This window comes from Salvia miltiorrhiza, chromosome 1 (assembly GCF_028751815.1).
Source record: "Salvia miltiorrhiza cultivar Shanhuang (shh) chromosome 1, IMPLAD_Smil_shh, whole genome shotgun sequence".
Classification (NCBI taxonomy): Eukaryota; Viridiplantae; Streptophyta; class Magnoliopsida; order Lamiales; family Lamiaceae; genus Salvia; species Salvia miltiorrhiza.
Window position 1 is genome coordinate 63,047,052 of NC_080387.1, and position 60,948 is coordinate 63,107,999.

The following is a 60,948-nucleotide window of genomic DNA, read 5'->3' on the forward strand; positions in this document are numbered from 1 at the left end:
CGATCTACTCAACAAAATCGAAGGATGCGAAATTTGGAAATTGGGGAAACAATTGGGTCTGACAACCGAATTGCCGGAGGAAGTGATTGTTGAACAAATCGAAGCACAAAGGGAGAAGGCCAGTGAGGTTCAAAAGCTGGGAGATGAACAAATCGTGAATCCATGAATATAGTGTCTTACAATATTAGAGGCCTGGGAAGCAGTGTGAAACAAAAAGATGTGAGGGATATCATCAAAGCTCAGAATATCGATTTGTGCTTTTTACAGGAAACTAAAATGGAGTGCTTCAATGAAGATGTTTGCAAAGCCTGGTGGGGATCGAATAGCGTCGATTTCGCTGTCCGGAAGGCCGACGGAAGATCGGGAGGAATTGCCAGTGTGTGGAATAGAGAGGTTTTTGAGGCATCAAGCACTTGGAATGTTCCAGGAGCGGTGATCGTCAACGGAGTTTGGAAACAAGGTAATATTAAAATCTGTTTCATTAATGTTTACGGACCTGCAAATTCGGGTGAGAAGGCAGCACTTTGGGAGGTGATTGGTTTGATTGTTGAACAGAATGAGGATGTTTGTGTGTGTGTGTTGGGCGACTTCAATGCCGTAAGGAAACCGGATGAGAGAATGGGATGTGGGGAGATGAACATTTCAGCAGAAATTAGGAACTTTGACAATTTTATTACAGAGGGTGGGTTGATGGAGATTCGTACCCAAGGGAGGAAGTATACTTGGTATCAGCCAAGTGGAGCCTGCAAGAGCAAATTGGACAGGTTTCTTGTCAATGAGAAGTGGCTTAGAGTGTGGGCTTCAACCAGCAGTCGGGGGATACAAAGATCAGTGTCGGATCATTGCCCAATAATTCTCACAACCAAATCAACGGATTGGGGTCCGAGGCCATTTCGCTTCATCAATGCGTGGATTTCCCATCCAGAGTTCGCGCAGCTGGTGGAAAAAGTGTGGGGGGAGACAAGGGTTAATGGATGGAGGAGTTTTGTAGTAAAAGAAAAACTTAAGAAGTTGAAGGGAGCTTTGAAGGAATGGAACTTGACCTCATTTGGCAACATCGAACATAGGATCCAAAATCTTAAAGATGAACTCTCGCAGCTGGATGCTTTGGATGATACGTTCGGGTTAGAAGAGTCGGAAATAATCAGAAGGAATGAAATTAAAGCCAATATCTTTCTACAGATGAAAAACAAGATAAGCTTGCTACATCAGAAAACAAATGGAAAATGGCTTCGGGAAGGAGACCTCAATACGAGTTTCTTTCATCGAGTGATTACGGGCCGAAGGAAGATGATTGATTTCTCAGGGCTTTCCTTCAACAATCAATGGATTTCAGAACCGGAGATAGTCAAGAGCAAAGTTAAGGAGCATTTTCAACAGTTCTTCAAGAAAAGACAAAGGAATCTGCCGCGATTTCCTTCAGACTTCATGGAAAGAAAATTGGATGACAATGATAGTAGATGGCTCATCCGACCCTTCGAGGAAAACGAGATCAAAGAAGCAATCTGGAACAGCGACGGGAACAAAAGTCCGGGGCCGGACGGATTTAATTTCACATTCTGGAAGGCCTCTTGGGACACTATCAAAGGAGACCTCGTCCAGGTGATGGCGGAATTCCATGCTAATGGTAAAATTCCAAGAGGGTGTAACACTTCGTTCGTGGTTCTCATACCAAAAAAGCAAGAAGCAGGGTCAATTGAAGAGTTCAGACCCATCTCGTTGATCAGCAGCCTTTATAAGATTATTGCCAAGATCCTCGCAAGGAGATTGAAAGAAGTCATGGGCTCAATCATTTCCGACAATCAGAGTGCCTTCATTTGTGGAAGATTCATTCTTGATGGTGTAGTAATACTGAACGAACTGATTAATGAGGCAAAAAAGAAGAGGCTCGGCAGAATCTTTTTCAAGATTGATTTTGCAAAGGCCTATGACTCGATCGAATGGGATTTCATTGATGCCATGATGGAATTACTTAACTTCGATCCTCAGTGGAGGAAGTGGATTAATGGTTGTCTCTCTTCCGCGTCGGCAAATGTGTTGGTCAACGGATCGCCGTCGGGGGAGTTTTCGATGGAAAGAGGTCTACGCCAAGGAGATCCGATGTCTCCTTTTTTATTCCTTATTGCAGCTGAAGGACTCCATTCGCTGATTCAGAAAGCAACGTCAAAGCAATTGTTATTCCCTGCCGAAGTGGGGAGCGAGAATGTGTTGATTTCTCATCTTCAATACGCCGATGACACAATATTTATCCTTAATGGTAGTGAGAGGAACGCAGCTATTGTCAAGAATATTCTACATCTTTTCCAGTTTGTTTCGGGGTTGAAGGTGAATTACGAAAAAAGCAGTTTGATTGGAGTGGGGGTCGAGGAGGCGAAGGTAAGGAGGATGACTGATATTCTGGAATGCAAAGTTGGCTCATTGCCTTTCAAGTATCTTGGTATCAAAATAGGTGGCCGAAGCAATAACGTCGGTGATTGGAATAACATTGCCGATAAAATCAAACAGAAAGCTGTAGACTGGAAGGTGAGGAATTTGTCTTTAGCTGGTCGTATTACTTTGGTTAAAGCGGTGTTGCAAGCCATTCCTATCTATCAGCTCTCCTTCTCTCTCATGCCTAAAACCATTGTGAGACGTGTCAATTCTATCTTTGTCAAGTTTTTATGGGGAGGGAATGGTGAATCGAAGTCTTTGGCTTGGATTAAATGGAGTGATCTTTGTTCTAAATTGGATGAAGGTGGGTTGAGCTTTAGAAATTTAGAGGAGTTTAATCGAGTCTTGGTGGTGAAATGGGTTTGGAGGTACCTTCAAGAAAGGGAGTCTCTGTGGGCAAGGGTGGTGAGATCTATTTTTGGGGAGGTGGAGTGGGGGGAGGAGGGTAGGTTGAGGTTGGGGAAGAGGCATCCGAAAGGGGGATGGTGGCCAAAGATTGTTGAAGGCTGTGGGGGGTCGTCCGAGAATTGGTTTGTTCAAAACCTATCACGTCTAGTGGGTGATGGGTTTGATACCAAGTTCTGGGGAGACAGGTGGGTGGGACAAAAACCGTTACGTTTTGTCTTCCCTAGATTGTTCCAGTTATGTGGTAATAAGGAGGCGTCCATCGGGGAGTCGGGCAGGTGGGTTGAGGGTAAATGGGAGTGGGAGTTTCTTTGGCGTAGGGAGCTGTTTGAGAGGGAGAGGGGGGCGATCGAGTCCTTGAGCGAGTACTTGTCTGTTTTTGCTCCTTGTGCAGGTAAGAAGGATAAGTGGACTTGGAAGGCGACTAAAGATGGACAATTCTCGACAAAATCTGCGTATCAAATTATTGCATCTACAATAATTGAAGAGCCCACAACAAACACTCCAGTAGATCTTCTGGCAACGGTGTGGAAGTCGCCCATCCCTCATAAGGCCAAAGTCCACGCTTGGAGATGTCTGAGAAACAGGTTAGCTACGTGTGATAATTTGATTAAGAGAAACGTGGCAGTGAATGTTGAGGAGTCTTGGTGTAATGGGTGTGTGGCTAGTGAAGAGACAGCAAACCACTTGTTCCTGCACTGTCATAAAGTTCAACAAGTATGGGATGAGATCCAGAAGTGGATTGGTATCTCTTCAGCGAGACCCATGAAGCTGGAGCAGCACTACAATTGGTTCATTCATCTTGGGAAAGGAAAGAAGAGCGGTAACATGCTTAAGGCGGTCTGGATTTGCACGGTGTGGCTTCTTTGGAAACGACGTAACGAGAGCAGATTTGAAGGGAAAACGTGGGGGATCCAAAACTTGATGCTGGAAATTAAAGGAAGAGTTTGGAGTTGGAATAAATCTTTTGGTATTGTTGCAAAGGAATCGAGCTTCATTTCTTGGTGTTCTGATTCCTTTTTTCTCTCTTCTTGTTTGAATTTTTAGGTACCCCTGGTACCACAGTTATCTTAATGAAATTTTTTCTGATCAAAAAAAAAAAAAAAAAAAAAACACTTAGATAGAAATAAAGCGCTTATTATCTCACTGATCTATAGAGGCGTTTAGTGTTATTGTTCCTTGACGAGATGATGAACTAGTGTCGCACTTTAGTTACGTACCATAGAAAACATGCGACTTAATTTAGTCGGCCTGTCCAGTAACTTCGTTTAGAGATGAAGTTGACTGAAAAATTGATTGGGCTTTCATCACATACATTGTAACTTGGATATTTTGATTTACTCTATGTTATTTTATACTATCTTTTTTTATTTATATCTACATTATGTAACTGTAATTAGTAAAACATGAGATAGATTGACTGCATGAGTGGATATTTCAATATTCTGTAATCGAAAATATATGTGGAGTATTTGGGTTTGGGTTTCTAATTATCTGGGTTTGACACTCCAATTTGAACTATTAGAACTAAGATCCAAACAAGGATATCTATTTAAATTTGCATATTTGTTGTTTATTTTAAGGTCATATGTATGTAAAGTATTAAGTAGTAAGGAGTTACTTTTTCTGAAAAATATGTAGTAGTGGTTCTATAGTCAAATAGAACAAGGGAGTCGTATATTAATTTGATTATGAAAAGAATAAGAATAAAACTAAATAGACGAATATGAATAAAAAATTATAATACCCGAATGAATTTGATTCATTTAAAACCCCAATTAATCCCTATACTTCTCTCATTTGTACTTTAGAAACATATTCTTGTTTTTGTATTTATCCCTGCTACCTATCCGTCAAAAGGTGTGAAATTTCAAAACTAATTTTGAGATGGTTCCAAGATCTATAATGGGCCTCATTACAGCCACCCATTACACTTAACAAAAAAAATTTCAAAAAATAATATTCACACTACTGTAATAAAAAAAAATTATACCTAATTTCTTGAATTTGGTACCCTCAAAATACTTCTGTTGTGACTGTGAAGTTAACATGAGAGAGAGAAAGATAAACACAAAATAAATGAGATCAGAAGTGATTTTGGAGCTTGATTATTCTTTTGCCTTAATTGTTTCAAGTCTCTATGAATCACAACTGAAATTTCAAAGTCCCTGGCTTAATTACATACATTTCTAGCTTCCTAATTAACAGTGTTTATCTCCCATACCAGCAATTAAAATCAGAATGGAAAAAAAAAAAAAAACTGAATATGAACCATTCAGTTAGACACTCCATTTTCAAATTTTTCACATTGCAAGCCAACCACCATCATATAAATATATGTGCCCAACAAAGTGCATAACTCCTAACCACATAGGAATATATCAGCAATATGCAAAAGAATCTACAAAGATAAGCTAACACGGGACACAGATGGAGCAGCACGTACGAAGAGCGTGTACATCAAAATGGCAATATGTTATATCAAGATCAGTAGGTAATCGTGGCTGATAGACGGTACTGTGTACACCAGAGTCGCGTTTCACATAAAAGGGCGATCCTTTGCACATCTATGGCATATTTATCACGAATATACACATCAGGCATACTAAATACTACTCCAGTTTATTTCAAAGTATTTGCTTACTACAATAATTGTGTTTGCTGATCTCTTCCTTTTGCTTCAGTAGACAGAATCCTCAATGACCTGCATCCCACATGAAGTCGAAAAATGATATAATTTCCATAATTTCTTGATGGTGACAAGCATCAAATAATGCACATCTTCAAAAACAGATCAGGCAATTCATTATCAACTGTTGGAGTTATTTATATACCTTTAGGCCTCGGTCTATTGTTAATACTTGAAAGCAACCATTCTTTTTAGAACTGTAAAGAAGCAGGGGAGATGCTTGATAGATTGATTATACCATAACAAGGAACATCACAAGTCCAAAGTATGTAGCCTCTTACCACGCTCAATGCCAAGAGCCGAAGACGTGGTAGGGTTATCACGAACCTCCTTGAATTCCTGAAGCTGCTTGAAATTCATCCATGGCTTCACCCACACTTTAGCTTCGTAAATCTTGTTCTGACCCCCATCGACCGCCTCCACTGTGAGATGGTACATCTTACCAGCTACTACCTGTTCTTTGGCATTCACTACTCTTCCAAATTCAAGCAAGGTGTTCTGCAGGGATAGACAGGTACAGATTCATGTACTAATGCAAACCCAGATATTTTCCCCAAATCCGACTTGAATTCAGCAATTCTCTTCATTTTCTCAGATTTATTCAACCACCAATAGTCATGATTCACCAACAATATGTTACTTTGACAACAAATTAGGGCTTTCAACAGAGAAACCTAAATCAAAAAGATCAACTGAACAATACGTGCCTAAAAACCTAATCGATACAAATAAGTTGTTTCCCTAACAACAATCATGTCGTTGAACACACATGCTAATGACCAACCAAGAAACCTAATTCAAACCTCAATTCCAGTTGACATGATTTCCAATTCAATTTAAAATCTTCTACCGTCATCTATATTGCACAAGGATAGGATCCACCGGTATCCGTTTCTCTTCCTCAAACAAAAACAAAAAATTGCGATTTCCCAGAAACAATTTAGGCTATAGAGGAAAAATACCTGATTCTTATTATGTTCTTGAACAGCAAACCGGCCGATATCCTCAATTTCGAGGCTGTTTTGAGCCGTATTGCGCAGGCCGCCGAGCTTCATCGTTATCGTCTGCTCCGGCGATTCGCTACAGAATCCGATCTGACAAACTACGGCAACCACCGCCAAAAGCAAGCTGAAGTGAATGGTTTTCCTTAAATCGATGCTCTTTGATTTCATGTTGAACGGCAACAAGTATTCTTTTTTCACTATTTGAGCTAGATTTTCAATCGATTCGCAGATATTTTTTTTTCTTGGATTTGTGCGCCTCTTTTTGTTGCTGAAGATAGATTCTGCCTCTTTTTTTTTTGAGGAAAGATAGATTCTGCCTTTTGCTTGGCGGTTAAGAATTGCGGAAGTTAGTTGGAGGGTCCGTTTCCGAGTCATGCCCGAGTTAATCCGAGTTTTCGACATTGACTCGTTTTAGATTGGAAAATTGATTTTCTAAATTAATAAGGATTTTTTAAAAAGAAATGAATAATTGCAGACGAGAGACGACGACACTTGCATTTTCACTCCTTCCATTTTCATCCTCTCAATAAATTCCAAAGAGGCATAAACACACACACACACACACACACACAGTATTTGCAAGAATTGGTCGAAGGAAATGGTTTTGGAAATCATGGAACCCAACACTTGCATCAGGGGTTGTTGCCACAGCCAAACAATCCCTCTCCATCTCCGCCCCTCTTCCTATTCTCTTTCTTCCCCAATCGCCAGAGGTAAATTCAGCTGAGATTTCATGTTTCCTTAATTATTTTTTGAAAAAAAAAAAGGTCTGAATTTCGACTTTTTTACTGTCTGCGACAATGCAGGTGCAGAGAGCGTGGTGTATGAAGCCGTACTCGACGGTAAAAAAGTGGCGGCGAAGAAGCCAATTCTGTCTACTTCCGATGATCTCGATAAGTTCCACAGAGAGTTGCAGCTGCTTAGGTCAATTTCTTTTGCCTCTATGTATAGTTTCTATAAATGAACTGGAGTTGAAATTTCATCTTTTTCTGTGATTGTAAAAGAATGTTGCTCATGATTCTGTGATTCTTGCACCATTAATTGGTGCAGGGTGGTTTGGGGGATTTGATTGACTGGCTGTAATGCTGAAGTTTGTTTATGCGTCTCTTTTATTTTATTTTATTTTCCTTCCCCTTGAGCATGTTTTGAAGTTTTCTCATTTTGTGTCTTAAGCAAGTTGGATCATCCGGGAATAATGAAGTTGGTGGCGGCACATGCTAGGCCGCCAAACTACATGTTTTTCTTTGAATTATATGCAGCTGGATCCCTCTCACAGAAACTGCACGTGGAAGAATATAGTCTGAGCATAGGTCAAGCTATGGAAATCACTACACTATTAGGTATGCCGTATGCGCATTGACACTTGTAAGAATCTCAATTTGTTAAATGTTTGTGCTTGAATTTTGAGGTAGTTCCATGGCTTAAACTAGTAAAGATTGCTTTATTCTTGATTTTGGAATGAATAGATTATATAGCTTCTTGCTTTGGCAGAGATTAAATATTTCGTGGATGTGATTAATTATCATCTATATCTTGTCTTGTTCTGAAAACGAACCTCATATATTCATTGCGCCAAAATTTTATAACTCAAGTACGAAATTTGAATGATTTTTCATTCTTTCTGCATCATTCAGAAACCTTCTATTCATAGTTTATCGGTTGGTGGAAAAATAGCTTTCTATTCAGTTTTACTTTTTGATCTTAGTGTTCTTTTAGAGCTCAAATTGGGATTTTCATATTTACCTTTCTCATGATTCCTATTTGCAGCAAAAGCTCTGCTATATCTGCATAGCCTTGGGATTGTACATAGGGATGTCAAACCAGCAAATATTCTTGTAATGTCTTCAATAATTTCATAATCAGGACATGTATATGCATCTGATTTCCCTAGAAATCTAAAGATATCTCATTCAAGTTATATTTTGAATGGTCTGATATTTAAATCACCAATTTGATACAGCTCAATGAGAATCTTCAACCACATCTAGCAGACTTTGGTTTGGCAGAATACACGAAAGATCTCGAACAAGTCTCTGTAAGGAACTGGAAATCTTCTGGCAAACCGACTGGTGGTTTCCATAAAAAGAATATGGTTGGCACACTTATATACATGGCACCTGAAGTACTGAGAAAAGAGATTCAGACTGAAAAATCGGATGTCTATAGTTTCGGAGTGACTGTTAAGTAAGGACTTGCCGCGACTAATTCATATATTGAATAACATGAACTGTTGAAAATTGGTCTCTAGACACATTTATGTTATTTTCTATCTAGAATTGTTCATTTGGATTAAGTTCCAAACATGTCAATTCCATTGAGTAACAGTTGCTTGGCCCCCGCTTCTTTCACTATTGGAGCTAGATCCTAATCACCGTGCATACAAAATTAACTTGTATAGGACTTCATTCTTATACATTCTTGTTTTTTGTGTTAATAAATGGTTTATAAGGTTGAATTTTTGTGTTTTGCATTTTGCATTTTGCAGTGAGCTTCTTACTGGTGTTGTTCCATACACTGATCTTCGAGCAGAGGCACAGGTTCTGTCTCCTTATTTTCTTGTTTCCTTTCTTCTGTTTTTTAGTAAGGGAAGGAAGAAATTGGACACACATTTCCTATTGTAACCTTATTTACTCATCCAAAATAAAAGATTTTGATTTGCAAGAATCTAAATTAGGCATATATTAAGGACAAACAAAATTAATCCACCTCTAATGAAGAAAGTAGACTATAATTGTCACACAAAAAAAGGAATAAGGGGCTTCTTAATTTTCAAAGTGATGTGATTTGAATCACTGAAGCGTCTTAAAGGAATGTATGTTAATTACAGTTACCCTATTGCTCTTATGTAACGGCCTTCTTTTCCACTATTGCCTCCTTCATAGGCCCATACAGTATTGGAAATGAATTACACAGAACAGCAACTTACGGCAGCTGTTGTGTCCGAAGGATTGCGACCTGTTTTAGCTGGTCCAGAGTCTGGTGCATCAACCAGTTTGCTCTCGCTAATAAAAAGATGTTGGGATACAGATCCTCAAAACAGACCTTCTTTCAGTGATATAGTTTTGGAACTCGATGTGATGTTGAGAAGTGGAAATAGAACAGATGAAAAGGCTGATACTTCTGCCAGCTCTATTACACCACGTGACCATGTGGATACAACTAATACTCCAAGCTATCAAGAGCCCCTGAATTGGTTTTCCCAGGGAAAAGATATTCGAAAGAGCAGTTATGTTCCTTCTGAGAGTGTCACATCCGCCTGGCTCTCTTCGGATGATACGGTTTATTGCCCGGTGCTATCTTGGGGTTCCTTTTCTACTTGTGGGAGAAGGGAAACCATGGAAGACACTCACTTTATGATGCCGCGTTTTTGCAATGAAAACAATATTCATTTCTTCGGAATCTTGGATGGTCATCGAGGTATGTGGAATATACTGTCTGCTAAGAAAAACTTTTTTAATGCTGTGCATTATCTATTCTTTTGGTTTGGTATGAGAATGAATCATTTGAGATGAAGGTTAGAAAATGGTTCTCGAAGAGGAAAAAAGCTAAGTTTGTGCATTCCTTTTGAGTAGAATCTTTCTTCCAAGATTTCGGTTTTTATTTCATGCATATAGTTTGGTATATAGGATTTTATGTTTGTGGCTGTAATCAGCTACTACGGCTGTAATTGGGATATTACAAACACGAAGTCTCATATCATGATTCAGGTGCTGCTGCTGCTGAGTTTTCAGCTGGGGCTCTTCCTGCATATTTGCAAACTCTGATTTCGATGAGCAGGTAAGCCAAACGATGGTTGTGTCAAGTTCTGCATAAAGACTCACTTATGTGAATCGCAGAATGTTAATTAGGCCTTTAACACTCATCTTTTACCTATATGCAGTCCATCTCAAGCACTAGTTGAAGCTTTTGTTAAGACTGATATTGCCTTTAGGGATGAACTAAATTATCGTCGAAAATCCAAGGGAATCATTCAGAAGGACTCGCACCCTGGCTGTACTGCAATAACTGCTCTAATAGTTAAAAACAAGCTATTTGTTGCAAATGCTGGTGATTGCAGAACTATTATATGTCGAGCAGGAAATCCTTACGCGTTAAGCAGGGTGCATCAAAGCTCTCTCTCTCTCTATATATATATATATGTATGTATATAATTATAATTATATGTATGTGTGTGTGTGTGTGTAACAGCTATTTAACCAAGACTGTTCAAATTGAGAGCTGTTTCACATAGAAAATTTATCAACGGGAGATGCTTTTGTGTACGCTTGCTCTTATCTCAATTTTGTATGAGTCACACCTTTTACCAATTGAATCATGACCTCAATGTAGTAGGATCATGTGGCAAGTTGTCTCGAGGAGAGAGAGCGTGTCGTAGGCGCAGGCGGCCAAGTCAAATGGCAAGTCGATACATGGAGGATTGGTCCTGCTGCTCTCCAGGTTCATTTCTTGTCAAACTTCCTCTTGTTTAATCCATAAGAGTTAACTTCAACTAATTGTGAACCCAAATTTTGGTAGATTTTTACCTAAATATCAATACCATTTAAAAATGTATGACCAAATTGTATGTACTGTGTTGTATGGTTTTTTCCTCCATAGGTTACAAGATCTATCGGTGATGATGATCTGAAGCCATTTGTGAGTGCAGAACCCGAGATAACTGAAACCCTTCTATCAGCTGAAGATGAATACATAGTAAGGTTCCTTTAATGCTTATTCTTTGAGAGAGCGCGATTCAGTGATTTCTTTCCATCTGGAATTCTATGTTACTAGCTCGCTGCATGTTTGGTATATGACCTGAGAAAGCATGGAAACGAGACGAAAGCACAGGCAGTGTGTTGAGAGAAATGAGAGTTGTTGATAATATTTGCAGGTAATGGGAAGCGATGGATTGTGGGACGTGGTGAGCAACGCAGACGTTGTGAGCATAATCAAGGACACTGTGAAGGAGGCTGGGATGTGTTCAAAGAGGCTGGCCACTGAAGCTGCTGAACGAGGCAGCAAAGATAACATCACAGTTATCGTTGTCTTCCTGCGTCCAGTTTCTACAGCAGAGAGGATTTACTAGCTTCCAACTTCATACTACTATTTATTTTCAACAATTTATTCTTATTTTTTTCCCTTGAACAAAGCGATCAAGGTGAAAACCAAATTAAAGCTGCATTTGATTAAGAGATGGTTGTTTATTACTAAATGTTGATTTGAGTGATGATGCACAACTTAATCAATTTTTGGTTTACACGATTCACCCTGTGATAGAAAACTCGACACTCATCATCCAATTAGATGATGATTATTTATTACCCTAAAATTGGATTGACTATTTAACCATTGTCCAATTCTAATCTATTCTATTAATTTTATATGTCACATCTATCAAATCAAATGCCCCATATTAGATTTATCTATGTGCATTTTTTTTAGGGTCTATCGATGTGCATTTTTATTTGTGGGTAATAAATCAAATATTTGTTGTTAATATGGATTTCAGTTGTTCCTTTTTGTTTCTACTAGCAGATGGTACTCTTATGTTTGCACGTGATATCTGACCATGGGGGCAAGAGGGGCTGAAGCCCTCCCCCTTTTAAAATAAATAGATAAAATGAGATAGAAAGAACATAGTACTACTACTTATTTTAATCTCCTATCATAGATACTAGCCGTGGCTAATATTTAAGCGAACATCAACCCATTTAATACAGATTTACTCAACAGGCCAATAAACTCGTCGCATCGGATTTCAAACTCATAAAATTGAAACAAAATTTTAAAGTAGGATTTCAAGATAGTAGGATTAATCACATGAATAATGTCAGTTGCATCTTTTTGGAGGTCTTATCCTCGGTTCTGAACAGGGGAACCTAATTGTCAAATTTTAATAGACTGCGAAAATAATTATGCTTAAACTAAATTATCCGTTTCAGAAGGAAAGTAAAATAATATTATTCGATTATCTTGACTCTTGTTTTTGGGTGTCTGAAATAATAGAAATTTGACTCGAAACAACAAGATTTCATATGTAATCTAATTCACTTTACATAAGATTGCTTACTAATTTCAATTTTCTATAGTTTTTGAAATACATTTAAGATTGCATAAATATTATGGCACCAGAACAACTTAGTAACTCCAGATGCAAAAATAAAATATAAAGAGAATAACGTTTGATATTTTAATCATTTTATAATTATTGCCATTATTAGAACTTAGAAAATTAGCATATCTATTAGGGAGGAGATCAAGGGTTCAAACACTCGTTCTCATTATTTGTCAAAAATCACAAATTCTTTTGTCAGTTAAAAGCAAAAGAAAAAGAAAAAACTAATTGAAGTGCGAAGAAAGATCTTCAAATGTTATATTTGATAAGATAAATTAGACGCATTAATTAATGCTAAAAATATGTTTACATTAGAGTTTCAAGTTTCAAGTAATTTAGATATTAACACGACACATCTCATGATACAACATGATTAACGAGCACATTAAATATACTGAAACATATATCAATAACAAATCACCAAGCAAAATCTGAAATCCACACACCGTACGAGTAACATAGATATAAAAAAAAATACAAATATAAATATAATGGTAGTTCAAACAAAACACACGTTGTATACTCTGTGGCTAAGCACAAATTGAATAATGGTAATAAAAAAAAATCTCATGGTTACGTTGCCATTATTACTTCTGCCCGCCACCGAAATTATAGTCATCCATTTGAATTTATGTGAGAATATGAAAGAAATTAATGCGATTTGCAGTTGAGATAGCTTTAATCCATAGTTGAAGCCGAATGTAATCATTAATTAGAGGATTAAAAAGTAAGTGAGTAAGCAGAATTGAAGTAAGGAGATGAGAATCTATTCATGTTTGCTGGCAATCTTGCTTTATTTCTTCTTCATCCCAACAATCTACTAGTCAACTTTTTTGCGCATAAGCGTAGTTGTAAACTGGCAAATTAGGCATAATCTTCAACGCATTCTCCTTAAATTCCTCCAACTCCGGCTTAGGTTGTCTTAAATATTTTTCCTACTTGGCACCATGCATGCAATCTCATTTTCTTTCTTTCTCTATAAATCCCACCATTTTCACCCCCTTCCTCCACCACCTTCTCTCTCTCTCTCTAAATGGACTCCCCGCGGCGCTTCGAGGATACACCGGAGCAAGGGAGCCCCTCGGTGGAGCAAGGCGAATCTAGCGACGGCGCGGATCCGCCGGCTCCGGCCTACCAGCTCGCCCTTGCGGATCACGACCGCGAGTACGGCTGCAGGTACTCAGAGACGGAGACAATTTTTTTATTATTATATTTAATTAGGCTGTATCTTGTAATTTGTTTTTATTTTTTATATATAAAAGTGTAATTTGGTTAGTATCCATTTTAAAAATCCTAGGTGTATCCCATCCCTGCAGATACTGCCACAAGAAATTCAGCAACAAGCAGGCCCTCGGCGGCCACCAAAACGCCCACAAAGTGGAGCGGGCTATGGAGAAGAACGTGCAAGAGACCGGCGGCATCAGCTACTACGACGATGACCCAAACCCGTATCCGTACCCGTATCCGTATCCAGCCCGGATGAACGCACCCGCCCCCTTCCTCGGCTCCAGCCGCCACCAGGATTTCCTGCACAGGACGTCCCTCTTCAGCTGGAGGGGCGGCAGCGGTGGAGTCGTGGCGTACAACCCCCGTCCCTGCTCGGCCTCGGCCCCCCCTGCCCGCCCCCATTACATGCTGCCCGGCCACGATGGGAATGTAAGGCTCCCCAACTTCGGGCCGGGCAGCTCAGGGTTCTTTCGGGTCAGTTCGTAATCAGGGCCCACCGGGCTTCTCCGGATTCGTGATCCGGCCCCGCTGCAGCAACCCGGCGGCGGTTAATCTGAGGAATGTTCCCGGAAACCAGCACGATGAATCCGGGTTGGATTTGTCTCTTAAATTGGGATGATCATTTCTTCTTCATGTTTAATTTTTTTAGATGTTAGTTTAATGTGGATGTGTTTAGTGTTTCCTTAACTTGTCCCAAGTGTAGTAAGTTGTCTGTATTGGGCTATTGGGATAAGCTTCCTTTGAAATTAATGGAATAAACTACATATTTTATTTTATTTTATTTTTCATCAACTTAATTTATATTCGTTCGTGTATTTGATTATGATTTATATCTATCTTACGGATATTTTTGTACGAACAATCATTATTTGTGATTGTGACTGTATATCCTTTTACGTCAACAAATAATCGTTACTTGTAATGTGCTTAGATAAACTCTTTTTTCTTTAGAACGAGTTAAGAATAAATGAGTATTATATATAAATGGTAGGGTACAGACGTACAATACAAAAATATAATATTATTCCCTCCGTTCCACAAGCTTGTGCTTTTATTTCTATTTTGAGACGTTCCATAAGAATGTGCATTTGTCAATTTCAGACAATACTCCGTCACTAACTCCTTATTTCTTACTCTTATTTTATAATAAAGTGAATAACTTTTTCAACTCTCATCTAACATTTTAATATAATTCGTGCCACTAAAAGTAATGCATACTCTCGTGGGATCAAGGGAGTATTTTTGCTATGAATATTCCAAAAAAAAAAAAGTTTAACATGGACGGTACTTTTAGTAGAAGACAAAATTGAATCATCGTGTTCATATTTCACACATGTTCTCTAAGTTAAAATGAGACAAAAACAAAGGAAAAGACACGCTACATGTACTAGTAGGAAATTTTGGTTGGAGATTTCGATGAAATTAGTGATTTTTGTTTCATTCAGTGTGGAAATTAGAAATGGAGATTATTTAGTAATTTTAAGATTGTTGTGATTCATATACTAGTGATCTATGTGATGTGTAATAGTTAAAATAGTAAATAATCTAAATTAGAAAAAAAAAATCTAAATATGACACATAGATATAAAAAATTTAAAATTTTTAAACTTTATACTATATTCACGGTTATACCACAAAAAATAGAATAGTATATTAACAAAATAAAAACTTTAATTAATATTGCATACAATCAATTTTAAAAAAGGCAAATTTACAAATGGACTGAATTAATAGTCACTGTTACTATTTTCAGAAAATCGTACTTGTTTCTATATAGGGTAAATATCACTTTAAACCCCAAACTATTTTCGTACTATCAATTATATCTTGAACTATCAAAAATAATTTTTTAAACCTTGAACTATTAATTTTGTATTAATTGTATCATTCGTTCATTTTTTTAGCTTCAAAAATTTGACGTGGCTCACCGGATACCACAATGTATTTAGAATCATTCTTTTTTTGACCTATATTATATAAAACGACGTGATTATATGTATTACTCATTAAAAATTCAAAGGATGAAAATGGATAAAGGGTACATTGATACAAATTGATAGTTCAAGGTTTAAAAAATTATTTTCAATAATTCAGAATATAACTGATAGTGCGAAAATAGTTTGAGGTTTAAAGTGATATTTCTAAGAAATAAAAGAAGTTTGTCTAAAATTTGTAACTTTAATTTCTAAACTTAAATTTATTTTTAACATAATATATATCAATTTAAAGTTCTTGTCTCGATCTTTAATTTTATATGTATATTGAGTAGTTTACAATTGGCCGAATTACACTATTTTTAAAAAAGAGAAAAAGAAAAAAAAATCACAAAAAATTAATAGAAAATTTTCAAAAAAGGTAGAAAATGTAAGATTGTGGAAAAAAATAGGCAATATATTAGAATGGAAAGAAAAAGGAAAAGGAAAAAAAAAAACTGAATTTGCAGTAAGTTTAGCATACGGCATTCCTTAGTTGAAAAAAAGTCGATTTTATGATTGGCCATTTAATTATTTAAAAATCATAAAATTTCCATTTCAATCATATGCCATTGTTTTTTTTGAAAATTTCACAAAATTGTCATAGAAATCAATTTGAAATGGATTTCAAATTTGTTATTATCTTTTTAATATATATAGATGTATAGTGTAATTTTTATGCCATTTCAATCATATGCCATTGTTTTTTTTTTAAAAAAAATTCACAAAATTGTCACAGAAATCAATTTGAAATGGATTTCAAATTTGTTATTATCTTTTTAATATATATAGATATATAGTGTAATATTATATATATAGTATATATATATATATATATATGGGATGTAAATTCTTGTCAAATTAATTCAATTTTGACTAATCATAATTCGGTTTTAGTATCAAGCTTAATTTACTAAATACATTCAAAGCATACGTGGTACCATTTACTAAAATTATGTTAATTTTTTAAAAATTACAATGTATTCACCTAAATCTTTTTTTTTTTTTAATAACAAAGAAGGTAAAGTATTCTTGTAATTCTAAACTTTGATGATCAACGATTTGAGATGTATTCACCTAAATCTTTTTTTTTTTAATAACAAAGAAGGTAAAGTATTCTTGTAATTCTAAACTTTGATGATCAACGATTTGAGAAATATCTTTTCGAATGGGCTTCTACGGAGATTTTCAGTAAAAGTATTATTTTAAATTTTGAATTTAAATATTTATTTTTGAGACTTTCAATTTAATATTTACAGTCCAATTGACTGTGTGCTCCTCGTATAAATAGTGATGTGTCTCCCTTAAAAATAAATTAATTATATATTCGAGAAATATAATTTCTCCATCCACAAAAAATAGTCCAAAAAAAAGGGAAAGATGCGAGTTTTAATAAAAATTACGAATGTATGGTGAGTGAAGAAAAGACTAAATTTTAAAAATAGTGCTAATAGTAATAATAATGACAATTAATTGTATTGTGAATGGAGAAAAATGTCCGCTATGTAAAAGAATGTTTAAAAAAAATATGAAAATGAACTAATTTTTGTGAACGTTTCAAAATAACAAAAATTGACTACTCTCTCCGTCCTCAAACATCTTTCTAAGAAAAAGTGAAACGATTTTTTTAATAAAAGCAAATTGTGTATTTGATGAGTGGAAAATAAATTATATAAAAAGTGAAGATTATAAGGGTAATTATTTATAGAATTGTTACCAAAATATGCTAAATTTCCATTTTAAATGAGTTCAATTAAATAATTTTTCATTATTGGACACCTGGATCTCACATTCTCATTCCCTGACTAAAAGCATGAAAACTATAAATAAGGTGATCATTTCAATATTCTTACATTAAAAAAATAAGTATATTTATTTAACTACTAATCCCAATATAAACAACATTGCCTTAATTTCACCATATTTACCGTCAATTTCTTAATAAATTGGATTATAGGAATTAAAACGCATATTCCTGATTGATGTAACGCATCCGTTCTTTTGCAGCTTTTGATTTCCCATTTTTTATTTTGCCGCTTACATTACGATCTTCGATTGTTTTTTTCTTGGGTCGAACAATTCATTACTGTATTTATTTAGCTTTCGACGCAAGAAATTAAGAACAATTTTTTTGTGTGTTTCTATCGAAATTAGTTTAACACGATGGATGAAAGAATACCAAAATCAGATGAAATTGAAGAGTGGGTGAAAGAGCTCTGGCCCGATGGCCCAGCTGATATTGGGTGAGTTCCAGCTATTTGATTGAATAAAATTAAGGTTTTCTTTTGCATGCATAATTATCTCATTTTTCTGTATATTTCTTGATTTGATTCTGGAGTTAATATACAGTGATTCTTTTCTAATCAAGAAATTGTGTTGATCATGATTTTACAATTGAATTGACCTCATATGAGCTTGCAATTACTTCTTCGTTGATGATAATTTTTTTCTTCTTTTTTGTGTGTGTGTTTTTTTTTTTTAGCGTGAAATCTTTCTTTGATCCCATATATTTGTCTCATTTCAAGATTGTTAATCAAACGAAATTATTTGTCTTCTGTTTTTGTCTCTGTCGATCGATTTATAACTTATGAACAGAAAAAAAAAATGAAAAATAAATATAAGGCAGGTTTTGAATGATATGAGTTTCGAGTTTTATTTGCACGTAGATATCGTGCTTAGATATGATGATTTGTTGAATTAATAGTTGTTTGGAATGTCACAAGAGGTCCCCTTTTAGCCAGCGATTAATTTGGCAGAAGTTCTAATATGTATATTATATTTTTTTAAGGTCTCTGGTTATGAGTTGGTTGATTTTCAAATGAAGCTATCATTCTTTAAGTAATATATTTGAATAAAGTTGGACTAATAAAGTTGCAAATATATTAATGTGTCTATTAGTGATCTCCTTTTCTGTCATGTCATGGGTATTGAAAGAATTAGGATTTACAATTTATGTGGGTGAAGACTACTTAACCAAAAATGAAACCATTAATGGTTCTATCCGAGAGAGGGAGACCATGTTTGTTGATTTTTACCTCGTATCCTTAGTTCTTGCATTCTCAAGAATGATTTTTCACTTAAACGTATTTCTTAAAGGTTGACTATGTTTTAATTTCGTTTTCCTTTTGTCGTTACCAGCATGTGGCAGCATCCAGAACGCACTTCAGGTAACGACTAAAATACATGAAACTTTCATTTCCATTTATCGCTTTGTTGTTTTGTCATATCAATTTCTTTTTTTCGCAAGGGAGCAATCTAAATTATGTCACAATAAATAAATAAAAAGTCATGAGCCTAGACTTATCTGCATGTTTTTGACTAGCTTCTTGCTCGAAGGGATTGCTAATTTTATTGATAGCGTACAGTTCAACTTTTTAGTTCATGTTTCTTTCCATGCTCCAATTTGAAAGCACTAATAGATTTTTCTTCTGCATTAATTAAAGCTGAGAGACCAAATACTTGTCAACTGTCTGCGGATTCTCATGCTTATCCGAGAAATCCAAGTCAACATCAGCTAATGCAGGTGCTTCTTTTTGTACAATGTAGCTCTCCATTTTCTTTCAATAGTATTTAACTATATATATTTTGCTGTTCTACTTCAGCATACATCAACTGGATTCAATTCAACTCCCCTCATGGCAAAACGGGAGCAGGAGTCTTTGCAGAAGCTCTTGGAACCAAAAAATGGCATGGTTATTGAACGTGCACATCCAAGATTGCAGATGCCTTCTCTTCACCAGCCTCAGAATCTTACGTTGGCAGATCAACTTAAGCCGCGCAACCAGACGCCTCTTGGCCCTTTACAAGGTATGTCCGAATCTCGTTGTATGGACATGGTTGATTGTGTATATAGGTTTTGATTCATGGAAGAAAGCGAGAATGGAGATGAAGACAAGATAAGAGCAATAATGCCTATACACTGTTGTTTGGCTAAGTTTTACCATGAAATCCAGCCTCTACAGATCACTATTTATAAGGCATTTTCTTTTAACTTTGAATGACAAACAGTGAATTAAATTTATTCTGAAACTATCTTTTCTAGCAACGGCATATGTTTACTTGTGTTAAACTAATGGTGGTGATGCTTTCTTTAGTCTTGGCTCTCTAACTATTGCAATGTTCGAACTATATATGAAATTTCATTGTAGTTTTGTTATATTTTCCTGTTTTGGGGTTGTTTTCTTTCATTTCAAAATACTTCCCTAGCATGGTTTGTTTTGATCTTCTACATCATTTAAATGCTTCTGTCTAATGAGATGAATTTGTCTCTTTATTCAGCATCAGAATCAACTTCTCAAGTCGACATGACAAATTCCATTGAATGGGTTAATTCAGCATACCACAAGGTAATCTCGTCACACGTATCGACTTGTTTCAGCTTCAATTTTATCTTCTTTCTGTAAATTGGTGATTAGCCATTGTAGTGCATATGCGTGTAATTTCGTTGAATTCTTTGTCATCAGTAGTAGCATGAGTTCTGGAAAATTTCCACAGATTATGCAGATTAAGGAGATGTATCTATCTCAATTTCTCATGCTACACCACAAAATGCAAGAACTGAAACGTCAGGTATTCCCTGCATCCACTTTATGCACCACATAACTTTACATTTTTCTCTTGAGAATGTTTACTGATGTCGCCTCAAATGAGTTCTTGTCCAGGCAACCGATGCTGAGATGGCGAACAAATGGGAAAAGAACAGACGCTGTATAGAAGGGACAATCAGATTCCTTAACATTTCAAAATCAGATCTCTTACACATGAAAAGGGATAATGTATGTCAGATGGTGGGCGAGGCAGTGAGATACGCTTCTCAGTTTCAGTTGAGGAATCCTCTATACTCGAAGCAGACTCACCAAGTTGAGGCATCCGGCAATCACATAGAAGCACCTCAGATTCAGCAAAGAGAAAGCCATCTTCATTTCAATAGTTTACACCAGCCTCTGATAAGGCCAGGAGGGGCTCTGAGCTTGACCCAGAGCTCGATGAACTCGTTCAACGTAAGCTCATCAGCAGGCGTACACAAGGTAGATGCTTCATCATCTGTGAACTCCTATCAGTATAATATGATGAGACATACGCAGCCGTGGGCCCCACAGGGAAGCGTGGCTCCATCACCTCGGAAGGGAGCCTCTCAAGTAGGCTTCGATCCGAGGGCTCTTAGAATGCTGCTCCATCCGTCGAGTGGAGTTTCTCAATACAATAATTTGGGTGCTTCACAGCAGACTGTCACCTCATCAAGGAATATTTTTAACTCATTGGACTACTCCATGAGTCCTATGGCTCAGGCGCCTCTCACGATGCCTCCTCTGCAGAATAACCAGCAGGATCAAGCTATGAAGAGGCAGAAAATGAAGCAGCCTGTGCAGCAGTTTATGAATGAGAAAAATAAGCAGCAGATACTACAGAAAAGAAACGAAGATACAAAATTGAGACGTTTTGTAGGAATCAACCAAAAATGGTCTCCTGTACTACCACCAAGTTCCTCTCCCTATGCAATGTCTCCTCAAAATTCACAGCAATCTTCCCCACAGTTTGAGCTCAAGGAATTATCTTCGAAGTTTTCCAAATCAGCTACACCATCATTATCATCTGCCTCTCCATCTGCTCTTCCTTCTCCCCTGACTCCATTGACCCCCTTGACTCCATCTTCTGTGCCAGCAGATTGTGTGAAGAGTCCATTGCTCGAAGAAGGTAGCAAATTAGCCAAGAATCCTGTTGCAGCGTCTCAAACCCCTTTGCAAGACACAAACCGCAACCAACTTGCCACGGACACTCAAAGATCAATGAAGTCTTGCTTGCATAGGGAATCTGCTTCTTCTGGTGACAAGCAGTCATCAAAGGATAAAGGAGATCCACTGAAGCGCTTGATCGAAGTGGTGAGTTCAATCTTTATGAATTAAATCCTTGGCTTAACAAAAAACTACAGTGATTACGTATTATATGAACTGATATGGTGACATGTATAGTATAGATATGCTGTTACTAAATTTGTTTCACTTATACATTGAAGGTGAAGTCGGTATCATCCAAAGCGCTGAATGCCACTATAAGGGATATCAATGTTGTCACCAGTTTAACTGATAGAGTAGCTGGAAACTTCCTTCGAGGTAAACCAACAAAAGTCATTTTCTATAACTTGGCTGATGACATAGTTAGCTGCTGTGACGAAGGTACTTCTGCCCTGGAACATAGCACTGGCATGAAGTCGAGGATGAAGCGTGAATTAGACACCCCGGCTTTGGATGATTTTGCCGCAGACACAGAACTTTATGCAAGCGGTAGCATAAAGAGACTGAAAACTGAGGTAGCTCATAACTCATTTCAGCTGCTGCATAACATAGCCCTATTTCTCATCGATATATTTTTATGATTGTTACAGACTAACAATCTGCTATTGGAAGAGATCAAAGAGATAAACAAGAATCTCATAGAAGTGGTGGTGGATGTCATGACTCTGGAGGGTGTTTCTAGGCCAGAATCAGACGAAGGTACACTCGTCAGATGCTCGTATATACCGGTTGCATTGTCGGGGAATATCAAGATCACAAACACCTCAAAATTTATGGTAATGGTTCAAGAAATGTGTCAAACTATTGAGCCAAACTACTCTTATCACACTGGATGTTGATTTTCTCTTTCCTCTTGACAGTTTCCTAACCTGCTTCTTGACTTGCTTGTTTCTGCCGATTATCCAAATTCGTCTCCTACTGTACTGGAGAAGGTGCCTTCTGGTTTCTGGTGAGATTCTAATCTATGTAAATTTGGAAGATAGAGATAAGATTCATAAATAATATGATAGATGTCGATTTTGGCGTGCAGTGATGCTGAAGAAGGAAGATATATGTGGATGAAGGCGAAGTCGAATTTCATTTTATCACTGAGAAAGCTCTCTCAGCCCATGTCAGTTAAAGACATGGCTGAAGCCTGGGATGTCTGTGCTCGCGAAGTATTTCATGAGCTCGCGGACAATGCGGGAGGAGGTAGCTTCAGCTCGACGTACGGCAAGTGGGAAAGCTGTGCCGTTGCTGTCTAGCTATACCTATATGTCCCTGACCTTTGTGAATAACACGAGTTTTCCACTCTCATTAAAAAATAATGTAGAGTTTTGAAATTGAAAAAGATATTCAGTAGTAGTTTGTGCAGACTCTCATTTCTATCATGCTTATGTTACGCCACTAGAGCACGAAATGCAGCACAGATGTTGAGGAACGGGAATGGTGGGCCGCTTAGCTGTTGCAGGTCCACGACGTAGAACTCTCCACTTGCTCTATACAGCTGGGGAGATTATCAGAGTTTTTATCAGTAAGAAGATATGAAGTGTTATGTGTTGTAAGAAGAGATGATGATGATGATGATGTCACCTGAGTTTCGAATTTGATGGCTGCGTCGCGAGAGGCAGGGACCGAGTAGTGTGAGAGCGGAGGCGACCACAAGCACTTGATGTTGTAGTGGCCTATTTTCTTCCATCTCACATTCAAGCTGTGGAGAGCCTCGAGAACGTCCGACATTGTCTTTCGTGGGGACGCCTGAGACTGTGGTGAGCAATGAGACCACTCTGTCTTGCTGAGTTCTAAGCTCAAGTTGTTGAATTCATGAGGGGGAGATGTTTACCTTGAAACCAAGTGCCCACTTATCTTGGACAGGGGAAGCTGCTTGAGTGTGGGATTCCTGCATCCAACACAACATGTTTTCTTACACTATTTTCACTTGTTTTTACATGGGATTGAGCATTTGAAGGATAAGATGGCGTAATAAGTCGAATGGTAAATTAGTTTGGATTATTTTTATGTATCACTCAAATCAAAGTAAATGTGTGCCTTACAATTTGTGATGTGTTGGAGATGCGGAGAGGGAGATGGTCCCTAAACCAGGGATGGGCCCCAATCTCAGGTATCGATATGCGTTTCATGGGATCGACGACGAGTATTCTTGAGATCAAATGGCGAGCGCTTTCCGACAGATGGTTTGGAGAGTGGTATACTCCACTCTGTTTAGCGTTGGAAGTTAACTATCTAACTAAGCAGGTTATCAAATTGATAGACAGAGACAGAGACAGAGAGTGACCTTTATCTTAGCATAGAGGCTCGACAGATTGTCATCATCAAAGGGAAGCCTCCCACACAGAAGCGCGTATAGGATCACTCCGCAGCTCCACACGTCCACCTCGGGCCCCGCATACAGCCGCCTCGAGATCAGCTGTTGAAACCCATTTAAATACTTACACTCCTACTTTCTTTCAAAATAAACTCCTAAACAGTTTGTACGTGCGAATGAAACATAACCTCAGGGGCGGCATAGTTTGGGCTCCCGCAGCAGGTTTTGAGGAAATGGCCGTCGCGCATGATGTTCCCGAGGCCGAAGTCGGCTATCTTGACGTTGTGGTCGGAGTCGAGGAGGAGGTTCTCCGGCTTGAGGTCGCGGTGCACCACGAGGTGGCGGTGGCAGTAGTCGACACCCGATATAATCTGTTGAAAGAGTCGGCGTGCCTCGTGTTCGTGCAGCTTGCCCTTCTCCGTGAGGTAGTAGAATAGCTCGCCGGAGTTCATGTACTCCATCACCACGTACACTTTTTCCGGAGTGTCGATCACCTCCAACAATCGGACTATGTGGGGATGATCAAGCTGTCTCATTATGTTCATCTCCTTTCTTACTGAAACCCGTCAATGCAACAATCATCAAAAAATTATGCTAATAACTAATATCTTACTTTATTTCCTTTTTCGTCCGTCCTCCACAATATTTTCTTAGTTTATTTTTTAAAATAATTTTGTTAATTATTATCTTATAATTCTCACATAATATTTACACTAATGCCACAAATAGACTCACCACTTTTTCTTTTAATTAGTCGTCTAGTCATTATCAACACTTTTTATATCATCATTTTTTTTTCAAATTTATGAGACCTCTTCTCTGCTCATCAAATACACAACTAAATAAGTTTTACTAAAAGTTGTGTCGCCTTCCCTTCGGAAGATATTTCAAGGACGGAAGAAATAATGTTTTATGGGACTTTGTCAAATAAGAAATAAATATTCTTTTTGGATCGTCCCACAAATAATTTCCTAATCCATTTTAGGACACTATCCCACCACTAATAATACTTACTTTTGACCTGTTCACTTAGATAATTGAAACTTTGTGCTATCTGAATTTCCTTAATTATTTGTATCATTAAAAGGATGGAGTAGATAAAAAATGTAACATATCAAGTAAAGAAGAGTAGTGATGTAGAAGGCACCTTTTTCTGCTTGGTGGCCCTGGGTATCTATTGTGAGGCGATCAAGAATCTTGATGGCGACTTTGATCCCAGTTAAGGTATGAACAGCTAGCTTCACTTTACCGAATGCCCCAATTCCCAGAGTCTTTCCGATCTTGTAGTGTGGTATCTCGTTGTGGGAAGAACGCCGCCGCCGACTCGCCATCTCCCAACTGCCGTTATCACATCAACGTTACATATATAACCCAATAATTGATTCCATCATTTCAAATATACACCCATCAAACTTGTACCATCAGATTTCATAAATAAGAAAGAGTAAAATACATACATATACTTGGATCAGCGTGAAATTGCAGCGGAGACACAGGCTAAGCTCTAACGATATGGAGATGTTGTAAGGTTATTGCTATTTGTGTATGCTTGCTGATTCAGACAACCACTAAACTATGCATCATGTCTTTGTTTGCGACGTCAAAGCAAAAGCCAACAAATAAAGTCGTACACACAAAATAAGTTAAACTATTTATTTGCATAAGGGTCCCTAGAATATATATTATTTCCACTAGCATCCCCAACTACCAAGACTGCTGTTTTTCTTTTTTGTTTTTCCGAAAAGGAACAACAAAGGCTTAAATCTTTCCATTTAGTTTTCTTACATGGACAACATCGCCACAAGATTAATACATCTCGCCAACTCCTTAAGCCATGCGAAGTCGTTGAAGCAAATCAAAGCTCTTCATCAAAAAGCCATCATTTTCGGCTTACAGAGCAACACACCCTTGTGCAAAAAAATCATCAATCTATACATCACGCGCGGCGCATATCGATCCGCAAATTCAGTTTTCCGGAGCATCGAAAATCCGTTAGACATCACGTTATGGAATGGTTTGATGTCGGCATACGCAAAGAACTCCATGTTTTCCGACGCTCTGTCTTTGTTTGAGACTTTGCTCAGCTTCCCTCATTTGAAGCCCAATGAATACACTTACCCTAGTTTGTTGAAGGCTTGTGGCGGACTGAGAAGAGTAGATTACGGAGAAAAGATTCATACGCATTTGATGAAAACGGGGTTTTTGTCGGATGTCGTGATCGCTAGCTCTTTGATGAGTGGCTACGCGAAATGTGGCGTTTTTGCTTGTGCACTGAAACTGTTCGACGAAATGCCTGACAGAGATTTGGCTTGCTGGAATAATGTGATTTCTTGTTATTACCAGAGTGGGCAGTGGGAGAAGGCGTTGGAGTATTTTGAGAGGATGAGGAGCTCTGGATTGAAGCCTGATTCCGTGTCGTTTACAACTGCGATTTCTTCGTGTGGGAGGATGCTGGATTCGGAGAGAGGAGCGCGGATTCATGAACAAGTGTCGAGCAGCGGGCTTGCCATGGATGATTATGTTTCTGCAGCTCTTGTTGACATGTATGGGAAATGTGGCTGCACGGAGAGGGCTAGGGCGGTTTTTGAGGAGATCAAGATCAAGAGCTTAGTTTCTTGGAATGCAGTGATTGGGAGTTGCAGTCGGATTGGGGATAGTTTGTCAGGGATTAAGCTCTTGGTTAGGATGATAGAGGGAAAAATAAGACCTAATTCAACAACCATGAGCAGCTTGTTAGTGGCTTGTGCCAAATCGGCACGATTGCAACACGGGAGATTCTTACATGGCTACATTGTTAGAAACAATGTGTGTAGTGATGTCTATGTGGAGAGCTCACTAGTTGACTTCTACTTCAAATGTGGGAGAATTGCATTCGCTGAGAATGTGTTTAGAGTGATGCCAAAGTCGAGTATTGTCTCTTGGAACGTCATGATCTCTGGCTACGTATCTGCAGGTTGCTACTTAGAAGCGCTAGGCGTGTATGATGACATGAGGGCAGCCGGTGTGAGGCCTGATGCAATCACCCTCACTAGCGCAGTGACAGCTTGTGCACAGTCAGCTGCCTTGGAGAGGGGCAGAGAGTTGCACGAGTTCATCAATGAGAGGCGGCTGAACTCCAACGAGGTGCTGATGGGAGCCCTTTTGGATATGTATGCCAAGTGTGGTGCTGTAGCCGAAGCTGCAGCTGTGTTTAACCAGCTCCCAAGAAGGGATTTAGTTTCATGGACTTCAATGATCGCGGCCTATGGCTCCCATGGTCAAGCACCCGAAGCTTTGAAGCTCTTAGATGAAATGCTGCAAGCCCGTGTAAGGCCTGATAGAGTCACGTTCCTGGCAGTGATCTCGGCTTGCAGCCACGGAGGATTGGTTGATGAGGGCCGGAGATTCTTCAAGTCAATGGCACATGACTATGGAATCAGACCTACAACAGCAGAGTACTCGTGTCTGATAGATCTCTTGGGCCGTGCTGGGAGATTGCACGAGGCTTATGAGATGCTCCAGCAGAACTCTTACGTTAGAGAGGATGTGGACATGTTGAGCACACTGTTTGCTGCTTGCCATCTGCACGGGGAGGTCGAGTTGGGGGGGAGAGTTGCTGATCTCCTTATTGAGAAGGATCCGAACGATCCTTCAACTTACGTGGTGCTTGAAAAGATGTACGCGGCTGACAACAAGTGGGATGAAGCGCGCAAGATTAGATTCAAGATGAAGGAGCTAGGGTTGAAGAAAAGGCCCGGGTGCAGCTGGATTGAAGTAGATAAGAAAATGCAATCATTTTTAGCAGAGGATAAGAGATTCTTAGAGGCGGAACCTGTTTATGACTGTTTATCATTATTGTATAGGCATATGGAGAAGAATGAGATGGAAGCACCACATTCATCTCCATCTCAAACTCGGACTTTAACAAATTCAGATGTCTGATGATGAGAATTTAGCACAAAAATATGGTGCTTCTTGTCGGAATGATGACTGTGTCGAACCGTGAGTTATACACGAGTCTTCAAGAAGATGTGTGTTTGTTTCTATGGATGAAACAGAGCAGCTGAGATCATGTTTGGAATTTCTCAAGATTGCTTAAGATCAGCAATACTTTTTTGGAGTTCTTGATTTATTTTTTATTTTTGGTTATGATTTGAATTTTCATATCCTGTTGGGTTCATCGTGTTACCGGTTTGCCAGTAAATCAGGCGAACCGGCCGATCCCAACCGCTTTTCTAACAAAACTTTATGTAGCATACTGCCAGCACCCCGCGCACGGCACGACCGCGATTATGAATCAAGGGTTGATTAGAATACTCCCACCGACGCCACGGCTTTTAAGAAAAAGTGGTAAAGTATATTGATAGTGGGGAAAAATATGTTATAATTAGTATTGGGAGTGGTGAAAATGTGAAAAAGTGTTATAATTAGTATTGAGAGTGGTGAAAAAGTGAAAAGTAAGAATAAATAAAGTATTATTAGTGGTGGGGTAGTTGTCCGAAAATGAAAAGAAAGAAAGATGAACTTATTTGGGGACGTCCGAAAAAGAAAAAAAAGAGGAACTTATTTCAGGGACGGAAGGAGTATTAACTAGGCTTTATTAATTCTCAATTAGGATTTATAATTTTCGATTAAAGATTTATTGATAGTTAATTAAAATTTATTAAATCATAATTAAGATTTTAGGAAGGATGCACTTTTAGCAAAGCCATGCAAGGATTTACTTTCTATTACTTCACAACCCAATCATAAAATTCAATAGCTACAATTTCTCTACCATAAGAGTAACAAGTTTGAAATTTGCCTCTAAAAAGAATTATAGGCTCTCTCTCTCTCTCTCTCTCTCTCTCTCTCTTAAGATTTAAAAAGATTTAGACTTTATATATTAACAAAATCCATCCCATAAATCACCAGAAATTTCATCTAATAATAAAACTCAAAACACATATCAAATCACAAACAAATTTGATCATTGAAATCACCCAAAAACACAAGCATTCAACACCCGACCAATCTCAAAACTTACATAAGCATCAATGCAAGCATAGTGCACTTGATCCGCCGTCAACCGCGGGTTATCCCAACGGCTTCTGGTCACCGATTTCGGCTTCTCCATCTCTTTCCCAAGCACAAATCGCGCCAGATTCTTCAATCCCACGTTTTTCAATTCCTTCATTTTATAGACATCCGCCGCCAATCTCCCCAGATCCACCGTCTTCGCGCCGTACCCAAGTCTATGATCCCGCTGGAGTTTTCTCAGATCGGATTTGACTCCGATTCCGACGAAATTGTGGTCGGAGTAGGAGAGGAATCGGATGAGCTGGACGGGAAAGTAGGGCGAGTGGATGAGCAGGTAGATCAGGCAGCAGCGCCCGACGCAGAGCTGGAGTGTGGCGGCGGGGTTCTGTTCACCGCGGAGGTAGTTTGGGCGCCACTCGATGTCGAGGCCGACGGTGAGGCGGTGGCCGTAGAGGGAGCTGACATCGCGAATCCACTGGGAGACGGCGGCGGGGTCGCGCGTGACTGTGGCGTAAACGACGTCACCGGAGAAGACGACGTTGTAGGCGGCGGAGGGCCGCTGGCAGTGGCAGTGGATTGCCATCTGATTTTATTTCCGCTGCACGGCGCGCTGACTGTTTGTTACGCTACGACTAATTTCGGCGTTTAGTTACATTTAAATCTACTCAGAATTAATATATTTAAAAAAAATGCAAATATATTTCAGTGATAACATTATCATCGAATTTTTGTGTTTCTGCAATTAATTAGGAATATCCATTCTACACAATGGAAGTAAAATTTCGTTCATTTTGAAAACTCCAAAATTTGGGGCAAAGAATTCAAGAGAGCCCATCTATCTTGGGCTAATAAGCTGGCCCGCAGTCTTTTGATCTCCTTGGGCCCAATGAAAAAGAAATGGCAAATACATCGGATTATACCTATTTGGATATGATTTAGTAGCTCTCTCAATCTTCCCAAATTCATGAGAGATTTCTCTCCTTGCCACATAAGATTGAGTGTTGAACATGCTAAACTATAAGATTTCGATTTTAGATTTGACATATTGATTTAGAAGAACAAAATACACAATCACTTAAACAGGAAATAAATGCATAAAGGAGGGATTAATTGCGGAGGATTCGCGGTGGAGTCAACTGGTCAAATCAGTCAGGACGTCTATCTAATCTACCATGCCGAATGTTTTTTTTTTTTCTTTTCTGTTTTTTGGACAAAATTTATATACTCCCTTCCCCTTCCTTGTAGGCTTGTAGCTGTACCCCCAATATACTCATATTTCTTTTTTAGATACCTTTTTGGGTAATTTTTTTTATTTAATTCACATTTCTACTAAAAAATAAATTTTTAATCTTCATGCTCAAAAGAAGTAAGCTATTTTACTATCACATTTCTACTAAAAAGTAAATTTTTTTAATCTCCGTGCTCAAAAGAAGTAAGCCTTAGAGTGAGACGGAAAGAATTCTATTTAAAAATTACTACCTAGTAGCTAATTTATGAATTCTTATTTTAATAAAGATATAGAGGTATATATTTTTCTTAAACAATCTATATAATGTAAGCCCTAATCAATCATCCATGTAGCAACATTAACCCTCAGAAAATCAGATATCTTTTAAATTTTATACATTTAATTAATTCTAATACTTCATAGTGATATTTTTAATTTTCCAAATTACATAAAAATAATAATTTATAAAATTAATGATTTCAATAATAAAATAAAACTAAAATGGGCTACAGTTTATATACCATTATAGATCTAGAAATATAGATATTCTAAAAAGCTATATTAAAAATAGATTTCAGAAAATATGCGCAAATCTAAAAAATTAATGAAATTCTGGAAAATCATGATTCTAAAGAAAATAGGCAAATATTAAAAATAGATTCATAAAGTTAGACATAAATATAATCGAAAGCATTTCCCTGTATATGCGACTTCAATGTAGATTTCCCCTCATAATCCATGTTAAATATTAAGAACATTTTAGATTTATACTTGATCAGAACATATAGTAGAATAAATTTCAAAGGGATGGTTTCTTGGATAATATTCGTCCCAAATAGCATTCATTTATCAAACAAAGTCATATTCACTAGTTAAGCAGAAAATAATATGCAACAATATCCCAAAGGTAGCGTGGAACTTATTAAACCATAATCATAATTCATACGAGAAAACCCAAGCGAAAACATTCTGCAGAAAAACGAAAAACAAAACCTAAGCACTGAAAATCAAACCTATTTCCCCATAATTACCAAGGCCGAGAGCCATGCCGATCGCAAACGACAAGTACGCATCCACACACGCATACTTCACCTGCTCTGCTGTCAGCCACCGCTCGTCCCACAGGCTACAAGTCACCGCCTTCCGCTTCTCCACCTCCTTCCCCAACACAGCACTCGCCAATCCCTTCAGACCCTCTGCCCGCAGATGTTCCCCACACACCTCCACCGCCTTCCTCCGCAGATCCACATAGCGAGCAGCTCTTAAATATGGTAATCGAGAGAAGCTAGGTTGAGAAAGAACAACATGATAGAAAATGTAGAGAGAATTGATAATGTCTCTGATATCTTTCTTTAGATTACAATGCACCCTTTTATAGTGTAAGGGTGAATCAAATGTCAAACTACAATCTCTTAAAATCAAATACAATCTCTTAAAATCAAAAGCTAAAGATTTTATCGTTGAATTATTATTCATGATCTTTGAATAATAATCTTTGACTTATGCAGATGGTTATTTTCAACACTCCCCCTCAAGTTGAGTAATGGCATTTCCGATACTTAACTTGTCCAGAACTTCTCTGAAGACTTTTGTGTTTACAGCCTTAGTCAATATGTCAGCCAACTGTTCATCCGATCGTATGAAAGGAAGTTCAATCACTACTACAAAAACGCTCATAGATAACGGATAAAATCCGTTATCTATGACCCCAAAAAACCGATAAGTATAGTGGTGATATCTATGATACAGTCATACATAACGGTTTTTTTACCGTTATGTATAATAGTATAGATAACGGTACGATGCTCATACGTAACGGTACATAACCGTTATCTATAATAGTTATACATAACAGTTTTTCACCGTTATGTATTAAGATTTTACCGTTATGTATTAGAATTTTTTTTTATTTTTTACCATCATAGTTAACAGTTTTTTGTACTTTTTATAACGATTTAAGCCGTTATCTTTGTAAGACATACATAACGGTAGGAACCGTTATGTTTTAATATTTTTACCGTTATGTATTAGAGATATATTTATTTTTTTGTCATCATAGTTAACAGTTTTTTGTACTTTTTATAACGGTTTTAACCGTTATCTTTATTATTTAATATTTAATATATTTTTTAAAATTTTATGTTATTTATCTCAAGAAATAAATAAATAACTTATAAACAATAAAATGATAAAATCATCAATAACATGTATTATATATAATACAAAACATTCATACATTATCATCCAAAACCTTCATACATAATGTTTTGAGCCTAACTCAAAAAAAAAAAAGAAAAAAAAAAAAGAAGAAACTTCACAGAAGCACCTTCATGCTCCAACTTTGATGAGTTTCAGCAGCTCAACAACTTGTCATTTGTTACTCTTCTTTCCTGGAAAGAATAACAAATGCAGCAATCAGAAAAAGAAAAGAAAACAATAGGAAAAAAAAAAAGTTGAGATGTTTAAGTTGAACTAATATTGCAAAAAAAATTGGTAGTTGAGAATTGAGATCGAGGGCTAACCTGTAAGACTAGGTAGCATGTTTTGCCAGTTGAACAATGGTCACAGCGCTGAATATGCTTCTACAATTAACAAAAGAAATTTTAAAGGACAAAAAGATCCAAAAAAACATAGATTAAAATAAATTTCAACCTTTTTCAACAGAGCTGGACCCAACAAGACAGTAATGCATTATATAACCAATTTTATTTTAATAAGAAACCAAACTAGCATGAAACTACAATTTACAAGTATCATCTAGTTATTCTTCACTTATAGTAATGACGCTTTAGTACTAATACGTAATAATACCAATAGTGTTTGCAGTTCTTCCCTAAATCCCTAATAGCTACAGTTGATAGTACCATCAAAGTAGTACACAGGAAGATAGCCATCAAATGGACAAATCTTCAGCATATATCATATGTTTATACCTTAACCTTAAGAGCCTAAAAGTTCCGCATGTGGCTTCACATTAACCTAACAGACATGCTTTCATGATTTGCAGCAGCAGTTCATGGACTTTTGAATCACAAAAGGTGTTGAAAGTACTGTGGAAAATAGCATCAATGTACGTAGTCCATTCAAATATCAGTGGAAGAGATTTTTTAGTTCAAATACCACACTACCACATTTGATATTTAGGTTACCGCTATGATTCAAAATTTTCAGTCAAATATCTCAAAGCATCAAACAGAAGGAAAGGAGAAGGTGGATTTAGCAGACAATCAACCAGAAACTAAGACCTCAGTAGCTTATAATGCCAGAAAATTGATACTAAAACCATACCTTGTGATCAGAACCACTGTATTGATCAGTCCAATGGTAATCATGACCAAAGCTTATCATACGCAAAACAACTGCAAAAATAAGAAATATAGTAAATATCTGACTGTCGGTGCAAAATTAAGGGATTAAGGGCCAATATAAGGCCCTCATGATGAAGATGAACAAATGAAAATCCTAAAGTCTATATCCCTTTCCCCAGAGATAAAGATGGAACTATTTTCTTCTCTCAAGGACGAGTAAAGACTGAAAAGGAATCCATTGTTTCAAATTGAAAACAAAAATATGCCATTCAGCAACATTGTTCAAATTGTTTTGCATCTCATTGTAGGCTAATGACTATATAAATTTTCTTGTTTACTTAATCTTTCTTTCTGAATATTGAGGAAGTTATGTGGTCCACAAAACTGAAGAAAACATCACACATAGAGCCACATTAGATTCCCAGAAGAAAATAGGGAAAGGCATAATTCATTGTCAGCCATCAAGCAATAGTGGCATCAATCATTAAAATTAAGAACCAAGAGGAAATAAACAACTGGAAAGAAAAGGTGTGTACGACTCACATTCACACGAAGATGCTGCTTAAATCTAAAAGGGCATTTTGAGTCATACACATAATGAGAAGGTTTAGATTGTTCAAACTGGATATTTCAATTAATATTTATATAGTCAACTCATAGATATCAAGAGCAAGTTTACCAAAATTAAAGCAGATATGCCATCTGAAGGTCCCGCGGAAGTCATCCAAATAAGCCCAATGTTCTCTACACCAAGATAAACAGAACATTAATATGAGTACAGGCACTCCGCACTTGAGATTCAATCAATAGATGTGGTAATATCAGAGACATCTAAGCCAAAGAAACCTTACCCAAAACTAGAGAACCGATATCCCTCATAAATGCGATTACACACAAGAAATGATAGGTTAAAGATCCATAGCCCATATAAGAAGTATTTTGTCCTTCCAAATATCTGCATAAGCAAATATCTGGTGAACATGAAAGCATTAGAAGCTTACTGTGATAGCATGATGGATTGTAAGTTGAAAATGTATCCGCAATTAATGCGAAGAAAGAAACAAACCTTTACAAGGAAAAAGTTAGCTGAAGCAATACCAAAGATAAATAAGATGCTGCAGTATAGGAAAGAAAAGGCAAATTGTTACTAGAACAATTACAGCAGCTCAAAGCATCAAACATGTCTATTATTCAGACATATCGAGTTATTATCAGGCTCCATGTAGGTAAAATAAATATGCCAGAGAAATCACAATCCAATAGAAAGACATTCCCTTCGCCCTCAAAGAAAACGATATTTTGAGGAGATTAGCAACCAATGTGAAAATCCCGAACACACCAGTGAGAATTGGTAAGTTCATTGGAAATCAAATCTATGCAATAGGCAGTGTTCTTTTCTTTGTAAGCCGTCAAAGTAGAAAGACTCAAACAAGAAGAAAATGGAATTGTCAGTTTTAAAAACAACGAACCTAACAAATTTGTGCTCCAAAAAAAGCATTTGCAGTAAGATGAAGTACTATAACGCAATATATTATTAGGAATCTGTATAGCAACCGCGAATCATCCATAGAAGAAATTGAAAACGTAAGCAAAGATGACGTACAATAAAGCGGCCGAAGATCCAACCAAGGCGCAAACCATATAGCTTTGCGTGGTGATCTGTGGATAGAATTGACAAAAACAAGTAACATCAGCGGCAAAAAGGAAAGAAAAAACTTGCGGAAATACATAGACATAAAAAAATATCTCTTCAAGATCAAATCAAATCTTTATATCATCCATATCAATTTTATTGATTTCAAAGTCAGAATTTAATGAGATTCTCTTCAAGATTGAATCTTTGCACTTCAAAAATGCCTATAAATCTACAACTAACATTTACCCAAACATAAGTCCTATGAACCGAAAACATTCATCCATATTCCACAATCAGTAGAAAAAATCTAGGCCAATACTAAATCTGAAGTCTCAATCTCGAACCACAGGATGCCAAGAAACCATCAATGAATCCTAAAATTGAGCACACTGGCAATATTTCTTCACATATTACACACAGTACAGCAACATCGAGAAAAATTGGAACAAAAATGAAAGAAATAGGAAGCGGTAAAATCAGAATTCACAAGAGAACACCTGGTAAGGCAATCGCCAAGCTTCAGATTTAGAAAAACACATGTCATCCAGAGCATCGCTCCGGCACCACCTGACTTGGTGTTCTGGCTGCATTCGGATCTGGACTCCATTTCACCGTAGTCACGTTTCGGGTTGACCCGATTAGGGTTCCTACTTTTGGCGTCGGAGGCTCTGCTGTTCAACCAGGGACAGGAGGTCCCGGCGAAGGCGTCGCTGCCGGAAATTGAAGCTAGGGCGCGACGGCGGCGGCCTTCCCGCCGTGCGGTCGACAGGAATCGACGGGGAGATGGCTGTAGATTATAGATCTAGGATTTTCAGGCGCGGTGTGGTGTGCGTGCGTGCTCTATGGTTGAGTCAGAGAGAGAGGGGATTGAGAGGGAGACGAGGGAAATGCGACGAGCTTGGTGTCTATCGTTGCTGCGGCCGCAGAGGACAGAGGGAAGGCGTGCTTCTATGGCCGGAGTTGAGAGAGAGAGAAAGCTGGGGAGATGAAGGACGAGAGAGAGAAGGGGGTAAAGGGAGGGATTTAGGGTTTTATTTTCATAATATTATTAAATTTAAAAATAAATATAATACATAACAGTTTTGAGATGTTCATATATAACGGTTAAAACAACCGTTATAAAAAGACGCTCATACATAACGGTTGGCTTAACGGTTTGGTAATACCGTTATGTATGCAACTAATAGATAACGCTCATACATAACGGATTCACTAAAACCGTTATCTATTTTCATGGACAACAGTACATAGATAACGGTTTTTTGTCAAAACCGTTATCTTTTCAAAAAATGCGCTCATACATAACGGTTTTTAAAAAAAACCGTTATGTATGAAGTGTTATGTATGTGTAATTTTGTAGTAGTGAATGATCCCACTATCGAGCTTCTCTTTGATGAAATGCCGATCGATCTCCACGTGTTTGGTTCTGTCGTGTTGTACGGGATTTTCAGATATACTAATCGCAGCTTTATTGTCACAGAAGAGCCGACTTCCCCTTCTTGGAGGAAAGCCAATCTCTGTGAGCAATCTCCGAAGCCACAGGATTTCAGTTATCCCACTTTTTACTCCTCTGAATTCTGCCTCTGCACTTGATAGGGCCACTACTTTCTGTTTTTTGCTTCTCCATGTGACCAAGTTTCCTCCAACGAAGGTAAAATATCCGGCGGTAGATTTCCTATCATTTGGGTTACTGGCCCAATCTGCGTCTGTAAACCCGTCAACTTCCAAATCTTCCTTTTTTTCAAGCAAAATCCCATAATCAGTGGTTCCTTTCAGATACCGGACAATTCTCAAAGCTGCCTCCATATGCTCCTTCTGGGGTTTGTGCATAAACTGACTTACTATTCCAACTGCATATGTGATGTCGGGCCGTGTATGGGAGAGATAGATGAGTTTCCCAACAAGGCGCTGGTATTTTCCTTGATCTGTTAAGTCAGCTCCCTCAACAATTGTTAATCCATGATTTATCACAATCGGTGTTTCTGCAGGTTTACACTCGAGTAGCCCAGTTTCTGCAAGTAAGTCAAGGACATACTTTCTTTGTCTCAGGAAGATTCCCTTTTTCGACCTTAAAATCTCAATTCCAAGGAAGTACTTCAGAGATCCAAGGTCTTTCATTTCAAATTCCAGGAACAAGTTTTTCTTCAGGTTTACTATCTCTTCAACATCGTCTCCTGTGATAATCATGTCATCAACATAAATGATTAAACATGTTACCTTTCCTTCTCTTCGTTTCACGAATAATGTATGATCAGAGTTACTCTGTTTATAGCCATTTTTTGCCATAGCTAAACAGAATCTCCCGAACCATACTCTGGGCGATTGCTTCAATCCATAGAGTGTCTTCTTTAGCCTGCACACTTGACCTGCCTCGAACTCTTCGGAATAACCTGGAGGAACTTCCATATATATCTCTGCATTGTCATCCAATTCTCCATGTAGGAAGGCATTAGTTACATCCAACTGATGCAAAGGCCAATCCTTGCATGCTGCTACTGAGAGAAGTGTTCTTACTGTGTTCATCTTGGCCACTGGTGAGAATGTTTCTTCATAGTCTATCCCGTAGGTCTGAGTGTATCCTTTTGCAACCAACCTAGCTTTGTACCTCTCGATTGAACCATCTGCTCGCCTTTTGATTGAAAAAACCCATCTGCATCCCACTGGCCTCTTTCCTTCTGGCAGCACACATCTTTCCCATGTCCCATTCTTAATTAGTGCATCCATTTCCTTCTTCATGGCATCCCTCCAATGTTTATGTCTCCTTGCCTCTTCTACTGTCTGGGGTATATCCTCCTCTTCATAAAGAGCTGCTTCAAAGGCCCGTGCCATCTCTGTGAGTTGTCCTTGGGCAAGGTTGGCAATCGAGTACCTAGTCTTCCGTCCCTGCCAGTCTGGAGAGTATCGCTTTGGTGGTTTTCCCCTTGTACTTCGGGGAGGCAATGTGTACTGATCTGTGGCACCTGCCAACTCAGTACGTTCATCATCTTCATCCGTATCCCTTCCAGTTTCTGTGTCAGTGTCTTCATACCTCTGTTCCTCAATGTTAGTATTAACTTGAGAACTATTGAGATTACTTACCTCAGGATTTGAAGATGGGGTTGATAGTGGGATCGACTCGCTGGACATCTCGAACTGAACCTGTGTTGTAGATGTCTCGGCGGGTGTGCTAACCTTCTCTGTTGGACCAACGTCTGGCACAGAACTTGGCAATGACACTGAGCTAGTTTGAGACGGATGAGAAGGTAGGGAAGGAAGGGTTGTTTGGACAGTGGATGGCGTATGGAGCCAACTTAGGGAGTCGACAATCTCATTTTTCTCCCCCTGACTCCCATGTTGGCGAAAAAAATATTCTGTTTCAACGAAGTCACAGTTTAAGGTAGTGTATAGGTGATTAGCTACAGGATCATAACATCTATACCCCTTCTGATTTTTGCCATACCCCAGGAAAACACACTTAACAGCATTTGGTGAGAACTTTGTACGATTTTGTTTAGGGATATGAACATAAACGGTGCATCCAAAAATTCTGGGTTCCAGTGTGAGGGATGAGGGTATTTCAGAGTGAGTAGCTAGGAACTCAAGGGGTGGTTTAAAGTTTAGGATATGAGTTGGCAGTCGATTCAAGAGGTAAACAGAGGTAGCTACGGCTTCGGGCCAGTAAGATTTAGGGACTTGGGAGTCGATGATAAGGGCTCTAGTCATCTCTAAAATGATCCTATTTTTCCGTTCAGCTACCCCATTCTGTTCAGGTGTGTAAGGACATGTTGTTTGGTGGACAAGACCTTTTTCAGTGAAGAAGTTTTGCATCTTGGAATTTACATACTCCCCCCCATTATCAGATCTAAGGATTTGAATATTTTTCTTGTATTGTGTTTGTACTAGATTATAGAAGTGGGTGAACTTTTCAAAAACTTCACTTTTGGATTTTAAGAAATATACCCACGTCATTCTAGAACAATCGTCAACAAATAACAAAAAATATCTAAACCCATTATCACTAGTAACCGGAGCTGGACCCCAAACATCAGAGTGAAGTAAAGAGAAAACTGACTTCACACGAGTATTATTAAGTTTAAAACTGTGACGATGGCTCTTAGCCAGAAAACATGTCTCACAGTTCAAAGGGTGTGAAGTAATAAGGTTTGGATAAATTAACCTTAAATATCCTATGGATGGGTGTCCTAACCGCCTATGCCAAAGCCAAGTCTGTTCCTCTGCCAGTCCTTGAGTTAGCATCACAGCACCCTGTTGAGCCATCCTATCCACATAGTAGAGTCCTCGATATTCAGTGCCACGCCCAACTATCTTCCCCGTCCTCGTATCCTGTAAAGTGCAGAAGCCAGACTGCATTAGTAAGTTACAGTGTAATTCTCTCGTTACTTGGCTAACAGACACCAATTTGTGGGATAAAGACGGGATATATAAGCAGTTTGGAAGACATAATTCAGAGGATAATTTAATAGTTCCAGCTCCTTCTACATATGCTAAATTTCCACTAGCAGTTTTAACATATTTTTTCTGGGTAGGAAAAATTTCCATAAAATCCGAGGCATCAAAGGACATAGTATCTGTGGCTCCACAATCAAAAATCCAATGGTAGTCTTTATATGGTGTTCCAGAATTAGAGGAGGATACTGCTAAGGTCTGAACAAAATAAGAGCTGTGAATGAGTGAGGGGTTTAAAAGGTATAACCCCTCATTACCTTCCCCTTCGTGAACCCTAGCCGCCAGGGCACCTCCTCTCTCCTCGTTAATGCGCGTCTGTGGCGGTGGTGGTCTGACGTTGCCTGCCGGAGTTCCGGTGTTGGCGGCTCGTGTATCACCGCCTGACCACGCCCCGCCAGTCGTTGCAGCAGACACGATTGACGTCGGTCTTGTGCCGCTGACCGCCACCGTCGCTTGTCCATTCGGACTCCACGGTTGATTCCGATTTTTGGACGCAGCTCTTGATTTCTTCATTTCGTCCCACCATTCGGGAAATCCGATGAGTAAGAAACATCCCTCCTTGGTATGTTTTTTACCTCCACAGTGTGTGAAAACGAGTTTGCTCTTGTCGATTTCCCCTTTCCTGTTGTTCCAGGTTTGATTTCTTTGCTGTGGTCGATTGGAGAGCGGTGGTGGTCGGCTGTGGTTGACCGCAGCGAGTCCGGACCCGATTCCTACGGTCGGCGATTCAGAGGATTTGAGGATATCCTCGTTTGTGGCCTGCCTTCGTACCAGTCCGTAGGCTCTTCGAACAGTTGGTAATGGATCCTTGTCCATAATCTCCCTCTTGATATTAGCATATTTGTCATCCAATGCACTTAGAAATTGATAGAGGCGATGGCGCTCCTCCCTCTTCTGATATCCCTCTATGTCTGTCGGACTCAGATCTCTGGTATCAATCGAGATCCATAAGTCCTGCATTTTGATCCACAACCCTTCTAGTGTCATAGATTCTTGTTTGATTGTCATGGCTTGTCTGTGCAGATCATAGATTTGGAATGGATCAGATCCACTTCCATAAGTGATCGCCAATCCTTCCCATAGATCAGCGGCGGTTGCGTACTGTGATACCTCATTCACAAGTCCGGTTTCGATATTGTTGATCACCCAATTGAAAACGCAGTTATCCCGTTGCTCCCATCTCGTGTAGCTGGGATCGTCAATTGCGGGTGGTTTTGAAACTCCATTAATGTGAGATGTCAAACCTTTTCCCGCAATTGCCCGTTTCATGAGGTTAACCCATAATGGGTAATTCTCCCCATTGAGTTTCGCCTTGATGGAAATCTCTCCAAAAGATTCAAGTTGGTCGTGGTTTGGTGGTTTATGGGCCGATGAATCTGGAATTCTGAGGCTTTGTTTGAGGAATTCTGCAAATTGTGCAGCAAATTCCATCGGGAAATTTGGTGGGGTGTGGCTAGTTTTTTCTGTGTCTGAAGTTTCTTGTTCTGACATGGTTTGATTTGATGTTGAGCAAATTTGTAGGGGAGGAAAAAATATACAGTGCTGAACAGTAACTTGAACAGTAACTGCCACGTCACAGTAATTTGAACAGTAACTTGAACAGTAACTGCCACGTCACCTTGAACAGTAACTGCCACGTCACCTTGAACAGTAACTGCCACGTCACCTTGAACAGTACTGCCACGTCACCTTGAACAGGCACTTGAACAGTACTTGAACAGTAACTTTACTATTCACCTTCTCTCCCAACCCTTCACCTGCTCCTCTCTCTCTCTAGATTGCAGAAATTTTTTTTCTGCTTTGGTTTGGTGTGTAGTAAATTTGTAGGGTTCTTTTTGGTGGTTAACCTGCTCTGATACCATCTTAAATATGGTAATCGAGAGAAGCTAGGTTGAGAAAGAACAACATGATAGAAAATGTAGAGAGAATTGATAATGTCTCTGATATCTTTCTTTAGATTACAATGCACCCTTTTATAGTGTAAGGGTGAATCAAATGTCAAACTACAATCTCTTAAAATCAAATACAATCTCTTAAAATCAAAAGCTAAAGATTTTATCGTTGAATTATTATTCATGATCTTTGAATAATAATCTTTGACTTATGCAGATGGTTATTTTCAACACGCCGCCGATCCCGTAATCTCTCTGCAGCTTCTCCAGATCTGTTTTTATGCCGACGCCGACAAAGGTGACGTCCCCGAACTGGCGCGAATCCGAGAGGAAACTGGCCAGGGATGCGGGGATCCAGACGGAGTGGATGATTTGGTAGATGAGGCAGCGGTTGCCGACGCAGAGCTGCAGCGTCGCGACGGGATTGTACTGTGGAGAGCCGAAGCTGGGGCGCCACTCCGCGTCGAGGCCGACGATGAGGACTCGGCGAGGCTGGATGCCGTTGATCCAGTCGGTGACGACGGCGGCGTCGGCGGTGACGGTGGTGTGGATGTCATCCGTGAAGAACTGGACGTTGTAGGTCTGTGAAGAGTATGCGAATGTTCTGTTCTCCGTGATGGTGATCGCCATTGTTGAAGTGATGGAGATTTTTTTTTTTCTTTCGATTTTGTTTTATGAGGTGCAATGAGATACAAGGAGGGCCTTTATATCTAGGGTTGTGAGTCGAGGTTTTTGCTTTTGTTTAGATTCTGTCAGAAATTTCGTATTTCGAATTTCGTTGTTATTATTTCTTCTTTTTTCTTTCTTTAATTAAACATTTTTATCTACTTTATTTTGTTTAGAATTACACTTAATTGATTACCATTATTAATTTATTAATATTACATCAAATTATAGTGCCTCAAAAAAAATTACATCAAATTATATGATTGAAATTTATTAATAAACATGTACTCCCTCCATCCACCAAAACTACTACTCCCTCCGTCCACCAATCAACTACCCATTTGATGGTCGGCACGGAAACTAAGAAAGCTGAAAAAGGTGGTGTAAAAGTGGTGTAAATGACTAAAAGGGTAGTGTTAATATATTTTGATTACTTTTACTAATCTTTCATTAGAACATTATTTTAATGCCTTGACTTATTAAAGTGTTCCTTTTTTTTATAAACTATTTCTTTCTTTCTTAGAAACTGAAATTTCAAAAATAAATAAATAAACTGAAAATTTAGACTATTTTTATAAACTATTTCAATAAATAAATAAACTGAAAATTTAGAAAATAAATAAACCGGAAATTAATAAACTGAAATTTCAAAAATAAATAAATTAAAAACTGGAAAATAATTTTTTTAGAAAATAAAAAAACTAAAGTTCGAAAATAAATAAATAAATTGAAAATTCAGAAAATAAATAAACTGGAAATAAATAAATAAACTGAAAATTCGAAAATAAATAAATAAATAAACTGAAAATTCAGAAAATAAATAAACTGGAATTAAATAAATAAATAAACTGAAATTTCGAAAATAAATAAATAAATAAATTAAAATCTGAAAAAAAATTAGAAAATAAATAAGCTTAAAGTTCAAAAATAAATAAATAAATTTAAAGTTCAAAAATAAATTTAAACTTTTTTTATAAACTATTTCAATAAATAAATAAACTGAAAATTTAGAAAATAAATAAACCGGAAATTAATAAACTGAAATTTCAAAAATAAATAAATTAAAAACTGGAAAATAATTTTTTTAGAAAATAAAAAAACTAAAGTTCGAAAATAAATAAATAAATTGAAAATTCAGAAAATAAATAAACTGGAAATAAATAAATAAATAAATAAACTGGAAATTCGAAAATAAATAAATAAATAAACTGAAAATTCAGAAAATAAATAAACTGGAATTAAATAAATAAATAAACTGAAAATTCGAAAATAAATAAATAAATAAATTAAAATCTGAAAAAAAATTAGAAAATAAATAAGCTTAAAGTTCAAAAATAAATAAATAAACTGAAAAATCGAAAATAAATAACTAAATTAAAATCTGAAATATTATTATTTTTAGAAAATAAATAAACTTAAAGTTCGAAAATAGATAAATAAACTGAAAATTCTGAAAATAAATGAAACGGAAATTAATAAATAAACTGAAAATTCAGAAAATAAATAAAATGTAATTGAATAAAAAATAAACTGAAAATTTGAAAATAAATAAATAAACTGAAAATTCAGAAAATAAATAAATAAACTTAAAATTCGAAAATAAATAAATTGGAAATAAATAAATAACTAAATTGAAAATTTGAAAATAAATAAACTGGAATTAAATAAATAAATAAATAAACTGAAAATTCGAAAATAAATAAATTAATTAATTAAAATCTGAAAAAAAAATTAGAAAATAAATAAATAAACTGAAAATGCAGAAAATAAATAAATTGGAAATAAATAAATAAACTGAAAATTCGAAATTAAATAAATAAATAAACTGAAAATTCAGAAAATAAATAAAATGGAATTAAATAAATAAATAAACTAAAAATTCAAAAATATAAACTGGAAATAAATAAATAAATAAATAAACTGAAAATTTGAAAATAAATAAAAAATAAATAAACTGGAAATAAATAAATGAATAAATAAACTGGAATTAAATTTTTTAGAAGATAAATAAATAAATAAATAAACTGAAAACTGAAAAATAAATAAATAAACTGAATATTTTAAAATAAATAAACTGAAAATTCAGAAAATAAATAAACTGGAAATAAATAAATGAATAAATAAAATGGAATTAAAATTTTCAGAAAATAAATAAATAAATAAACTGAAAACTGAAAATAAATAAACTGGAAATAAATAAATGATTAAATAAACTGAAATTTGAAAAATATATAAACTGGAATTAAAATTTTCAGAAAATAAATAAATAAATCAACTGAAAACTGGAAAATAAATTTTTTAGAAAATAAATAAACTGAAAATTCGAAAATAAATAAATAAATAAATATACTGAAAATTACGAAAATAAATATATTGAAAATAAAATTTTCAGGACATAAATAAACTAGAAATTTAAAATATCCTACTCAATTTAATTAACATCAAAATTGGATTAAGTAGACAAGTAATGGTAGAGTGTGGTGGGTCCAATTGATAAAGTGTAGTAATTTAAAAAAGTAAGGGAGGGTATATATGTCCAAAAAGCAGAGTAGGTAGTTAATTGGTGGACAAAATTTTAGAGGCAAATGGGTAGTTGATTGGTGGACGGAGGGAGTATATTTTTTATGATATTTTTATGTAGTGGAGAAAGAATCTCATTATTTTTTTAAATAGTGGTTGAGATTGAATTAAGGATAATTTTTTTAAAATAAAAAATATTTGTAAGGATAAAAGATAAAGAAAAGATATGAGTCTATGTTCAAAAAAGTAAAATATCATATTTTTTGTGAACACCTAAAATGACAAAATTGTCATACTTTTCGTGGAAGAATGAAGTATGTTTCAACTTAATTTGACAAAACCATATTCTAAAATGTATAAAAGGTTACTTTAAAACCTTTTTTTACGATCTACACTTCTTGAACTCACTTCTTGAACTCTTGATGATGATGTTTAAAAAGATATACTCTCTCCTTAAATGAAAGAACTTTCTATTTTATTTTATTTTTGGACGTCCATAAAATATTTTTTACCTATTTTTGTACTATACTCCATCACTCTTAATACTAATTAAAATAACTTTTCACCATTCTCAATACACTCAACAATTTATCTTCACTTTTAAGATTTTAAGAAAATCATCTTCTCTCACAAAAAGTTGTGAGCTCCATATCACTTTATATCACTTTTATCATTAAATCACTTTTCTTCTTAATAATTAGTGTCCAAAAGTAATGAATCATTATCAATAAAACGGATGGAGTAAGATTACTCCATGTAAATGCGAGTGGATAATCATAATAAATAGAGAGAAAATTAAAATTGCTCACTTGTTAAGTTTAAAATTAAAATTATCCATTTTTTATAAAAACTTGATTTTATGCCCAAAATACCTAAATTACGCTTTATGTCTCAATCAGTGTACTTGCAAGACAAAAAAAAGTCTAGTTGTGGAAAAGTAGTTTGCCGCCTGGGCGAGGTTGTCGCCCGAGCGGCAACCTCGGGTGGCAACCTACTTTTCCGACAATAGACTACTTTTTCTTATATTTTTTTTTTATATTTGTATTTGTGTCAAAAAAGTGTAAAATTTTACAAAAAAATAATGCAAAGCCATCAGCTTCTAAGAGCAATTTCGATTCTTCACTTTAATTTAGACATAGAATCAAATTTTTATAAAAAAAATAATATTTTTAATTTTACACTTAACAAGCAGGGCAAATTTGCCTATTTACACTAATAAATAATAAGCAGGAGTATTAGTTGGTCTAGGCGGTAAAAAGCTATTGGTGGAGCCTCTGCACTCTGCAGGTGCTCAGTCCCACAGTTGAAGTCCATCTGCATACTGCACCACCTATTTGGCAGACATCTCTTTACGGATTTTCGATTTGGCATATTACCCTTTGCCATTTCTACTGCATTTTCTTCGACTTATCCAATAACAAAAAATCCGCATTCACAATTTTCTTAAAATATTTCCTTCATTTACATCTATTTTCAAAACTTCAATGTAAATTCGTAAAACTGAACCAAGATTAAAAAATCAATTAACTTCAATGGTTTATTATACTGACAGAATGTTTTCCAACTTCGATACAATCAACTTAACTTTGTAATTTCTTCTTAATGGTATTTCCTTTCATGCCAAATATAGTGTGTTTGTAGGCACACGATTTTTACGTAAATATTTATTAATTTTATATTTTATTTAATTTGAAAATTTATAAAATTTAAAATTAAATATGATATATTATTGATAAACATATTATCATAACACAAAGATAAAAATCAAATTATTTAACAACAAGCAAATTTTAAATATATTATATCACTCTTCAAGAACCAATAATCATTTGGAATTCATGCCCAAAGACTCTTTCCATAACTATGAATAGGAGTCTCTATATCATTTCTAAACACAATAAATCATATAATTAAAGAGATCAAGAATTGTAGGAGAATTCTCTACAACGAATTTTTCTCGATATCCAAGTAAAGGCGTCCCTTCAAGATTTAAGGCGTTCTTCGTGGAATCAGCTCATAGCTCAAATCAAATTCAACGTTCAAGGTTCAAGGCGTTCTTTGTGGAAGCAGCTCAAAACTCAAATCAAATCCAACATTCGATCCAAGGTGTCCTCAAGTCCAACGTTCAATCTAAGATGTCTCTTCAAGGTTCAAGGCGTTCTTCGTGGAAACAACCCAAAGCGTTCTTTGTGGAAGCTGGAAGCTATCCAAAACTCAAATAAAGTCTTAACATTTGATCCAAGGTATCCTTAAAGCTCAAATCAAAAGCGTTCTTCGTGGAAGCAACTCAAAGCTCAAACGTCCAACGTTCGATCCAAGGTGTCCTCAAGTCCAACGTTCAATCCAAGGTGTCCCTTCAAGGTTTAAGGTGTTCTTCGTGGAAGCAGCCCAAAGCTCAAATCAAATCAAGTCCAACTTTCGATCCAGAAATAAGGCGAATACCCTCTGCATCAAATTTTATAAAGCCCAACGTTCAAGTCAATCTCAACGTTTGATCCAAGGTTCAAGGTGTTTTTCGTTGAAACAACTCAAAGCTCAAATTAAGTCTAATGTTTGATTCTGAAATAAGGCGAAGACCCTCTGCATCAACGTTATAAAGTCCAAAGATCAAGTCAAACCCAGCGTTTGATCGTAGGCCCTCTGCATCAATGCTCCAAAGCTCTAAACTCAAGTCAAACCCAATGTTTGATCCGGAAATAAGGCGAAGACCCTTGTCATCAAAGATCCGATCCAAAAAGATCCAAGGCATATTTCTCCAACAAATCTCAACGTCTACTCAAAGACCATTCAATAATTAACTCAAAGATCATCCAATAATTAACTTGAACAGAAGAATCAGAGAATCAAATAGAGATAGCAATCCAAACAAATACATTATATCTACAAATATTAAAGTTGTATGTATTTTTGTATTTATTAAATTAAATACACAAAATTTATATTTACAGTAGTATTCTATTTAAATTATGCCAAATCCAACAAGATCGTCTATATTAAAATCAAATTTAACCTACAATTTGAAAATTATATATACGAGTACAATTATATATAATGATCAAAATTTTAGTGGTGTGGGACCTCGTATAGAGCTTAGTTGATTTTTCTTTAAAGCCCTGTTACTAAAAGGGTTAATTGTAGTTTATGGTCCGAACTTTTGAGCCATTTGTAAATATGACCCGAACTTTAAAAAATACAAAAAAATAGCCTGAACTTTAAATTCATTTGTAAAAATGGCCCGAACTTTAAAAATAACAGAAAAATGGCATGGACTTTGTAGTCATTTGTAAAAATGGCCTAAACTTTAGAGTCATTCGTAAAAATGACATGAACTTTAAAAAATACAAAAAATGACATGAACTTTAAAGTCATTTGTAAAATAGCCAAACTTTAAAGTCATTTGTAAAAATAACACGAATTTAAAAAAAATACAAAACTAATTTGAACTTTGAAAATTTGTAAAAATGGTCTGAACTTAAAACAAATACAAAAAATTCGTATTGTCAATAATATTTTACGAGGGAAAAATTATTTGTACGAGATTAAAATTCTTATGATAAAAGAATTAATTATCATACTTTATTATAAATATTTCAAGTGAATTTATAATTTTCATATTATTTTCACGTCAATGTCGGACTTTCCACATTGTCATAATTCGAATCCGAAAGTGTAAGCTCATGCCATTTTTATACATTTGATAAAAATTGAGTCATTTTTTATATTAATAAAGTTTGTGCCGTTATTACAAATGATTTCAAAGTTCATAGTCATTTTTTTGTATTTTTTAAAGTTAATACTCCCTCCGTCCCACCGAAAGTGGTGCGTATTCCTTTTTGGGTTGTCCCACCGAAAGTGGTACATTTCCTTTTTGGCAAAAATTAGACACTCCTTATTTTTCCTTAATCACTCCCTTATTACCTTCCCTCTCTTACTTTATCTCATTTTCTCTCCTACTTTATCACTTTATTATCTTCTCTCTCCTACACACTTAAAACACTAATCTACAACTCTTTAAATCTCGTGCCCAAAAGAAACACACCACTTTGCGTGGCACAGAGGGAGTATCATTTTTACAAATGAATCCAAAGTTCAGGTCATTTTTTACAAATGATTTCAAAGTTTATGCTATTTTTTTATATTTTTCAAAGTTCAGGCAATTTTTGCAAATGATTTCAAAGTTTAGGCTATTTTTTAAAATTCGAGCCATATTTACAAATGACTCCAAAGTTCGAGTCATAAACTACACAATTAACCCTTACTAAAATAATGTACTTTCTTAATTTTTAAGCATCTCAAAATACAAAGCATCGGGCTCCAATGACTATTTAAGAGGTGTGATATTGTCAAACAGGTCAAGAGGTCTATCACGTACCCAAATGTTTTCCGTTTACTATATTTTTTCGGATGAAATATTTAGGCATCTATTGTATAGTATATAGTAAATAACATGATATGATGTGAAACAAATAATGAATGAAAATCTATACTAGCCAGTAGCCAGTAGCCAGTAGCCAGCAGTAATTAACGCCTCAGAAAATTACGGGATATGTTAATAGCTACGTAAATTATTATATATGGATAGTGCTTCGCTGATATGCCCAATTTTAACGTAGATTTCTCCTCAAAATCCAAATTAAATGCAAACCGTTTTTCAGATTTATAATTCATCAGAAAACACAGTATAATGTATAATACTGGAAAACGTAAAATATCTAGTGATAATTGATCGACATCACGATCGAGGATATGAATTCCAAAAGAAAGTAACGTTGATTCATAAAATGTTATTGTTGGTATCAAATGCAAATCCATACAATAATACCAATGCAGCGGAAACAATTTATAACGCACATACAACCGAGAAACGTCCCCAATCTTAGCAAACAAGAATATCTCCACAAGTAATCAAGATAATATGCAAGACGATAAATGAGACAAGAGATTTACGTGGTTCGGCAAATGCCTACGTCCACGGGAGCAACACCAATCGTAATATTGAAGAACTCCGACGATTCGCACAACTCGCGAACTCGTCACACAATGAATCGAGAATTACACCCAAGATGAGATCAACCTCTCACTCTTCGGCAAATGCCTACGTCCACGGGAGCAACACCAATCGTAATATTGAAGAACTCCGACGATTCGCACAACTCGCGAACTCGTCACACAATGAATCGAGAATTACACCCAAGATGAGATCAACCTCTCACTCTCGTACACTCTCAAACTCACGCTGGAAAAACCCTCTTCAAATACCTCACGATCTCTCGTGTATATCACACCCCAAGCTCTTTGTTTTTCTCTCACAGCTCTCTCTTCTCTCTTCTATCGAAAATGAAGAAGTTACTGAATGAATAATACACCACACACGCCTTGACAACTACAACAAAGAAGTAAAAAGCAAACAGTAAAAGCATAAACTTTTGTCTGCCACCAACAGTTATCAAACATAAAATCCTAGAAATACGAAGAACACCCCAATAGCAGCGTGGAGATAACCTGAAAACACATGTTCGTGCCTAGAAAAACAATGAACAAAAAAGAAAAGACCGATTTGCCTAACAATCAATCAATAGAAACCATAGTTATCAAAATCACCAAGGCCGAGAGCCCTGCCGATCTCAAAAGATAAATACGCATCCACACACGCATACTTCACCTGCTCCACCGACAGCCGGCGCGCGTCCCACCGGCTCATCGTCACCTCCCTCGGCTTCTCCACCTCCTTCCCCAACACAACACTCGCTAATGTCTTCAACCCCGCTCTCTCCAACTCCTCCATGCCATACGCGTCCGCCGCCAGTCCCCGCAGGTCCACGTAGCGCGCCCCGCCGCCGATCCCGTAGTCGCTCTGCAGCTTCTCGAGATCCTCCTTTATGTTGACGCCGACAAAACTGATGAAGCGGAACTCTGTCGAGAGGAATTCGGCTAGGGATTCCGGAATCCGATCGGTTTGGAAGATCTGGTAGACGAGGCAGCGGTCGCGCACGCAGAGCTGCAGCGTGGCGACGGGGTTGCGTTGAGTGGAGTAGCTGGGGCGCCACTCGACGTCGAGGCCGACGATGAGGCCGGGCAGGCGGTGGAGGTACTTGATGTCGTCGATCCAGCCGGTGACGACGGCGGGGTTGTCGGTTACGGTGGTGTAGATTTCCTCCTCGAAGAAGTTGACGTTGTAGGTTTGGTGTGTGCTAACGCGCATGGTGTTTGCCGTGATGCTGATCGCCATTGTTGGAGTGATGGAGCTTTTTGAGTTTTGGGGGTTTTGGAATGGTGAGAATTTAGAAATGAGGGTCTACTTTATACTCCTAGGGTTGAGGTTCTGAGTCGAGATTTTCATTGATATTTTGTCAGGAATTTCGTATGTAAAAAATCTTGAATATTCTTTTATATTGAATTTCGTACGCGGTTGTAATTAATTTCATTTCTTTTTTTATTAGTTTTATATTTAGCTCGAATTTTATTAACATAGAATAATTTTCTATATTCTAATTAATTATTTAAAGAATCTACTCATCTTCCTATAAAAAATTCAACCACCTTTAATTAATGATTGTAGATATATATGAGAGGTTTAAGTTATTACTAATTCAAAATATACTTTAATTTAAAATTTAATATTTCACAACATTAACAGGATTTTAAATTTGGAAGTTGAATATCATTATTACTATTATAATTAAAATCTAGAGTTGAATTTAACTATTTATTCTTTTAAAATTTTATTTTATGCTCCCTTCGTTCCATTGATAATGACTCACTTACTTTTTTTCGTGTGTGCCGTTGATAATGACATGTTCCAAAAAAGAAAACAACATTCTCTCATAAAAAATTTTGAGTACCATAATTTTTTTTTTTATCACTTTTACCATTTGATCACTCTTACCATAGTTTTGAGTACCATAATTTTGTCTTGCTTTTAGACGGTTCCTTTTAGCCCGGCCCTTTGTTAGCGTCTGTGCTTTCAGGGGTTTTTCTATCTTTTTTTCTTTTTAATAAAATTTCTATTTCAGCAGCAGATCACTCTACTTTTTGAGACCGTACCAAACAGTAATGATTTATTATCAATAGAACGGAAGGAATATTATTTTTAATGTTCTCAAGAATAAATACCATAAAAAATACATTATAATAAGCGTGATTGCAATGGTAAACCTAGAAAATCAAATTCGACAATGTCATATCAAAGTCACATTAAAAAGTCAGGATCCAATATTATGTCCAAATAACATCACTCCATTGAATTATGCTCCCTTTGCCTGCCTCAGCCAAGATGAGACATTTTTTTGGGCACAAAATTTAAGGAGTTAGTGTTTAATGAAAAGGTGAAATGAAAAAGTAAATGAAAGAGAGAGTGAATGAAAAAGTAATTTTAATTTAGAGTAGTGCTATTTGGACAAAATTTGTCCGGACAAAAATAAAGTTAAAAATTTTTAAAAATCAATTTATTTATAAATTTTGATTCAAGTTTAAAAAGATTTAGTTAGTTTTATTGTTTTCTCCATATTGTAGTTTTTTCGTAATTTTTAATTTTTTTTTTATTTTTTGTTATTTTATTTGTAGTTTGTGTACTTTAAAAATAATAATTAAAAATGTTATTAAAAAATTACAAAAAAATTACAATATAAAGAAAACAATAAAATTAGTTAAATCCTATTTTATTTTGAATCAAAAATTTTAAATAAATTTATTTTATAAAGTGTTTAACTATATTTTGTCCGGATAAATTTTGTCCAAATAGCATTATTGTTTAATTTATTCTAAAGGATAACGGTATATGAATACATAAACTTTCAATTTTAGTTATAAATACATGAATTTTAAAATATAGTTATAAATACATTAATTTTAAACTTATTCAATTTTTTAATTGTTTTTCATTTTTTCCAAATTCAAACTAACTTAGAATGCCTAAATTTTGACATAGACAATTCACGCTGAGATCCCCAAATCTTAAAGATGAAAATTAGTCTTCAAACATTCTACATCAAGATTCAAACATTTCAAATTAGCTTTATTTTTGAGAAAAATGAAAAACAAGTCAAAAATTGAACAAGTTTAAAGTTCATGTATTTATAACTATAGTTTAAAATTCATCTTAAATATCAAAAGTGAGTAAAATTCATGTATTTATACATTAAGTGCCTGTTTGATATGGGTTTAAAAGCAGGATAAGTTAAATTAATATGGATTTATTTAATGTTTGATATTATGTGTTACTAATATGGTCAACTTCAGGTTTATCCCAAGACTCTGGCTTATTTTGTGAGATTAACTCATACTAATTATCCGACCTCCCCCATGGGATTAACCCACACTAATTATTCCACCCCCTCCATAGGCTACTAATTTAGGTATTTGATATGTTAATCCAACATATTTCAATGGATACCAAACACTTTTTGGGATTAATTACCAATGATATCAAACACTCATATGAGATTAGAAATCATAACTAATCCACTCTAAATTATCAGGATAATTTATATCCTGATTAATCCAATACTGAAAATCAAACGGGGCCTAATTATTCTACTTTAAAAAGGATAACAACTCAACTTTATCGCAATAGCTCAAAAAACTTGATATGGTTAATAAACCTATTGGTCGAGAGTAGGGATGGCAGTGGATCTTGGACCCGGTCCAGATCCGTTTTTACGGATCTGGATCTCAATTTTTTGGACCCTCTGGATCTGGATCTCAGTTTTGAAAACGGATCTGGATCTGGATCTTGAAATTTTAGAACCGGATCTGGCCCAAATCCGACCCGTAGATCCGTTTTATTTTATATATATATTTTATATTTTATATTTAGTTTACTAATAATATTAACTAAATTAAAAATAATAAATAAATTATATTCAAAAGAATAAAAACTAAAAGTAATTAGATAAAAGTATTTTGTGTTATATTTTTCATGATAGAAATTAGATGTTGATTTTGTGAAATTTTTTTAATTTAATTTGAAAATAGTAGATCCATGGATCTGGACCCGCGGATCTGACGGATCTGGATCTGGATCCAAATTTTTCAGATCCACGGATCTGGATCTAGTATATGAAAACGGATCTGGATCTGATATTGGCCAGACCCGGTTCAGATCCGGCCCGTTGCCATCCCTAGTCGAGAGGCTGTGGTGGTCAGACCTAGCTAGAGTTGAAGTCCATCTGATATGAATACTGCACCACCTAGTTGTCATTAGTTTAGGCAGACATGTCTTTAGGTTTTCATTTATACTCCCTTCGTCCCGGTTAAGACGCTACATTTGCTTTTTGGCACGGGATTTAAGGAGTTGTAAATTAATGTTTTAAGTGTAGTGATAAGTAGGAGAGAGAAAGTAATACTAAAATACTTAATTAGTTTTAATTAAGTATTTAAAATTTCTTATTTTTGCCAAATATAGAGATATAACATCTTGGTTGGGACGATCCGAAAAGGAATATGTAGCATCTTGGGGGGACCGAGGGAGTATCATTTTTGGTGAGGAGCAATATATGCAGAGTAGGGAGAGAGTACAAATCAGAGAAATCACTCTCATCAGAGGAGCCGTATGGGTCAGAAGAACCATTTTTACCAGAAGGATTTCATCCATCAGAGGAATGACTCTAGCCAGAGGAGTCATCCGCACCAGAGAAGTCATTCTTGACAGAGGAGCCCTCTTCTCCAGAGGAGTCATCCGCGCCGGAAAAGTCACCATCGCCAGAGGAGACACCTTTACCAGAGACGACGTGTTTACCAGAGGAGTCCTTCATGCCAGAGATGTCAACATCACCAGAGAAGACGCCTTCGCCAGAGAAGACATTTCCATCAGAGGAGCCAATAAACGCGCGGGAAGGTCTCCCGCGTATTATCGGAATTACCATTGTACCCTTCCATCACGCAAGACGCATGCACCAAAGATGTTTTTACTATTTTACCCCTCTGCTTGTAAATCTATAAATAGGGCCCGAGCTCGTGTATTATTTTTTACGCTATCTCACATTTTCAAATACAACTGATATTTTCTCCTTTCGTGCAAGATTTCCGATTGTTCTTTACTCCGTCTTCTTCCAGTCATTACACTAGGTATAGTTCATGGTTTTTCTCCATAGTTTTAGGTGTTGGTTTCATTAAACACCAACTGGCGCCGTCTGTGGGAAAGTTACTGAATTAAGACGTGAGATTACGGTCGCCGGCGTACGCAGATCTGTGAATTCAATCGGATTTGCGGGCGTTGGCACCGATTGGTCCGATAATCCGGATTTCCAGCTGTGTTTAATCGTTTAATTGCGTTTTTTGGTTTAATATGTGGTTAATCTGTTGAGCTCTGCGTTGATTTGTGTTTTGGGTGCATGGGGAAAGGTGGCGACGGGCGTAAAACATGAATCAGGGAAAATTTACGTTTATTTACCGTTTGTTTGGGGGAGTTATCTGCGAATAAGGGGTTCTCTTGTAGAATTGAGGTTCTCTTCACCGATCTAATGTTTTGCATGAGGAAATTGTAATTGGGTGCTCTGTTCCGATGGTGTTCGTCGTTTCCTTACGGATCCCCGATTTTTTGGGTTTATGTTGCTTGTATGTGGTTGTTTTGCGTATTAGTGCGATAATTGTGGGCGATCTTCGTGTTTTATCTTATTTTCGGTGAAGCGTGTGGTTATTACTGTTAATTCATGGGTTTGCATCGATAATACGCCGATTAATACTTTGCTTCTGTTGTGCTCGGGTTCGCGTTGCTAATCCGTGGGTATTCTTTGTTTGCAATTGATAATTACCGTTACTTCCTATGTTTTGGTGACTAATCCTCACTTTGTATCGCTGAATCGGGGGTGATAATCTGTTTTTGTTACGTTAGTTCTATGCCGGGGGCTTATAGACGTTTTTCGTTTAAGGGAGGGGGTTTATGGGCGTTTTCCATGCTTTTCGTGGTTGATCTTCGATTTCGTTGTTTGAATGGGAAGTTCTGTTCTGTTCCTGATATATTGGGGTTTCTTGCTGTGGATCTATGGGTTTTGTGGCTAGTCTTCGATCTCAAGAGTATTTATTGTCGTCGATGCAAGGGATTTACCTCAGTAATATGATAATTAAACGCTTTGTCTTAGTTATGGTGAGATTCATATTGTTGTTTTGTGGACGATCTTCACTTATGGGAAGCTGTTATTCATGTTCTCCATGTTTTCCTTGACTAATCTTCATATTATGGTAGTATTTTACATAATTCTTTTTGTTATCATGTTTAATGAATCGGGCTAACATGTCTTTTGGTGGTTGCTCTGTTTGTACTTATCTCTGGGTATCTCGCGTCTGCTGGATTTTACTGAGGGCTCTGTTTTTCTCAATCTATACTCTGGGTTTATTTTCCAGAGTGTAGAATTACTCGGAACTTTTTAACGGTCTTCGTACCGGCGCTCGGGATTCTTTATTGGATTTCTTATATTGGGACTCCCATCGGTAACGGAGGGTTTGTTCTTTTGCCCTTGGAACTTTTCTCACTTTGCTTACATGTAGGTACCATGGGATCATCAGATGCTCACCGCAACCTGGAGAGGGAGTTCGACTCCGCTGCTCTCACCACTGAGGTGCCTCCTTCATTGTTCACCGGCCTGCAGGGCAATGCTACCTTCACTACCCCACCAGGGTTTCAGGCTATCTCCGCCACTCCGTTGACAGGGTTGAATGCAAGCCTCCAGAGATCTGCTCTGGTGACTCCAGGATCTGATATGCCATGCTTAACTCCCGCGCCTGGAGCGGGACAGCTTACGTTGGGGTCAATGGAACAGATGATGGCGCTGCTTCACTACTCCGCTGTGCGTCAGGCACTAGGAACTCCCATGTTGTCCACTGTTCCCACTGTAGCTCCACTGGTGGGAACGGCTACTCTGCAGGGCACTGAGGCCCCACCTCCCGCTGCTCAGGAGGTAAACGCTTTAGCAATCAACAAACAAGCTGCGATGCCTCTGGAAGTGCAAGGGGATCCGGCTGACAGGGAAGTGGAAAGAATACCAGAGGGGAGCCGGGTCAGAGTCAACAGTGTTGTTAGAAAGGAGAGGGTTGACGAGTCTGATAGTCAATCCGTCTCCCTGGTGTTTGAGGAGGAGAGACCAAGGGAGAAGGCTCGGTTAAAAAACCAAGTGTCTCAGCTGAAACATCAACTCCAGGATCTGGAGGAATCACTTAGGGAGAAATCCCGAAGGGAGGATAGGGAACAAAGGTCAGGAAAATCGCATCGGGTGGAGAAGTCCCATCGATCGGAAAAATCGCACTACACAGAGAGGTCAGAGGAGAGGGAGCTGGAGTATTCCTCTGGCAGACATGAATACAGAGTCCACAAGCGCCACGCTCGTAATGCGCCCAGAGACAGAAGGGAGCAGGGGAGGCATAAGGGGGACAAGAGAGCTAAGACATCAAGGTTCCACCCGATCAACAACCGCAGTCCTTTCTCGGACGATATCTTGGCAGATACCTTACCTAGAAGTTACAAGCCCATCTCACTAGATTACGATGGCACTACCGATCCGGAGGTACACCTCAATCGGTTTGAAGGGTTGGTTACGCTGCACATGTACACGGAGGGCATTAAGTGCCGAATTTTCTCCACTACTCTTACTGGACCAGCTCAGTTATGGTTTGGAACGCTGCCCCCAAATTCCATTCACTCTTTCGAAGAATTACAGACTCGTTTTTTGCGGCAGTTCGCGAGTTCACGAAGGGTAGGGAAGTCAGCCCTTTCGCTGATGGATATTAAGCAGGAGCAGGGAGAAACGCTACGGGAGTACACAGCGAGGTTTAACCTTGCCGCTCTGGAAGTGCCAGAGGCAGAATCGCAAATTAAAAACTGCGTCTATGTCAGAAGACTCAGGCCAGGGATTTTTGACGAATTACAAATTCGACCGGCAAGGGATTTTGATGACATCATGGCAAGGCTGCCGGGTTATCTACAGTTGGAGGATGCCAAAATGGCGAGGAAGGTGGAAAATGAGAAACACAGAGTCAAGAAAGCTGAGGAAGCACCCGAAAGACAGAGACAGCAAGAAAGGGCCCCATTCAGAGGGTTGCCTCCCAGGGTACTCCCACCTCAGGGAGGAATGCCATCTAATCAACAGCGCACAGTGAATGAAGTAACGCGGTTTACCGAATACACGCCCTTGATTAAACCACAAGAAGAAATTTTTCATCTGATCAAGGATCAGCCGTTCTTTAGGGCACCGGGGACCTACCGGACTGGGCCGCCACAGGAAGGGCCTAACAATAAGTTGTGTGAATATCACAATTCCTTTGGGCATTACACGAAATATTGTGGGCACCTTAAGCACCAATTGGAGTTGCTGGTGCGTCAGGGATATCTCGACCATCTCATTGACAGAGGAAATGAGGGTCAGAGGCGGAATGATCAGAGGGATCAAAGAGATCAGAGGGATCAGCGGGATCAGAGGGATCAAAGGAATAATCGTGATCACCGACACGAGCAGGGGAACAACAGGGATCGCAGAGCGGATGATAACCGCGATAATCGCAGAGAGGGGGCAGATAGGCAAGCGCCTCCTCCTCCCCCGTTTAGAAGGGAAGTTCACATGATTTGTGGGGAGAACGGGATGCCCACATCAAATAGGGCTAAAAATCAAGTCGTCAGAGCAGTCAAAACAGGGTATTATTCTAAAAGGGTCATGGAAGTCACCAACGCGGCAGAGGAGCCGGCGATCACTTTTGGGACAGAGGACATACGTACATTAATGTACCCGCATGATGACGCACTGGTCATAACGGCAGACATCGCCGGTTGCATTATCCACCGTATTTTTGTGGATTCGGGCAGCGCTGTAAACATCTTGTATAAGGAGTGTCTCCAAAATATGGAAATTAACGCTCATATTGAGCCGACAAATGCTCCTCTGTTTGGGTTCGGGGGAGAAATGGTCATGCCTCTAGGATACGTAGAGCTACCATTGATTCTTGGCAGTACAGTTGCGGGCAACAAAACAAGGATGGTACGTTTCTTAGTGGTGGATATGCCTAAACCCTCGTACAATGTCATACTCGGCCGGCCTGCCTTAACGGCGTTCAGAGCAGTTATTTCTTTGTTTCACCTAAAAATGAAATTTCCCATCGAGGGAGGGAGAGTGGGAGAAGTTTGTGGCGATCAAACGGCATCAAAAGCATGCCATGTACAAATGCTGACACAGTCAGCGGGGCAGAAAAGGGAAAGATTGACAGAGGGGGCGGATAGTCGGAAGAAGGGGAAGGTAGGTGAAGTGCATGCCCCAGCCGAGGAGCGCCAAGAATTGACAGATTTACTGCAAAGCAGAGACTCTACAGGGAAAACCGCGCTGGTATCCACCAGTGATATGTGCAACATGATCGAGTTATTTCCAGGGAAAGAGGGTTTCCAGACTAAAGTTGGATCGGCCATGAGCGATCAGGTCAGAGATGAGCTCATTGGTTGTCTTCGACGAAATGCGGATGTGTTCGCTTTCAGTACCTCAGATTTGAAGGGAATCGATAGAGGGTTGGCGGAGCATTGCCTCAACGTGGACCCTAAGGTCAAGCCGGTAAAGCAACGGACAAGGAATTTTGGGGCTGAAAAGGACGCTGCCATCAGAGAACAGGTCTATGAATTATTGAAAGCTGGACATATTGTGGAAGTGCAATATCCGGAGTGGATTTCAAACGCGGTAATGGTACCTAAGAAAACAAACACCTGGAGGATGTGTGTAGATTTCAGAGATCTAAATGCTGCCTGCCCAAAGGACCACTATCCTCTGCCGAGGATCGATCAGCTAGTGGATACCACTTCCGGGTGTGCCTTATTGTCCATGATGGATGCATATCAGGGATACCATCAGGTCAAGATGAATAAGGGAGACATCGCCAAAACAGCATTTGCCGTCTGTTGTGGAGTATTCGGATGGAAAAGTATGCCTTTCGGCTTAAAAAATGCGGGAGCTACATATCAACGGATGATGGAGAAAATTTTCAAAGAACAATTGTCAAGGAACATTTCAGTTTACGTGGATGACATGCTTGTGCGAAGTGTCAGGGCAGAGGATCACGTGGCTGATCTGGAAGAGATCTTCACAGTAGTCAGAGATCACAAACTCATGTTGAACCCAGCCAAATGCACTTTTGGGGTTACAACAGGGAAATTCTTGGGGTATAAAGTCACGCCAGCAGGGATTGAGGTCAACGCCGACAAGGTCAAAGCTATTTTGGAAATGACACCGCCCAGAGGAATCAAGGAGGTACAGACCCTGAATGGACGTATCACTGCTCTGAGCAGATTCATCTCGCGATCAGCAGAGCGGAGCATGCCGTTTTTTAAAGTGCTGAGGAAGGGCAGTAAGTTTCTATGGACAGAGGAATGCCGAGTGGCATTTGAGGATCTTAAAGTGTACCTAGCAAAACTCCCTACTCTGACCAAGCCGGTCCCGGGAGAAACGTTATATCTATATATAGCGGTGGGAGAGGATGCGATCAGCTCTGTGCTTATCAGAGAAGAAGGAAGCCATCAGAAGCCCATTTATTTTGTCAGCCGAATTATTCAAGGTTCCGAATTGAATTATACAGAGATCGAGAAAGTTGCTCTGGTAGTCATGATTACGGCAAGAAAGCTGAGGCCTTATTTTTTGTCGCATCGGGTGGTGGTGCGCACTGCTTTACCTTTCAAACAAGTTTTGGGACGCCCGGATTTGTCAGGGAGAATGGTTAAGTGGGTTGTGGAGTTAGGAGAGTATGATGTGGATTATGAACCGAGAACGGCGATCAAGGCGCAAGCGCTGGCAGATTTCCTACAAGAAACAACTTGGCGTCCCGTGCCAGAGTTCTGGGTTGCTTTCGTAGATGGATCAGTAACAAAAGAAGGGTGTGGAATTGGGGTTTATATTACTTCGCCGGGTTATGGGACATACCAGTTCGCCATCAAATTCACCTGTCGGTTATCTAACAATGAGGCGGAGTATGAGGCCGTGGTCAGAGGGGCTCACATCCTATCAGAGCTTAAAGCTGAGTGTGTCATTATAAAGACAGACTCCCAGTTGGTTGCACAACAATTCTCGGGAAGTTACAGTGTCAAGGATCAGAGGATGAAGGCGTACCATACCAAAATTAGCGAAATGAAAGAAAAATTCATGGAGTTTAAGCTCGAACAGATTTCTCGGGAGGAGAACACGAAGGCCGACCTACTGGCGCGCATGGCTAGCGCAGTAGAGCAAACTTGGAGCGACGAGATTATTTTACTCTGTGATACCAGAGAGATGGAAACTTCGCAGGTGTTCTCGGTAGAGATCAGAGATGATTGGCGGGCTCCGATTATACACTTTCTGAAGACAGGGGAACGACTAAGCAGAGAATCCAACCAAAGGGCCC

General features: G+C 37.7%; 10 protein-coding genes across 16 annotated transcripts; 4 read left to right on the forward strand and 6 right to left on the reverse strand.

Moving 5' to 3' along the window:
• Nucleotides 1-5,291: 5,291 nt before the first annotated feature.
• On the reverse strand, nt 5,292-6,696 carry LOC131004018 (cysteine proteinase inhibitor A-like). Of its 2 annotated transcripts, none has more exons than XM_057930598.1 (3): nt 6,487-6,696; nt 5,806-6,022; nt 5,292-5,539 (listed from the first exon to the last, which is right to left on the reverse strand). In XM_057930598.1, the coding sequence occupies exons 1-3, from the start codon at nt 6,694-6,696 to the stop codon at nt 5,532-5,534; spliced, it is 435 nt and encodes a 144-aa protein (XP_057786581.1). In that variant the 3' UTR covers nt 5,292-5,531. The 2 variants fall into 2 exon arrangements, with proteins under 2 accessions (XP_057786581.1, XP_057786574.1); XM_057930591.1 differs by lacking the exon at nt 5,292-5,539 and adding an exon at nt 5,664-5,721.
• A 293-nt stretch (nt 6,697-6,989) lies between these two features.
• On the forward strand, nt 6,990-11,753 carry LOC131003271 (protein kinase and PP2C-like domain-containing protein). Of its 3 annotated transcripts, none has more exons than XR_009094600.1 (12): nt 6,990-7,241; nt 7,335-7,452; nt 7,702-7,868; nt 8,296-8,363; nt 8,489-8,712; nt 9,014-9,065; nt 9,411-9,945; nt 10,236-10,305; nt 10,409-10,628; nt 10,717-10,787; nt 10,858-10,965; nt 11,125-11,141. XR_009094600.1 is itself a non-coding variant. In XM_057929783.1 (12 exons), the coding sequence occupies exons 1-12, from the start codon at nt 7,127-7,129 to the stop codon at nt 11,591-11,593; spliced, it is 1,965 nt and encodes a 654-aa protein (XP_057785766.1). In that variant the 5' UTR covers nt 7,017-7,126; the 3' UTR covers nt 11,594-11,753. The 3 variants fall into 3 exon arrangements, 1 of the variants encoding a protein (XP_057785766.1); XM_057929783.1 differs by lacking the exon at nt 10,717-10,787 and adding an exon at nt 11,399-11,753 and having other exon boundaries at nt 7,017-7,241; nt 10,861-10,965; nt 11,125-11,220; XR_009094598.1 differs by having other exon boundaries at nt 10,717-10,965; nt 11,125-11,166.
• A 1,902-nt stretch (nt 11,754-13,655) lies between these two features.
• On the forward strand, nt 13,656-14,335 carry LOC131011308 (zinc finger protein 7-like). The gene is made up of 2 exons (XM_057939088.1): nt 13,656-13,798; nt 13,939-14,335. Exons 1-2 carry the CDS (start codon nt 13,656-13,658, stop codon nt 14,333-14,335), a joined length of 540 nt encoding a protein of 179 aa, XP_057795071.1.
• A 3,432-nt stretch (nt 14,336-17,767) lies between these two features.
• Nucleotides 17,768-23,616, forward strand: LOC131003181 (mediator of RNA polymerase II transcription subunit 15a-like). Of its 2 annotated transcripts, XM_057929670.1 has the most exons (12): nt 17,772-18,065; nt 18,961-18,989; nt 19,266-19,345; nt 19,425-19,629; nt 20,101-20,168; nt 20,317-20,391; nt 20,484-21,701; nt 21,836-21,932; nt 21,996-22,129; nt 22,205-22,390; nt 22,475-22,563; nt 22,645-23,616. In XM_057929670.1, exons 1-12 carry the CDS (start codon nt 17,986-17,988, stop codon nt 22,856-22,858), a joined length of 2,475 nt encoding a protein of 824 aa, XP_057785653.1. In that variant the 5' UTR covers nt 17,772-17,985; the 3' UTR covers nt 22,859-23,616. The 2 variants fall into 2 exon arrangements, with proteins under 2 accessions (XP_057785647.1, XP_057785653.1); XM_057929664.1 differs by having other exon boundaries at nt 17,768-18,065; nt 21,836-22,129.
• Nucleotides 22,881-25,564, reverse strand: LOC131003671 (SNF1-related protein kinase catalytic subunit alpha KIN10-like). The gene is made up of 8 exons (XM_057930219.1): nt 25,377-25,564; nt 25,067-25,257; nt 24,108-24,475; nt 23,890-24,021; nt 23,648-23,812; nt 23,437-23,493; nt 23,187-23,357; nt 22,881-23,100 (listed from the first exon to the last, which is right to left on the reverse strand). The coding sequence occupies exons 2-8, from the start codon at nt 25,248-25,250 to the stop codon at nt 22,993-22,995; spliced, it is 1,185 nt and encodes a 394-aa protein (XP_057786202.1). The 5' UTR covers nt 25,251-25,257; nt 25,377-25,564; the 3' UTR covers nt 22,881-22,992.
• LOC131003209 (pentatricopeptide repeat-containing protein At5g27110) lies at nt 25,546-28,030 on the forward strand. Its single transcript, XM_057929686.1, has one exon. The coding sequence runs from the start codon at nt 25,705-25,707 to the stop codon at nt 27,838-27,840; it is 2,136 nt and encodes a 711-aa protein (XP_057785669.1). The 5' UTR covers nt 25,546-25,704; the 3' UTR covers nt 27,841-28,030.
• A 766-nt stretch (nt 28,031-28,796) lies between these two features.
• LOC131003948 (3'-5' exonuclease-like) lies at nt 28,797-29,724 on the reverse strand. Its single transcript, XM_057930521.1, has one exon. The coding sequence runs from the start codon at nt 29,498-29,500 to the stop codon at nt 28,877-28,879; it is 624 nt and encodes a 207-aa protein (XP_057786504.1). The 5' UTR covers nt 29,501-29,724; the 3' UTR covers nt 28,797-28,876.
• Nucleotides 29,725-32,334: 2,610 nt separating this feature from the next.
• Nucleotides 32,335-36,099, reverse strand: LOC131003987 (uncharacterized). 3 transcript variants are annotated; one of them, XM_057930559.1, is made up of 8 exons: nt 35,587-36,099; nt 35,057-35,112; nt 34,520-34,568; nt 34,305-34,408; nt 34,133-34,197; nt 33,434-33,504; nt 32,668-32,727; nt 32,335-32,535 (listed from the first exon to the last, which is right to left on the reverse strand). In XM_057930559.1, exons 1-8 carry the CDS (start codon nt 35,677-35,679, stop codon nt 32,497-32,499), a joined length of 537 nt encoding a protein of 178 aa, XP_057786542.1. In that variant the 5' UTR covers nt 35,680-36,099; the 3' UTR covers nt 32,335-32,496. The 3 variants fall into 3 exon arrangements, with proteins under 3 accessions (XP_057786542.1, XP_057786549.1, XP_057786545.1); XM_057930566.1 differs by lacking the exon at nt 34,520-34,568 and having other exon boundaries at nt 34,305-34,424; XM_057930562.1 differs by lacking the exon at nt 34,520-34,568 and having other exon boundaries at nt 35,585-36,099.
• Nucleotides 36,100-41,108: 5,009 nt separating this feature from the next.
• Nucleotides 41,109-42,092, reverse strand: LOC131011323 (uncharacterized). Its single transcript, XM_057939109.1, has 2 exons — nt 41,637-42,092; nt 41,109-41,224 (listed from the first exon to the last, which is right to left on the reverse strand). Exons 1-2 carry the CDS (start codon nt 42,055-42,057, stop codon nt 41,109-41,111), a joined length of 537 nt encoding a protein of 178 aa, XP_057795092.1. The 5' UTR covers nt 42,058-42,092.
• Nucleotides 42,093-50,007: 7,915 nt separating this feature from the next.
• Nucleotides 50,008-51,074, reverse strand: LOC131003912 (3'-5' exonuclease-like). The gene has a single exon (XM_057930485.1). It carries the CDS (start codon nt 50,840-50,842, stop codon nt 50,186-50,188), a length of 657 nt encoding a protein of 218 aa, XP_057786468.1. The 5' UTR covers nt 50,843-51,074; the 3' UTR covers nt 50,008-50,185.
• Nucleotides 51,075-60,948: the final 9,874 nt, after the last annotated feature.

What these genes read in the sequence shown, in the direction of transcription:
- LOC131003181 (XM_057929664.1), top strand. Translation starts at nt 17,986, where the DNA reads ATGGATGAAAGAATACCAAAATCAGATGAAATTGAAGAGTGGGTGAAA. An exon ending in GTCAACATCAGCTAATGCAG is followed by an intron (nt 19,346 to 19,424) that starts GTGCTTCTTTTT and finishes GTTCTACTTCAG; the next exon opens with CATACATCAACTGGATTCAA. An exon ending in CAAACACCTCAAAATTTATG is followed by an intron (nt 22,391 to 22,474) that starts GTAATGGTTCAA and finishes TCCTCTTGACAG; the next exon opens with TTTCCTAACCTGCTTCTTGA.
- LOC131004018 (XM_057930591.1), bottom strand. Translation starts at nt 6,696, where the DNA reads ATGAAATCAAAGAGCATCGATTTAAGGAAAACCATTCACTTCAGCTTG. An exon ending in AAGAACATAATAAGAATCAG is followed by an intron (nt 6,023 to 6,486) that starts GTATTTTTCCTC and finishes CTATCCCTGCAG; the next exon opens with AACACCTTGCTTGAATTTGG. An exon ending in GGCTCTTGGCATTGAGCGTG is followed by an intron (nt 5,722 to 5,805) that starts GTAAGAGGCTAC and finishes GCTTCTTTACAG; the next exon opens with TTCTAAAAAGAATGGTTGCT.
- LOC131003271 (XM_057929783.1), top strand. Translation starts at nt 7,127, where the DNA reads ATGGTTTTGGAAATCATGGAACCCAACACTTGCATCAGGGGTTGTTGC. An exon ending in GGAAATCACTACACTATTAG is followed by an intron (nt 7,869 to 8,295) that starts GTATGCCGTATG and finishes TCCTATTTGCAG; the next exon opens with CAAAAGCTCTGCTATATCTG. An exon ending in CAGCTGAAGATGAATACATA is followed by an intron (nt 11,221 to 11,398) that starts GTAAGGTTCCTT and finishes TAATATTTGCAG; the next exon opens with GTAATGGGAAGCGATGGATT.
- LOC131003912 (XM_057930485.1), bottom strand. Translation starts at nt 50,842, where the DNA reads ATGGCGATCAGCATCACGGCAAACACCATGCGCGTTAGCACACACCAA.
- LOC131003671 (XM_057930219.1), bottom strand. Translation starts at nt 25,250, where the DNA reads ATGGCGAGTCGGCGGCGGCGTTCTTCCCACAACGAGATACCACACTAC. An exon ending in GGGCCACCAAGCAGAAAAAG is followed by an intron (nt 24,476 to 25,066) that starts GTGCCTTCTACA and finishes GACGGGTTTCAG; the next exon opens with TAAGAAAGGAGATGAACATA. An exon ending in CAAACTATGCCGCCCCTGAG is followed by an intron (nt 24,022 to 24,107) that starts GTTATGTTTCAT and finishes GGGTTTCAACAG; the next exon opens with CTGATCTCGAGGCGGCTGTA.
- LOC131011308 (XM_057939088.1), top strand. Translation starts at nt 13,656, where the DNA reads ATGGACTCCCCGCGGCGCTTCGAGGATACACCGGAGCAAGGGAGCCCC. An exon ending in GACCGCGAGTACGGCTGCAG is followed by an intron (nt 13,799 to 13,938) that starts GTACTCAGAGAC and finishes CCATCCCTGCAG; the next exon opens with ATACTGCCACAAGAAATTCA.
- LOC131003209 (XM_057929686.1), top strand. Translation starts at nt 25,705, where the DNA reads ATGGACAACATCGCCACAAGATTAATACATCTCGCCAACTCCTTAAGC.
- LOC131003987 (XM_057930559.1), bottom strand. Translation starts at nt 35,679, where the DNA reads ATGCAGCCAGAACACCAAGTCAGGTGGTGCCGGAGCGATGCTCTGGAT. An exon ending in CTTGGCGATTGCCTTACCAG is followed by an intron (nt 35,113 to 35,586) that starts GTGTTCTCTTGT and finishes TTCTATCCACAG; the next exon opens with ATCACCACGCAAAGCTATAT. An exon ending in CTAACTTTTTCCTTGTAAAG is followed by an intron (nt 34,409 to 34,519) that starts GTTTGTTTCTTT and finishes TTGCTTATGCAG; the next exon opens with ATATTTGGAAGGACAAAATA.
- LOC131003948 (XM_057930521.1), bottom strand. Translation starts at nt 29,500, where the DNA reads ATGGCAATCCACTGCCACTGCCAGCGGCCCTCCGCCGCCTACAACGTC.
- LOC131011323 (XM_057939109.1), bottom strand. Translation starts at nt 42,057, where the DNA reads ATGGCGATCACCATCACGGAGAACAGAACATTCGCATACTCTTCACAG. An exon ending in GAAAATAACCATCTGCATAA is followed by an intron (nt 41,225 to 41,636) that starts GTCAAAGATTAT and finishes TGCCTGTTCAAG; the next exon opens with GTGACGTGGCAGTACTGTTC.